This window comes from Nannobrachium achirus (assembly GCF_963921795.1).
Source record: "Nannobrachium achirus genome assembly, chromosome: 5".
NCBI lineage: Eukaryota > Metazoa > Chordata > Actinopteri > Myctophiformes > Myctophidae > Nannobrachium > Nannobrachium achirus.
The window spans coordinates 16624151-16691701 of record NC_137814.1 but is presented as its reverse complement, the minus strand read 5'-3'; the positions used below and the strand labels follow the sequence as shown (position 1 = coordinate 16691701).

At 44.7% G+C, this 67551-nt stretch overlaps 2 protein-coding genes across 2 annotated transcripts; one reads left to right on the top strand and one right to left on the bottom strand.

Annotated features, from left to right (window-relative positions):
• Positions 1-18798: 18798 nt before the first annotated feature.
• LOC308285734 (gastrotropin-like) lies at positions 18799-21248 on the bottom strand (the record flags this gene model as incomplete). The annotated part of the gene is made up of 4 exons (XM_080726583.1): positions 18799-18849; positions 20218-20307; positions 20822-20997; positions 21182-21248. The coding sequence occupies 4 exons, from the start codon at positions 21246-21248 to the stop codon at positions 18799-18801; spliced, it is 384 nt and encodes a 127-aa protein (XP_080582709.1).
• A 10306-nt stretch (positions 21249-31554) lies between these two features.
• On the top strand, positions 31555-61239 carry odad3 (outer dynein arm docking complex subunit 3; the record flags this gene model as incomplete). The annotated part of the gene is made up of 13 exons (XM_080725579.1): positions 31555-31633; positions 35275-35396; positions 36219-36296; positions 38584-38775; positions 40517-40618; positions 41070-41195; positions 42351-42473; positions 42716-42871; positions 44261-44421; positions 45775-45931; positions 46307-46450; positions 48576-48666; positions 61130-61239. 13 exons carry the CDS (start codon positions 31555-31557, stop codon positions 61237-61239), a joined length of 1641 nt encoding a protein of 546 aa, XP_080581705.1.
• Between the last annotated feature and the right edge of the window lie 6312 nt (positions 61240-67551).

The window sequence follows — 67551 nt, the reverse complement described above, 5'->3', positions numbered from 1 at the left end:
TATTTCCGCCCAATGTTCACTGAATGTTGGCTCGTATGTATCCATATCCTGCTGCCTGCCTGTGTCTCATGCGGTGCAGTATAAGCATGCATGTTTATGTGCGTAACATGTGTAGTGTTTATAGGTTTGCGTGTTTGTGAATGCGTGCATGTACATATAATATGTGTGGCATGAGTGTGTTTGTCTTCCCTGCATGCGTGTGTGTGCGTGCGCGCGTGCGTGCGTGCGTGCGTGTGTGTTTGCTGGTTACATGGTGTTGTTCCAGATATTAGAATTAAATGGACCATGAAATAAGCTCCTTCCTCTTCTCCTGAGTCTAGCGGTGGGGGAGTCCCTCCCCACTCCACAGTCCCACTGCACATTTAGCACCCATCTCTGCAGCGGTGGAAAGTAACTAAATACATTTACTCAAGTACTGTACTTGAGTACAATTTTGAGGTGGACAATATGGGCATAACATGGACGTAGACAGACAGATACAGATATCTCCATATATGGGCATAAATGGACACAGGCAAACAGATGGTCAAAACGGGTCCTATGACAACAGGTATAATAGGGCCGTTCGTCCCACCGGCCTCAAATTCGGCACGCACGTTTCCCGCCACAGTGGGGAGTGCAGTGCCCGGCCTCGATCTGACCTGATACGCGGTTTTCCGGAACCAGCGCGAAAGGTTTGGAATCTCCGTTTGTGGAGCTGATGTCTGACATCAGGGTTTTTCGAAACCGGCACTGTGTCTGCAACACAGTCAGAGGCACATACAGATCTCCATAATGGGCATAAAGGGACACAGACCGACAGATACAGAGATCTCCATATACGGGCATAAAGGGACACAGACAGACAGATACAGAGATCTCCATACGGGCATAAAATGGACGCAGACAGACAGATACAGATAGCTCCATATATGGGCATAAATGGACACAGGCAAACAGATGGTCAAAACAGGTCCTATGACAACAGGTATAATGGAGTTTTCTTTAAAGGGTGGGCCATTCATTCCCTATTTACATCGTTCCCGAGTAGGCCGGCCCTCGACTAGACGCTCGGCCGCCCGTTAGGCAGATACTGAGATCTCCATATATGGGCATAAAATGCCCATATATGAGCGCCGAACAAGATGGCGCCGAAAGAGGGCAGAGTTAACCCCCGAATCTTAACTGCGTCGCCACAACCCCCGAGCTCTATATGATTTTCAATTTCAGTCCAGTAATCAGCGATTTTTCCCAACACCATTAATGAGAGTGCCGCAGTCAGTCAGTCAGCCAGTCAGTCATCGGTGCTCCAGTCCTATGGGACTCCGTCCACAGCCCAACCCAAGTGGATCTCCATTATCCTCATTCCTCACCTTGCCTCCGGGCGCTGCACCCTTTTACATTTATCGGAAGGAGGCCATGAATGACACGAGCCAGTGGGGCTCTTTTCTATTAGCCCCGTGCCCCCCTGATCCAATCATATATGCGCACTCAGTGCTCACGCACACGCACGGATAGCAAGCACGCACCCACCACACACATAGGCCTACACATTATGTGTATTATCACTATATTTGTATGGACATCAAAATGTTTAGATGGCAATGTTGTAAATGCTGTAAAATTAATAAATAATAATAAATAGCCCTCAAGCCTGATTTATACTTAGTTGAGTGTTGGTGTTGCACATCGAAAATAGCCGATCTCCAAGCTGTCGCCAGCTGGAAGCTATCAGAGAAATGATGAAGATAGCAGCCAAATCATCACTGTCAGACAGAAACCTTCTCTATGTCTCCATGTTTCATATCATAAATGAATGCCCTATTTTATAATTCATTGTATTTGATTGATTGATTGATTGATTGATTGATTGATTGAAGGGTGTCAATGTCACACAAAAGTAGCCTAGTTAAAATAGCCAATGTACAAGCTCGACATATTGTGAGCTTATAGATCTGCCATTTTTGTCTTTTTATCTTATAATGACATGCCCAAATGTCTGCCTGTTGTTTTATAAATATTGATCCAATGAAAAGTCTTAACAAAAGTTAAAATAATAATTACAATAGATCCATTGGAACTCTTTTTGGACCTGGACAAGTATTCCATCTGACAGCGATATATCCTTTCCAAGCATAGAGGTCCAAATGACCAATCAGTGGTGGAAAAAGTGCTCACAAGTAAAATAATCAACAATTCTGCAATGTAGAAATACTCTGTCAGTAAAAGTCAGGGATTCAACATTTACTTGAGTAAAAGTACAAAAGTCTAGGTATCAAAATGTATTAAAGTACCACCACGAGTAGAAAGTACTCATAATGCAGAATCCAGAATGGCATGCAGTTTCACAAATTTTAAAATTGTTATAAAAATGTATAAAAATCTTTTGAAAAGCAGATCTACGAGCTCACAATGCATTGTGAGCTTGTAGATTGGCTATTTTCAAACGGCCAAAAATGTATCTAGGGCTGAAGTGGATAATGCATGTTTTGTAATAATAATCCAAATCTACAAAGTAACTAGTAATTGTGTAGTGGAGTAAAAGTACAATATTTGCCCTCTGAGATGTAATGGAGTAGAAGTAAAAGTACAGAAAATTTGAAATACTCAAGTTAAGTAACAAAATACCTCAACATCCTACTTAAGTACCGTACTTCGGTAAATGCACTCAGTTACTTTACACCACTGCCAATTTCCATCCCCACATAGCAACCCTTAAAGTCAGGCCTGGACGCCGTTGTGAATTTTTCACATTGTCATCATCCGACACCACAGATCTCGCATCCTGATAAATTACAATTTTCCACAGTTCCTTTGTTCCCCTCAGCTCTGATTCATTTTCTCCCCCCTCTCATCATCATCGCTCCCGCCCTCGTCCTGTCCGTTCAAACCAAATAAACGCTCCGCGGAGAGAGAGAGAGAGAGGGTGGACGGACGGACGGACGGACAGACGGGCCCACTCTCCTGTGGCGTCAATTGGGTATGGCAGGGGTATGCAGCTGCCATACCCTGGGTCCAGGGGAGAAAATAAAAGTTACTTTTAAATATAAATCCATGAATGTCTCGTTATTAAATTACAGTAAAATAAAGTGCACATTTTAACAAAATGGTCACTTTAACAAGGTATTATAATTGTATTCTCCACACTTGGATTCTCCCCATCTTGACAAAATGGTATATACCCAGGTTCCGCAGGTCAGCTGCACAGGTGCAATGCATTATTGTTAATTGTGGCACGTTTACCAACATGCCAAGTTTAGCTACACTTGAACAACCGTTCCAGGCTGCCATATCCAGCCCAAGAAACCGTAGAAACCTGTGTACAAAACTGTCAAAACTCGTTTTTTTCAGACATTGTGAAATTAGCCGATCTACATGCTCACAACGCCTCGCAGCGCGAGGCGTTGTGAGCATGTAGATCTGCTATTTTCACAATAGAATCGTGTTATACAAAATGTAATGCCTCTTTGCCATAAGGACTCCCATCTTTGCCATACCCTAGCTTTTGCTGAACTGACGCCACTGCCACTCTCCTGTCGAGACGTACACGCGCGATAAAAGCCTTCCCTGTGTCAAGGCCATTGTGCGAAAGTCGAGGCGGCCATCTTTAATTATATGGCCCTGGCCTGCACCCCCGGCCCTCTCTCTCCTCTCAATAGGAGTGGGCTGTAGAACACGACAGCAAACTGGCAAAGGATCAGCTTCTACTGTCTCATGTTTCGCAGACTGGGGGTTGACTCAGTGGAGAATGAATGCTGATCCCGGAACAGGTCTGGGAGGCTACGGCACCCAAGAGAGACTTGAATAGCTGATCCCGGGGGCGGGAATTTTTGTTATATTGGAATTCCCTTTTTCCACAGAAAGCGAAGGGGGGGGGGGGGGGGGGGGGGGTTGAACAGGGGTCAGAAAGAAGGAGGGAGGGAGGGGAGAGCTATAGGGGGAAGGAAAGAAGAAAGAAGAGAGAGAAGAGGGGGAGAACTTTACGGCGAGAAGAAGTCGAGCTTCGGAAAAAGAGAAAGGAGACAGGATGTCAGCGGAGGGAGCGAAGGATTGGATAAATAGATAAACTGTCTGGGATAAAGAGGGTTGCGTCTAAAAGAGGTGCGACGTTCAACCACTTTGTTGACTAGAGTGAACGCTTGCTCTGCTTATTCTGAAGGCACGCTTGTAAGTCGCTCTGTCTGGACATACTGACTGGGAGTCTGCTAAATGCCTATACACATCACAGAGCACAAATTGTGATGCGATGCATTGTGTGCTCGTACACCGGCTAGTTCCACCAGTATTTTTTAAACATTTGATGATTTTGAGAAAGGGAGGGAGGGGGGAGAGAGGAGCTAGGGAGGGAGAGAGAGAGAGAGAGGTGGATGGGGGGAGCAGAATAGAGGCCTGTGCTCCCTCCTGCATGGTGCCCTGTGCCTTGAGGGGGACCCAGGCCAGCTCTTGGGAATGTGAGGCATGAGAGTGGAACAATGCCACTTACTGTCCCCCAGAGAGAGGCCTTGTCCTGGGATACGGGCTACAAGGAGTCAGCCTCCCTGTGGATGAATGGATAGCAGGATGGATGGCTTATCGGCTGGCTGGCTGGCTGGCTGGCTGGTTGGCTGGCTGGCTGGCTGGCTGGCTGGCTGGCTGGCTGGTTAGTTGGCTGATTGGCTGGCTGGAGTAATTTCAGAAAGAATTAGGGGGTGACAAAAAAATAGGTTACCACGCCCATTTCTAAAATAGCGAAAGTAGTTGATCTACACTACAGGCTCTCAACGCGTCGCCAAGCGATGCGTTGATAGCCTGTAGATCCTCTATTTTCACTATTTGTTTGGGGGAGAAAAGAAAGATGTTCGCCTAATGACATTCCCAAAATTGGGACGCCACCTTGAAAGTGGTTAATACATTATTGGTTGCAACTTGCAACAATAAAAAGCTTATGTAATAAACTGCGCAATGTGTAGATGGACGGGCATAAATTGAGATGAAATCAGAATAATCTGCAAAAGAATGTAATGTGAACACTAGGTGTTACGGATGTGAGTATGCAGTGAGTTGGGTGTCAGTGTGTGTGTGGGTTTAGCTCAGTGTATGTGTGTGCTTGTGGGTGTGAGTGTTCACTTCCAGGTGGAGACCATCTCTTGATTGCTAGCTGACTGTCACCATTGCTGCTGGTGATTGGCTGGAGAAGTCTGGAGAAGACTACTTAAGCCTTGTGAACACCTGTGGTCTCTGGCAGCACTTGCAGTAGTGCTGTCCACCCACACACACTTGGTGTAAACTGCATTAGTTTTGTTTAAGATTATGTTCTCTGAATGTATTTGCAAATAGTCTAATGACTTTAAAGAGAACTTTAAGTTAACCTGTTATGGCCACGGAAGCCTGCTTTTTGTATTTGTCACAGTTTGATAGTTTATAGTAGAGCAGGTAAGCATCAGGGATTTGGATGTAACTTTATTTTGTGTTTGTCAGGTTAGTGTTTAAATGTCAATGTTAGTGTTAGTATGTTTTGTTTATTTGTCAGGTTAGTGTTTAAATGTCAATGTTAGTGTTAGTATGTTTTGTTTATTTCCCTAGGTTGCTCCGTGTGTCATGATTTGTAGTACATTTCCAATTCCTGTACATATATTAATTATCATATTTTATGATTAAAAATGGGTTTCACTCCCAATTTATGTTTCATCCCCTTTTTCCCCTAGACGGGGACGTAACATAACCCAAAAAAAATAAAAAATAAAAAAATAAAAAATGTTGCGTCCCCGTAAGTAGTCTTCTCCAGACTTCTCCAGCCAATCACTAGCAGCAATGGTGATAGTCAGCCCAGCAATCAAGAGATGGTCTCCACCTGGAAGTGAACACTCACACCCACAAGCACACACTGAGCTAAACCCACACACACACTGACACCCAACTCACTGCATACTCACATCCGTAACACCCCATGTTGCCATTGCCATCCCCCGATGCCCCAAATGATGCCCCTGACTTGGCTGACTGACTGGCTGGCATGGCTTGCAGGGGCGTCACAAGGGGGAGGGGGGGTGGGTGGAGTGGAACTAAGTTACTAGGGCCCAAGGTGGAGGGGCCTTAATTATTTTATACTTTAGCTATTTTTGAAAAGCTGTGAAAATGTGTGCAAATACTTAAATATATGTATTTTTAAGCGACCATTTGTAACTCAAATTTTGCTTCTGGGGGGGGGGGGGGGGGGGCGTGGAACTACATATTTTGAGATGGGGGTCTGTGGCCAAATACATTTAATTTTGGGGGTCCTTCACATGAAAGAATTTGAGCACCACTGACATAGAAACATAGAAGGATTTTAAATATTTAAATATACACCCCTGGCTGGCTGGCTGGCTGACTGGTGGTCGGGGTGCATGTCAGCTCCCTGGTTGGCTGGCTCACTGATTGGCTGTCTGTCTGGCTGGCTGACAGCCTTGTAAAGACAGCTTGCCCATGCACAGTGCCGGCTTTTAAGGGAGCCAGGGAAGGTCTGGGGAATGTGAAGCATGAGAGGGGAACAAAGCTGACCACTGTCCCCCAGAATGACGCCTTGTCCCGGGCAGCGGGGTAACGGGGCACCAGGGGTGGGTCTCTCTGTCCGGTTGGATGGTTGGAAGCACAGATGGTTGAATGGATGGATGGATGGATGGATGATGCATAATATATGTCTCCTTTGATATGTGTTCCTCCCTACAACACCACCATGGCCAGCGTTCCATGGCTTGTCCGTCCTGGTTCCCAAGCTTTGGAAGCAGGGACGTCACAAGTCATGAAAATGTGTGCAAATCTTTGAAGCGAACATTTGTAACTCAAATTCAGCTTCTGGGGGGGGGGTCCCTGGAACTAGATATTTTGAGATGGGGGTCCGTGGCCAAATACATATCATTTTGAAAAAGTTTGAGCACCACTGACATTGAAACATAGGTTTTTCAAAAAACCTTAGAAGGATTTGAAATATTCAAAGACTGTTCACGATTTTTCAAAAATAGCAGATCTACAAGCTTGTGAGCTTGTATATCTGCTATTTTTCAATAGTTAAAGCACAAAATAACGCGTAATAATGCATTCCCAGTCTAAATGGGTTGAACCCCCTCCTCCCCCTATGAAGAACATTCATGGGGGGCCCGCAGTGAATCCTGGTACCCATTGCCCAGAATTTGGTGCGACACCCCTGTTTGGATTGATGTTTATCTGCATGGCATCCTATTTACTTTGTAGCTTTTTTTGTTCCTTCTTTTTTTTGGCCATTTACTGTGTTGATGTTTAGGGTGCACAGGGGCATCACAAGGGGTGGGAAAGTGGGACTGAGTTACTAGGGCCCAAGGTGGAGGGGCCCTAGTAACTTTAGCTATTGAAAAATAGCAGATATACAAGCTCACAGCACGGCACCGAGTGCCGTGCTGCAAGATTGTAGATCTGCTATTTTTTTAAAGTCTTGAAAATGTGTGAAAATCTTTGAATGAATGTATTTTTTAAGCGAACATTTGTTGCTTTTAGGGGGTCCCTGGAACTCAATATTTTGAGATGGGGGTCCGTGGCCAAATAAATATCATCTTTGGGGTTCCTTGACATGAAAAAGTTTGAGCACCACTGACATGGAAACATAGGTTTCTTGCACACATTTTCACAGTTTTTCAAAAATAGCAGATATACAAGTTCGCAGCTTGTAAATCTGCTATTTTTCAATGGTTAACATTCATGGGGGGCCCGCAGTGAAACCTTGTACCCAGGGCCCAGAGTTTGGTGTGACGCCCCTGAGGGTGCATGCCATTTACACTGATCTCATACTTTGTAATTCACTCTGGATAAGAGTGTCTGAATTACTCCTCTCCTCATGTACTAAATGTATGTCTTTAGATCTACGTTGCTATCGTTGCCAGACCAACAGGCCGTGGCTCCCGGGAGGCAAACAACACCAACACCAAAATCTATTTCACTTAAACCCACAGGAGGCGCCACAAATGCTACAAACCAAACGTCCCTTTTTGTTGCAGACCCATGATTTCTTCCACCAAACGAGGTAATGTTCTTGGGAGTCATGTGATCAAACAGGGTTTACATTTTCCGTATAGGCCTACTGTCTGTCTACCGGTATAAATGACTTCAAGCATTTGTGGGTGGGACCTATATCTTAAAGGAGGACTTCACCACTCTTCAACCTATCTTCGTATAATTGGTCCTCACTAATGTTCATGATAAAATAGCTTTTTATTTTCTCAGAGGAGGGTTGTGGGCAGGTCAGAAACCCATCGTCTTGTGACATCATCGATTGGGAATCCAAGCTAATAGAAAATGCAGGCTTTCTATTACTGAAAAGTTGCAATGTTAAAGTGGAAGCCATTGTCCTCGCGATAATAAAAATCTAAATATTCTTTTCAAAAATATTGATTTTTTTCTCCTTTTTTGGAAAATGATGATGTCACAAGACTATGGATTTCTGAACTTCCCACAGCTCTCCTAAGAGACTTGGACCGAGTAGAAAAAAATAGTGCTATTTTATTATGAACATTATAGTGAGGACCAATTATATGAAGATACGTTGAAAAGTGGCAAAGTCCTCCTTTAACAAAAACAAAAAGAGAGAAACAAAAGAAATGCAAATCATGAACATATAAACTCCAAACAACCCCAAATTGGAATCACATGTGGAGGAGGCCCGGGGTCTCCAAAGAGCACATGTGTAAAAGTGCTTTCTCTTCCGCCCATATGGGACACCGCTAATGCTGACAGGTTGAACCGTATGTTGTAATGTAGAAACACTACTTCCCCCCCACAGCTTCCTTGTGTCCGGCTGCAACCCACGACTGAGGCGCCGTCCATACGAAAACGATCTTAGGTGAATCCGCATACGTTTTTAATCGTTTAGACCTTTCTGACACACAGAGCCAGCCTTTTGGGTTTAGCTCTTTGAAACCGGCTCCCAGAGTGGATAAATCTGAAGACACCGGCTTCAAGTCTCCGTCTGTACAACCCAATACGCATGTTTCCTGAAACGATGACGTTATGGTGCAGGCTCCCCCCCCCCCCCCCACCAACAAGTTTCAACAAAAACATGGTGGCCCCAATCAGTGTTGCTTTCCTGCTACTGAGCGCGATAGTACAGCTCCCTCCTACACTACCACAGTCAGCAACAAGTGGACACTGGACATAATAAAAAGGGCCAAGGCAAAACATACCCCACATCACTTTCCTCTCTTATGCCTCTCTTATTTTGTCGCCCACCAAAAACAGCAGATTTGTGTTGCGGTTGCAATGCTTTGCGTTGCGAGCTTTATTTAAGTCACTCTCTGCTTCTCTTCCACTCTGAGCTAATTCTCCCTCCTCCATGCAGTCCACTAAACCCGGGGGTGCTCATTTGCATAACATTTGTATTAATCAGATAGATATTACTGCCTCTTTGCAAGGTGATCTCTACAGAACAGAACAGAACAGAACAGAACAGGTAACAAAGCACAGCATAGCACAGCACAGCACAGCACAAAAGGGAAGGGTCAAATCCCCTATTCCAGGGGTCTTCAACGTTTTCAGGCCAAGGACCCCTTAGTTCAGAGAGAGATGAAGCAGGGACCCCCACAACCTTATCATAGATTTCCATATAGTTTCATTGTTTGACAGCACGATCATCAGTGTATTTTGGATTCATGTCAATTTGTGGTGCTAAGAGTTCAGCACCACGGATAGCGATCAGCCCATCAGTTCAAGTACAAAATCAATTTCATTTACTCACCACAATTCTTTTGAGCGGTGGTACACCGTCTCCTTAGCGTGAGCCTGTGTGTTACTATGCGTGCGTGTATGTAGCCTGAGCATGAGCTGCAATACCGCTGGTGACCAAGTGGCGCTGTTGCATCACACACACACACATATGCACACACACGCACACATGCACTCGCACACGAACGCACACACACAAACGCACACGCACGCAAATGCACACACACACACACACACACACACACACACACACACACACACACACACACACACACACACACACACACACACACACAACCCTGAAATGAACTGCTATACACACACATGGCCACACACACACACACACACACACACACACACACACACACACACACACGCACACGCACACACACACACACACACACACACACACACACACACACCACCGCTCATTTCAAACTTTGTTAGATTTTTTAAACTATACATGTAATGAGCCCGCTCAACATGCCAGGCGGAAGGGCCCACAGAGTCCTAACATAAAACTAGAAAATGTCAGGCCAGGTAGTAGAAGTCAATCTTAGCCAATCAGGATGGAAAATCGGACAGGTCCGTCCTGATGACGTGACTATAGAGATAATGTGTATCCGTTTTGTGTGATGTTTGGCCAAAATCTGATAGGAGTTATGGGCAAAAATCAGGTGGTGCTAGGTGCGTGTGAAAAATGTGGGTAACTAGTTCTGCTGACCACCAGGGAGTGTGTTTGCATAGTTTCACGGCAATCGGTCCAGCAGTGCAGGAGATTAGGACGGACGAACACGTACACACACACACACAAACATAAGCGCGCACACACACACACACACACACACACACACACACACACACACACACACACACACACACACACACACACACACACACACACACACACACACACACAGGGGGCGCCATACTGCAGTTATAAACGGTGGCCCTCCAGGATTTTGAACGTTACACATTACTTCCATTCATCCATTGCTCCAATGCAATCCATGTCAGTAGCTTAGAGGCCACATGGGAATATCACTATCAGCCTTCCAAGGAGCCGATTTAAACATTCCCATTAGGTTCACTGTTAATAGTCATGCTAATGGCTAGGACAGAGAAGGTGAAAGAGAAAAGGAAAGAAAGTAAACGAGAGAAGGGTGTGTGTGTGTGTGTGTGTGTGTGTGTGTGTGTGTGTGTGTGTGTGTGTGTGTGTGTGTGTGTGTGTGTGTGTGTGTGTGTGCGCGCGCACGCGTGTGTGTGTTAAAGAGTGAAAGTAGAAGAGTGAGATTGAGAGATTAGCCCAAGCCGCAATGACATCAATTGAGACTCATCAAGAGAAAATAAGCCACTTGCTATGTGGTCTTTGTGACATAAATACAATCAGACAATGCATACAATTAATGTTAAGTCAAGCTGTGCAGACGTGAAGAGGGGGGCGAATAATTCATGGCTCCCTGGTTTTTCTCCTCTATCCAATCCGCCCGGCGACCGACCACCTTTCACTGAGACAAGATAACTTTCAGCCAATTACCACCCGGTTACCATGGTTATTACAGATAATGCCAGGTTATTTATGCCCAAAGTGCCAATCACATTACAGCTTTTACCCCTTCATTATCGTAACCAGGTTATTTTCTCTCTTTCACTTTCTCATTTTTCTTCTCTTTCTCTCTGTCTCTCTCTCTCTGTCTGTCTGTCTCTCTCTCTGTCATCCTCCCTCCAAGGCATACATGGGAAACTGGCGGCCCGGGGGCCACATGCGGCCCCCACCTTCACTTAATGCGGCCCTCAGCTTAATATCTAAATACTGATATATTAGCCTATTGATTTCAGCTGTAACAATTCCAAACATGCAAACATGACCCGCTTCAATTACTTCAGTCTATATTAGTAGCTTAATGATTACTGACTTTTTTATTCACAATGTATTTGTATTTAAGCTCATAAAGTTAACATAAGAACATATAAATGCATTGGAAAAAAATAAAAAAACTTTTCAGGATCCCAAATTCAAAAATAGCTAAAAAATATTTCAGCATTCCAATTCAAAAGTAGCAAAAATAGCAGATCGGCTATTTTTGACTGTATATGCATTTTGGCCCTCTGGAGTGAGTGTGAAAATATAGTGGCCCTCTCCATCATCAAAGTTGCCCACCCCTGCTCCAAGGCACTGTGATGTTTTTTGGGGGGATCACGTAGTTGGAGCTGGCAGGAGAATGTTATACATGAATGGTTTTCTGGCAACAGTAAATAATCAAAAGTGTCTTGTGGAAGGAACATGTACTTGATGAATTTCGCATATCCTGATGCTTAATCGTAGCCCACAATGTTCTGTTACTGTAAGTAAAGCATGCTTCACTTTCAGTGACAGAGCGTCCCATTAGGTACACATTACACAACTTTCTCTGAGATTTAATAAGCTTGACCTTTGTCTGCTCTTTTTCCCCCCTACACCAAACCTCTTTGCCGAAAATAGCCGATCTACAAACTCACAATGGCTCGCAGCGCGAGGCGCTGTGAGCTTGTAGATCTGCTATTTTTGGCTAAAGTTCTCAGAATATGGATGTTAGGGTTCAAGTGGTTAATCTAAAAAAGGAGAAAAAAAGTTTCTATCAAACAAAGATTTGAAGGACCCCCTGTAGTAACTCTGAGGACCCCCTAGGGGTCCTGGACCCCCTGTTGAAGACACCTGTTTTAGTGTGTGATTCAGAGCAGCCGAGTCAACAATCAATGGGTGCGTTTATATGCACAGATGTATTCCACTTATATTCGGAATGACTGCTCATTCAGAATAGATGCTCATATAAACGTTTAGGAATGGCCATTCCGGTCTGACCCGAATGAATTTTCATTCTGGTCTGAAGAGGTGGTTTATGCCGTTTCAATCGGGATACATTTGTCATATAAACGCTCCATTCGGAATGAACTGCTGTCTGAACTGCCCCCCCCTTCTCCGACCTGAAGTAGGCCTACTTTGCGCATGCCCAAAGTTCTATTCCGAATGAATCCTTTGGTCATGTAAACGACAGTGGAATGACTGAGGGATACTTGTATTCAGGTCCCATGTAAACGTTTGGGTATGAAGCTCTATTCGGAATAAGTTCATTCTGAATGCCATTCTGAATGTGCATATAAACGCACCCAATGAGTTCTCAATCCTCACTGCCCTATTATAGACCTATATGTTCCATTCCAGGGTTCTCTATATTTTACAGGACAAACAAGGGCACAAAGGCTACCACGAGGGTAGAGAGTTCCTGCTTTCCCCCCCCTCTTCCTTTAAGTTTGCAGCGCTCCTCTTCCTAATGCCAGTGTGCTACATTATTGATTGGCAAAATGAGAAACCTCGCAGCACTCATGTGGCTCTAACCCAAATTTCATGAGGCCATCCTGAAATTAGTCACCCCCTGAGATCCATGCGTTGCTGCCTTAGACATTCTTTTATAGGACATAAAGAGAAGCATGTTTCAGAAACTGCAATCCTTACATGTGATGTGCTCTCTGACTGCAGTTTGTGTGAAGTTGTATAATACTAGAAGTTATTTCTAGAGTTCCCATTACGTGTCCGGATGTCGTGTCCAATCTTGCGTTGTTGTGATGTACTACAGTACTGAGGTGGAACTGTCGGCTTCAATACAGGACCCCAACGGCACCTTCCCGCGACCCCACTTTGGGCCGGGTAACAAGAACTTTTGATGTCGAAGACATCAAATCTGTGACTGGAGTCCAAGTCATGTGACTCAAGGTTCAGGTTACCTCTCCATTCAATCCTGACCCACGTGTTGAGCGACAACATCAATTCTGTTTAAAAAAAAATCTTTTTAAATTAAAGTAGCACTCACACTTTTCAGTCATCTTAAAGGGATACTTCACTTTCAAAAAACCTTTGGTCATTTTATCATCTAATCAGGCTTTTATGAACACCCTGGACAGTTTTTAAGTTGCTTCATTAAATATTTAGATATTCGATGTAAATGTTATCAGGCCCTCCTCCTCCAGGGCCGCTCCCTTATTTGTAATAATTATTTTTTGTATTTCATATTTTCAATTTTCCAGAAGAATTATAAAAAATATATGAAAAAGGTTATCGAAAAAACACAGCCGGCTCACGTATTAGGAGGGTATTATGAGTCACCAGAAAAGATAATGGGTGTTTTTAATGAATTTATCATGGTTAAAATGGAGTTTGAAGTTACAATGGGTGTGTATGGGGAGGCGTCCTGCAGGAGGAGGGCCTGGTAACATTTACATCAAACATCTAAATATTGAATCAATCAACTTAAAAACTGTTCAGGGTGTTCATAAAAGCCTGATTAGACAATAAAATGACCAAAAGTTTTTTTTTTTTAAAGTGAAATATCCCTTTAAGCCATTATGACCCGAGGTCTTCTAAATCAGTGGTTCTCACCCGAGGTCTTCTAAATCAGTGGGTCGGGACCCCCAGGGGGGTCCCAAAATTATTTTGGGGGGTCCCCAGATGACTTAATGGCTTAATGTGCAACATTGTTTTCTCACTCAGAGTAAACAACTCAACATATATTTTAAGTGTATAGAGGGCATATGCACATTTCTAATGTGAAAATTTGAATACAATTTGAATGACAAATTAAACATTAGCCAACTTGTCAAATATTAGAGGCAGAAACTGTGAAAATAGCCGATCTACATGCTCACAACGCCTCGCGTTGCGAGGCGTTGTGAGCATGTAGATCTGCTATTTTCACAATAAAACTGTGTTATACGAAATGTAATGCCTCAACTGGTCCCCAGTTAAATATCTGAGACACAGACACAAATGATTATTTTGGGGGTCGCGGCCTGAAAAGGTTGAGAACCACTGTTCTGAATCTATGTTGCTACATCAGTGGTGCTCAGACCTTTTCATGTCAAGGACCCCAACATTATCTGGACCACCATGCAGAGGCAAAGATTTAAGTAAAGAAGTCTTCAATTATTAACACAATTGCCACATCCATTTTAGTTGGTGCAATAATAAGGAATAGCAACTGGACTCACCAAAATGACTGTATCTGCCGTGTCTTTCGTTAAACAAAGTAGCCTACAATAATCCAGCTGCATGGTCAGGTCACAACCGTCAATAACACAAGGCTATAGGCTAGGCTAGCTAGGCTAGCTCGCTACACAAACATTCCACCGTCTTTAATTAATTCTAATCAAACAAATGTTGGGTGCTCTGTTGTGAGCTGGGGCTGCCCTCACTTGCGCTACCATGTTTTTAAACTATTCTGTAGTCCCCCTAGTAGTAGGACACCGATCACTGCTTTGTGCAGACACAGACTTTCACTTTGGGAGTAATCCCCATTAGGGAGAGTGTGGGTGACTGGATAATAATATTCCATTTATATTGGTTGTGTGTGTGTGTGTGTGTGTGTGTGTGTGTGTGTGTGTGTGTGTGTGTGTGTGTGTGTGTGCGCGCGTGCGTGCGTGCTTGTGTGTGTGTGTGTGTGTGTGTGTGTGTGTGTGTGTGTGTAGTCTGTGTACATACAACTTCAACACAATATGGGAGTTCTTGACAAGCTAATTTCCCTTCACTTTTAGCTGCAAAATTAGAGACCAATCAGGAGGAGACAAAACAGCCAATCAGAGACAAAGTAGCCTTTGAAACAGCCAATTAGGCTTGTTTGTCTGTGGGGACAAATGAAGTGATATTGCCGAGTGATTGCACCACCACCGAGTGACAAACACAAGCTCAAATGACAGCCTACTTGTTGCCTTCCAACTCTAATTTTCCAGGAAGATAAGATCTTGATTGCATTGGCACCGGTAAGAGCTATGAGGAGTGAGGACTTGTTATTACATCAAAACAATCACCACCTTAGAGGCAAAAAGGCAGAGATCTTTTCATTAGGGAGCCATTGAGTCACCATGGCTCTCTTTCTAGTCAAGGCCAGCCCAGGCTCTGGCCAGGCAAATGTATTCTAAAGATATGTACCTTTCTGGAGGCGAATTAATGAAGTCGTAAATTTAACGACACGAGAGCCCATCGAATGTTCCTCTGAGAGCTGGTGGAATATTCCTGGGGCTGAGCTGGTTAATTAACTGATTGTTTGCTTGGCTGGAAGCCACGGAGAGATGGTGGAAAACAGAGAGACGGCTGGTGGGGTGGGGATGGCGAAGGAAGAGAGATGCAGACCACTTATACCGTCTACCAGAAGGACAAAACAACAGAGACAAGGAAGGACTATAGAGTATGAGAGGAGAGGAGAGGGGGAGTACAGAGTTGAGGAGTGAAGGATGCAAGGAAAGAAAGAAAGAAGAGGAAGAGGAGGAGGAGGAGGAGGAGAGGGAACGGAATGGCGAAAGGAGAAAATGAGTGCATGGAGAGTGGAAGGGAGGGAAGGGGGAAAGAGCACAGGAGAACAGAGGGGAGGAGGCTACAGGGGTGTCGCTCCAAATTCTGGGCCCTGGGTACAAGGATTCACTGCGGGGCCCCCATGAATGTTCTTCATAGGGGGATGGGGTTGTTTAACCCATTTACACTGGGAACGCATTATCATGCATTATTTTGTGCTTTAACTATTGAAAGATCACACCCAATGTGAAGTGAGCGGTGGTCGTGCTTGCATAACGTCTTCAGACTAGGATATAGGTCTAGGATGTAATTGGTGATGTAATACAGGCTACACACATACACATTGCTATGGGAAAACGCTGAGGAAAAACACATTGCTATGGCAAAACGCTGAGGAAAAGTGGCTACAGACACACGCACAGCCAGTCTATGGAGCGGTTTACCACCGCTCAAAAATAGCAGATATACGGGCTCACAGCGCGGCTCTGAGTTCCGCGCTGTGAGCTTGTATATCTGCTATTGTTCAATAGCTAAAGTATCAAAAAATTAAGGCTCCTCCACCTTGGGCCCTAGTAACTCAGTCCCACTCCCCCCCCCCCTTGTGACGCCCCTGGGAGGCTGTAAGCAAAGGAGGCGAGGAGCAGTGAAGAGAGGGGAGGGGATGAAAGGAGAAGTGGTGGGGGCGGGGGGCAGACATGTGTTTGCTGAAACTCAAACGATAGTCGACAACTTGGCAAAGCACTCGCCTCTACAGTTATACACAACACAACAGACGAGGTGCAAAACCACTAACGAGAGAGATCTGCCACCAAGATATGAGTTCAATAACCCACCGTTGATGTAGATTCCCCCAGGAATAAAAGCAAGTTATGTCCCACCGGCATGCAGCATAGGTCTCGATAAGGCCATGAAATGTGCACGTTAATATCTTTACCATAAAATATTTACCACGTTGTGGTAGGCAGTTGACCCGAGAGTGACTTAAAATGGCAGCAGATTTGCTGGGAGCAAACAAATAGCCCAAGGAACGCGTTAGTGCGGTAACCGGTAGAGTCGCCGGAAAGAAACTTGCAGAGATTTATATTCTTATTTGTTTTACTGAGAATAAGATTAGAAATAACTTTAGGATTACGCATATCTTTCTGAGGTTAAGATTCGGAATATAGGGTTAGGTTTTGGCACCGTGTTACTGAGGTTAAGGTTAGGTTTACCGTTTAGGCATAGTTTACAGAGGTATATAAGGATATTAAGGATCTCAATGGAAAATAACAAATAAGCCTTGCCTTACCCGAGTTTCTTTTTAGTTGACATTGTATCAGTGAACTGTACTGTCATGAAACTGTACCTTTTCCTATCCAAAACGTCTAATAAATACCTCAATCAATCAATCAAAAGGCATAAACCATCAGCCCAGGCGAGTTTCTTTCCGGCGACTCTTCTGGTATCCGTCATGCCCACGCAGACCAAATTGATTTGTCCGTAATACTGTAAACATGAGTGATTAGGTGCTATATCAGTGGTGCAAACTAAAGTAAGTAAGTACATTTACTCAAGTACTGTAGGATGACTTCACTTATTTTCAACCAATCTTCATATTGGTCATCACTAATGCTGATGATAATAATATTGTACCATTTTTGTCTACTCGGCCTGTGTCTCAGAGCAGGAGGGCTGTGGACAGTTCAGAAAAGCTAATAGAAACAGCAGGTATTTTATTCCTGGAAAGTTAGCATGGTAGGCTATAATACATGCCATTGTTCTTGGAAAGAAAATATTTTGTAATCTTGTTAGAAGGAAGAAGACAAAAACTGCCTAACGATGATGTCACTGGTAGGTGAGTGTCCACATCCCTCCTAAGAGTGGGAAAGAATTGAACCATTTTGTCATGAACATTAGTGTGGACCAATTATATGAAGATATGTTCAAAATGGTTGAAGTCGTCCATTAAGTAATATTTTTGCGGTATTTTTACTTTACTGGAGTATTTCCAAATGTCTGTGCTTTTACTACTACTCCACTACATCTCAGAGGATAATATTGTGCTTCTACTCCACTACTTTGGTTACTATAGTAACCAAAGTAGTCAGTTTATAGATTTTGTGTTATTTCAAAACATACATGACAAATAAACTCTTGATTGTTAATTTTTGTTTGATATAATAATAATAATAATAAAGCTAGTGTAGCTAAAAAATGCTTTGTTCAAAAGATAGGTCTTAAGTCCTCTCTTAAAAGAGTCAACAGACTGTGGTGCTCTCAGGTGGGTGTTCCACAGTTCAGGGGTGACAGAGCAGAAGGCCCGGTCACCCATGGTGCATACCGGTAGGTTAGTCTTGTGTGTTTTCACAGGCAATAGATTGTTTACATTATTAATCATATTCATTGATCAAATTAGCTAATTCAGCCACACCAAGTGCAGATGTCTACGGTCAACAATATATATTTTTACTTCTATCTTATTTTATTCTCTATCTTACCTGTACCTATCCTGTGTTTCATGCTTACTGCTGTTGCTGGCTTTGACACCTGCATTTCCCCCCAGGGGGATCAATAAAGGTCTATCTTACCCTAACACACACGCACACACACACACACACACACATGCACACGCACACGCACACGCACACACACGCACGCACGCACGCACACATGCACACACACGCGCACACAGAAAGAGACCAGACCGGGGATGTGACTTCTAGCAGGCAGTGCCATAATAGTTTATTGATTACATCAGCGGATGCGGAGGTCTCTAGTTGGTTGTAACTGTTCCAGGCGGGGTCAGAGGTCAGCGCTTAGAGCTTCTTGCTGGTTCTCTTCAGCACCACGGACCCGGCTGTGGAGGTCTGGACACACAAGGAGAAAGATACACACTTAGGCCCATGTCCAGTGTTGATTTCGTCGACTAAAACTATGACGAAAAATGTTTGTCGACTGTGTTTTTTTCACTGACGAAAACTAAATAAAAAAAATAAAAATAAAATAAGCTGTGATGACTAAAACTAAGACTAAATATATTGACAATTTCGTCAACAAAATAAAAACTAGACTAAAATGTTGGGGAGGGACTGGTGGCAGGCCCGGATTTATATGACATGAGGCCCCTGGGCAAGGGGAAATAAAGAGGCCCTCGTGCGCGCGCAAAAAATCCACCTCCGGTCCACCTGACCACACCGTGACCTCACCTTCGGACCGGCCCATGACTGTGTATCCTCATTGGCTCATTGGAAGGGTCTAAAGCGGATACAGAATTGGAGTTTGCGTGCATGTGTGTAGCCTATGTGTGTGGAAAGTACCGGATACATAGAGTGGGCGGGCTTTAGACTGCACTAAGCTTTCAGAGCAGCTACATGCAGTGCGGCCAGCAGAGCAGAAGCTCTCAATAATAAAACAAAATGTACTGTAACTAAACACAAATATCACTTTATTTGGATTGCAATACTTTAAAATGTCATCATTAAATTTACTCATTCAGGGTCTTTTCAAAATGGCTTCCAAGTTCCACAACGCCTCCCTCTCCATAGACTTCCATGTAATTCATAGTGCACGGATCATGCACGCCCATGCCTAGATCATGCACCACGTGTGTCCACTGCACTGTTCACAGCTTTCAAACAAAAGAATCCGAATGGAAATCCGTTCAGGCATTCATGAGCTAGCAGCCATTATGTTTTCTTGAAATGTAAATGTGGGTTAAACATGGAATTTCGCGATTGCGATCATGCCTACTAAATTTTTTGGGGTCCAAAAAATATTTTTTGAAAAAAAAAAAAAAAAAAAATGCCCCCCTCCCCTGAGGCCCCTGGGCTCGTGCCCACCCTAGCCCAATGGTAAGTCCGGTAAGTCCTGTCTGGTGGAGAAGAGAGTCATTTTATGTTTGGTTGCTCTCGAGTGTTGCATGCTGAAAATAGCAGATCTACAAGCTCACAACGTGTGGACCCAAATGCATTCGGGTCAACATCCGTAATCAATGGGGGTACATTTATTGTAATCAAATTATTGTCTTAGGAATGCGACAAAACACAAAAAAATTATTGAACTTAAGTCTCCATGGCACAAGTAATCAATAGGAAAAAAAAGTCATTTTGGGGGTGAACTTCTGTCTGACTGTTCCTTGTTCTGTTTACATTTCTGACTAATAAAGTATTCAATCAATCAATCAATCAATCAATCAATCAATCAAAAAGGTTTAAATCAAAGTGTGTGTACCGTACCTCTACAAGCTTGCCTCCACAGATCTCTGAGGTGTGATGGTAGTTGGGGAATGTTACGCACAGCTTGCCTCCATCCATCGACACTGTGGCCTGTGCGCGCGCACACACACACACACACACACACACACACACACACACACACACACACACACACACACACACACACACACACACACACACACACACACACACACACACACAAAAACACACATTAACTTTGGTATTTGCATGCCTTCATTTGTGCAGAACTTTGCATCATATTTTGTGTACGCACATACTGTAGTATAGTGTTGTGCATATATCATCTCCGTTGGGTGGAAACCTCATATCTTCAAAACTATGTCAGGATCCAAATTCAAAAATAGCAAAAAAACTTAAGGTCAAAGAGCGTTTCGATCTTGTGGATCTGCTACTTTTGATGCTTGTTTATGTGACGCTGTAGTATGAGGGGGCGTTAATTTATGAAAAAACGCAAACAGTTAAAATAGGGAGATAAGCATTGATATTCTCCAAGAAGCACACATTGAAGACTTGACACCAACAATCTCCCAGTTTGGCTCCCCAATCCCACCCTCCTTGCATCCTTCCCTCCTTCCGTTCCTACCTTGAACTTCTTGCCTCCGATGGTCTCCATGTCGGCCTCCTGGCCGATGGTGAACTTGTTGGTGACGGTGGCGTTGGTGGGGTAGACCTGAGTCCAGGAGAAGTCGTTGCCGTTCTGAGTCACCTCTGTGACCAGCTTGTAGTCCTTTCCCTTCTCGATGATGTCAGCGGGGATGCCTGAGGCGTTGGAGAGGAGAGCAAAGGAGAGGAGGATTAATTTAGGAGTCTCATGTTAAAGTTATTATTCTGTGCAAAAGGTGGAGAGAGGAGAAATTGTGTCCCAAGGGAGATTAACCGATCTTCTCTCTGGGCATTGGGACTGAAAAGGTTCGAAGTGATTCCGGTCAGATCCAGCACTCACCCAGCAGCTTGCAGAACTCTTCGTAACCCTCCTGACTCTCGGTTTCCCATTTTCCGGTGAAGGCCATGGCGGCAGTAGAGTGGCTGGACTGGACGGTGGAGCGAGGAGAAAGACTGCAGCGGTCGCAGAGGTGCCAAAGGCTTGAAGGTACTGAGACACAGATGCCTCTCACCTTATATACACACACCTCTCTCTCTCTCTACAACGCTTGCCACCTCAAACTCCTCCTCCATGATGTAAGTGATAACACAGGAGTAAAATTCCACGCGAAAGTGATGACGCCGAGGGTGTAACGGGCCATAAGCAGCTCATGAACATTTATGGAGTTTTAACTGAGTAGTGGGGGAAATGCTGACCAGCTCATCATCGGGGCTGAACCCAGTGTTTCCCCGGGGGTCGATGAACTTTAGTTCACTAGTTTTATGGGTTTCATCTTTACTGCAGTGGATCGTGCTACAGGAACGAGGAGAAGTGAATTGGAATTGAACTTGATGACCTGGCATTCATTATTTAATGAGATAATCTAGAATATACAGGGTACAGTTTGTAAAGTGCATATTATTGCATTCAATGGGCTACAATCTTAATCTACCATATCTAGTGTGTGATAAGCACTTTAATTTTTGGATGTATTTTGTTTTGGCAATTTGTAAGAGAGGAATGTACATGTTCAGTGAGGAACTATAGGGGCTTTTAAGCTGTGACATCATTTTGTAGGCAGAGGAGAACTCTGCCCCCAGAGCATTTTCTGTCCCTCGCTATTTCAACAGATCCGAGACAAAAATAATGACTAAAGTATAATTCTACCACTTTCCTTTCAACAACAAAGAGAAGAAAAATGTGTAAATAGTAAAAATAGTAAAAAGATTCGCTTTTTCTGGGGGCAAAAGTTCTCCTCTGCCTACAAAATGATGTCACACTTAACAGCCCCAAACTAACTGGTTCCAAATAGCACTAACTTTGGTTCTATAATCATAGGGAAACCTCTTTTTAGTCCGGGAGGCAGGCCCACCTCGCAGGATCTTTTTCGTCTACTTTCCCCCCCACTATTATCTCCTGTTAGCCTATAACTTGGGCCATCACAAGTTGATAGCCTACTGAACACCCCCAACTTGGGGCCACTTGGTCTCAGGGGCCCCAAACCTTGTTTGTTTCTATATGTTTATGGCATGTATTCCCCATGTATGAAAACCTGTAACCCATTTGTGTTTGCAGTGGCACTGAACTACACTCTGCTGTATGCAAAGACATATTTGATAAGCAAAGTAAGGAAGTGATGCACCTAGGATCAACCTTTTGTATCTTATTTGGTTGACAAATGATTCACCAAAGACAACCATTTAAGTAAGTAGGTCTGGGATAGTCATTATCAGCCAAGAATGTGCGGAAAATGCACCCTGGGAGATGGATTGCTGAGCTGGAGGGAAACACTTGCCATCAGCTCCCAGTACTTTCAACAACACCTAGCTTCCAGTACATGTATACCACAGGACTTTCCACATCCAAGTCATGCTACAGTATGCTGAAGTTACCCATCTTGGATTTCTCAATATTGAGGCATTATCTGCCATTTCTTAGCTGGGCATATAGCGTATATGCACTGAGCACCCTTCAATACCCCTGAAAACCATATATGCCATAAATTAACACAACTGGACTTCTGCACATTAAAAAGGCACATCTCCTGATATTATAGACTAAGAATGTTGGCCACAGCAGCTCTAATTTCAAGGTAGAAAGGTCATCTTGGGCTCAAATTGAAGCGTATGAACACAGGGAGTTAAGTGCTGCAGTGTAATCACCATAAAGTGCTGGGGAAATAATCATCTTTGATGAAAATGTGTCGAGCGGAGAGTAATTCTTTTGTGTTTCTGCATGGGGATGTTGAGTGTGATCTTTTAAAATAGAATAGCTACAACCCCCTATGTTTCAGCATACTGCATGCCAAATGTCATGCTTGTATGACTGTTTATGCACATGTGGTACCTTAGTTTTTACGTTTACATATGAAACATATACCGTATATAAAACGAGACCAAAAGACCCCACCAACTTGTGATGGCCCAAGTTCTATTCTAACAGGGAATAATAGTGAGAAAAGGTAGCAGAAAACATCCTGAGAGGTAGGCCTGCATGGGGGATCATATTAGAGGTACTTAAACTAAGCTGTAGAACCTGCAGAGAACCTATAAAGATGCAAGCTTGTAGATCTGCTATTTTTGAAAAATCGTGAAAATTAGAATTTTGACCTGATTCTATAAGTGTCTTTTGAATCCTTCTAAGGTTTTTTGAAAAACCTATGTTTCTATGTCAGCAATCTGGCCAGCCATTGTCAAAGAAAAGGTCCTTTTCACTTAACTGGAGCTCAGTTAGTCTGTTCTTGAGAGACTAATATGTCAGTGGTTCTCAAACCTTTTCATGTGAAGGACCCCCAAAAATATATTTATTTGGCCACGGACCCGCATCTCAAAATATTTAGTTCCAGGGACCACCCAGAAGCAAACGTTACAAACGTTCGCTTTGAAAATACATATAGTCAAAGATTTGCACACATTTTCACGACTTTTTCAAAAATAGCAGATCTACAAGCTCGCAGCGCGCTGTGAGCTTGTATATCTGCTATTTTTCACTGGTTAAAGCATTCAATAATTCTAGGCTTAACAGGTTCTTTCACGGCAGTGTTATTTAGCACCTTGGGTCCCTTTTACTACGAAGAGAGGGTTTACGTGGTCAATTCGATTTGGCTTTGGTGAATACGTGTGAAAAAAGTTCTAAAATTGGCTGTTCACGAGGGTAGGTGGACAGTTATGTATTTATTGAATTGGCTCTGTGATTGAAGCACCACATAGGAACTACCGCACAATGTGAGCCTTTCTTTTGTACAATGTACTTGACCTTGGGCCAAACGACCAATAGCACCATTTCCTCAAACCCATCGGTAGCTTTGGAAAACGACCACTGTTGAAGTCAGTACAACATGGCCTTGGAGTTCTTTATAGATCTATAAAAAAATAGTGCAGGTCGACGCCCCGCAGAACACACACACACACACACACACACGCACGCGCGCGCGCACACACACACACACACACACACACACACACACACACACACACACACACACACACCCACGCACCCACGCACACGCGCACACACACAGGTCAACGACTTAGAAGCAAACCCACACACGGTTAACAATCCACTCATATTTCGACATCATTTTATTCCCACATTTACAAGCTTGGAGGGGCTCCGTGTGTAAAAAAAAAAAAAGAAGTGTTGCAAGACAATGTGCGAGCAGAGGCTTGCCTCTTCATCTCTATCTGTATATCCAGGTAAAGACATGGGTATACATTAATGTGAGCCATATGTATTCAAGGAAAGACGTGCATGGGCATTATGTGGGTTGTGTGCTCTCTACACGCCCAGAGAGAAGTAATTATACCGTATAGATGTACCCAGAGAAAGAAGGGATTATATTCCGTAATCCAGGTAAAGACGCTCCTCAGTATACCTAGAAATATAGAAAGCACTGCGTGTGCAGACTTTAATTCAGCTAGTTGAGTTGTGCATCCACCATCCATGGCTAGAAATTAGTTTGTCTTTGAATGCAGCCACTCGTACACAGTAAAAAAACCTGAGAATATCTATCTTGCCTTAGCCCTTATGCCTAAACTGTTTAGGCGTGTTGAGAAAATATCTTGAGAAAATACATTTTAAATAGTTCAAATAGCAGAAAATCTAAAATGTTTTTCAAAATAGTAAGGCAAGATAGGGTCCTTCACAGAGTTCAATGAACACTGTGGGATTTACCGTGTAGTAGGCTACTAGTAGGCCTGTTCTAAAAGAAAAATACGACCATGAACTGTATTTTCAGTGTTATGTTTCTGTCAAGGACATGCAGGTCAAAACATATACGAGGGAGAGAGAGAGAGAGAGAGCACACACAGTGTAATAATGGTATAGAGTGATGAGAGTGAAACAGGGATTCACCTTTTGATTGATGTTGACTTTTCTCTTTATTCGTTCTTTCAATTCAGTTTAAACCATCTTTTTCTGTGTTATGTCTGTGATACTGTGGTTTAGAAACATAAAAGGAAGAAAAAATATATATTGGAGAAGAAGGAGGAGGAGAAGGAGGATGAGAAAGGTTCTGAGGAAGAATTTAAAATATCAGGGTAAACATAGACTAAGTAAATACAAATAGACCTTTGTGCGTCCATTTGTAGACAGAGTTTAGATCAACACTGTGTGTATAGTGGGTAGAAGCAAGCAGAGCAGCGATAATGACAAGAAGATACCACAAGAACAAGGGACGGCGAGAGGAGAAGAAGAAAAGATTCTAAAGAAAGATACATACACATGGATTCCTTTTTATCTGTGACTATAAAAGGGGGATTTGTGATGGAGGAATTAAAGGAGGGGAGGCCTTGATATGTAGATGAGGCTGCTGTTAATCAAAGCAATAAGATTAGCCTTCCAAATTGAGATGAAGAAAGGCTCCATTATCTGGGCCGAGTGTCATGTTTAATAACGCGGAACGCCATGGTAATTCACCACTGACGCAGTCCTCTGTGTGTACGTGGAAGTTTGCGCGCGTGCGCGTGTGTGTGTGTGTGTGTGTGTGTGTGTGTGTGTGTATGTGTCTGTGAAAGAAGTTTATGTATGTGTGCGTGTGTGTGTGTGTGTGTGTGTGTGTGTGTGTGTGTGTGTGTGTGTGTGTGTGTGTGTGTATGTATGTATGTGTGGGTGTTTTATTGAAAAGGAGGAAGAAAGAGAGCAGGAGTGAGAGAGAGAGAGAGAGAGAGAGAGAGAGAGAGAGAGAATGAAAGAGCAGGTTCCTTTGGGAGAGAGGCCACAGTGGGTGCGTTAGGCTTTGATGTCAGAACGTTGCACCATGATGATGGGGAGACCAGAAGAGCTCCTCAACGTGTGCGCAAGAGTTGTGCTGATGTTACAGAACAACTGCGTGTGTTTGTGTGTGCGTCTGCGCGTGCACACCCCCGCCAACACACACACACACACAGACAATAGGCCTACTGCCTCCCCTGGTTCGAGAGGGCAAACTACCTCATTCCGCCATTAACACACCCAGGCGAGGAATATACTATGCCACAATATCATCGGCATAGACGCGTTCTGTTGCGGTTATCTTCACCATCTCTCAAATGATGCTGACAGCCTTCTGTCCTTTGGGGAGGGGGAAACTGTAGTCACTGGTTATTACCAAGGCAACCCCCCCCCCAGTTCCCCCCAACCACCAACCAACCACCCCTCCCTCCACCCCAATCCATCCGGGGAACCAAATTATGCCCCGCATTAATATTTCATAATGTGTGGGACTTGAGGAGGAACCACATGTGTACGCAGCAGCAGCCCTTTGTCTTTAGTGTCAAGCGAAATGTTGTCCACAGGCCCGTCGTCAGAGGGTGACTCAAGGTGACGGGGCGAGGGAGACGGAGGGGACGGAGGAGAGGAGACAACTGGAGAGGAGAGGAGAGGGAGAAGACGGGAGGAGAGGAGAGGAGAGGGGATAAGAAAAGAAGAGAGGGGAATAGGGGGAGAGGGAGGAGACGAGAGGGTATAGGGGAGGATATCGTCGTTGTCGGGTGGAAACCTTGTATGTCCCAAACCTTCCTTTTTTGTTATTTTAAAAATGATTGAAACGGTGCCCGTTGGCCTACTGGTCCAGGTGCATACCACTTAGGCATTGCCACATAGGCATGGATGCCTGGCGGCGTCGACAGTTCAATTTCCGATCCGGACGGCATTTGCCGTGTGTCGCTCCTCATCTCCTCCCCCATTTCCTGTCAGTCTAATGTCCTATCTAATAAAGGCTTAAAAGCCCCAAAAAACTAATCTTTAAAACCGATTGAAAACAGCGGAAGCACACAACGCCAACCGCGAGGCGCCGCGTTGTGTGCTTGCAGATCTGCTGTTTTCACTAGTTTGGGGCGACGGTCTTGTATGATGAAGCAGGGCTTTAGGCCTAGGCCTACTTTACGAGAAAAACAACGTACAAATCTGAAACTTGGAGATACAAGGTTTCTGCCCAAAAGTGGCGATATGGGAGGGGGGGGCAGAGGAAACAAGCGGAGCGCCGAGGAGAAGAGACTGGAGGAGAGGAGAGGAGAGGACAGGAGGAGAGGGGAACGGAAGAGAGCAGAGCAATACCACTGCGTCATAAATAATGCAGAGAGGTGAGGGCCGCACGGTGGGTTGAGCAGGAGACAAAGAGCCTGTTTAACACATGTGAACTGTCGACACCGCAGAAGGCAAACTACTTAAACAGCAAACTTGTGTCGTGCATTTTTATTTATTTACATGTCTCGTTTGTCCGCGTATACCTCTCTGTCTCATTCTCAACAGACTTACCCGTGACAGCAATGAGGAATCAGTGCAAACGCACAAGGCCATGTTGCATGCATTGAGGATTACAACAAGTCAAGAGCCAGACATCACCATGCTGCCACGTGGTGGACATTTTTGTCAGAAATCTGTTTTTGCTACGTACAAAATGAGTGGGCTCAGGGCTTGACATTAACATTTTGAGGCACTTGTACTTTGGACAAGTACATTTCACTAAATGTTTTCCATTCACTTGTCCCGGCACAAAAGTCACTTGTCTGGATAAAAATGAGACATTTCATTTCACAGTAATTTATTTCTTAAATGCATAGAAGTCAGACATTGAAATAGAATAAATAAAAAAATTACTGCTGACCTCCCTTGCTCCTTCCACTCCAAAGTATCGCCAGTTCATAGTCTGCATACAGCACAAAGCTGCTTGGAAAGTCACCGAAAAAATAAAACCAAGAGCCACTTGTCCAATGGACAAGTACATTTTACTTAGCTTTTCCGGAAGGATTTATTACTTGTCCTGGACAACAGGACAAGCCTTAAAGGAGTAGTTCACCCCCAAAATGACTTTTTTTCTATTGATTACTCATGCCATGGAGAGTAGAGTTCAATAATATTTTTAGTTTTTTATCACATTCCTAAGACATAAATGTGATAACAATAAATTTACCCCCATTCATTTCGGATGGTGACCCGTTTCGAAACGGGTCACCATCCGGAAATCAATGGGGGTAAATGTACTCAAATCAAATTTTTGTCTTAGGAATGTGACAAAAACCAAAAAATATTATTGAACTCTACTCTCCATGGCATGAGTAATCAATAGAAAAAAAGTCATTTTGGGGGTGAACTACTCCTTTAATGTCAAGCATTGAGGCTACACAAACATATAAAAGAGTTACAGGCCTGACAATTACAGGCCTGCTCTGAGAATCTACAAATGGAACCAAATGGACCCCTCATGTTGTCTTTACATATAATTTTATTGCTAGTGTTAGTTATTGTTATTGTTTTTAAATGTTATGGTGAATTAAATACACAGGACCACAATGGAAACAAGCCCTCCGTGCCTTTTTTGTTATCCTTTTAGCGTCATAGTAAAATCGTATCGCTGTAGCCTACTATTTGCAAACTGTTAATAAAGTATTCAATCAATCAATCAATCAATCAATCAATGTGGAAACTTGAGTTGACCATCTTTACCCATCACCAGAGAAGGTGGGACTTTTCATTATCCTTTCTCAAAGCTAAAGAAAAACTCCCACCTCATTCTTACCACACATTAAAATCCTTATTTTAATTCAGAGAGTGAATGTAACATCGGTACACTCCCCGAGTTATATATTTACACTGCGCAACAGGAAAGCATTGTTGGTTGATTTGTATTGTACTAACCAATATAGTAGTCCAGTGATTCTTATATTGCGTTTGTTTTGTGTCTTCATATTTAGCTTATGCAGACAGTATTATGTACAGACTTTTTTAAGCTGCTCCATAACTTGTACTTTATGTGGTACATATTTAATATACATTTGTTATTGCTGTTGTTAAGCACACAGGCAATTAAAGTGCATAGGTCTATTGCATTCTGTTAGGATTAGCTTATCATTGCAATGTTCCTGAGTTGAAATAGGCTACTAATTTTCCAAGTGTTTGTAGTCTACTTGGCCTCAATATTTCTTTGCACATAGGACTAATAGCCTATATTATTAAATATTCAGATGTTTTGTATGGGGGGGGGGGGAAGAAAGCTGAGTAACTACTGTTCTAAATTATGTGGTATAATGGTCATTTAAAAACATTATGCAAAGATATATTACTTTGACCTTTCAGTAACTGATTAATATAGGCTACTATTATTAGACCTTAATTGTCGAATTAAGCATGTTCTAATCATGTATCTGCTACTTTACTTTGGGCCTACTTAAAATTAAAAACCTTTTCCAAATAGGCTATTGCATTCTTCATTTTGGAAATAAAATTGTCAATTTAACACTGATAAGGTGCCCACTCTTCCTTGGTGCCCACTGCCCACCTATCCTGTTAGTGTTCTGGTCAGGGGTGTCTCAAGGGGGGAAAAGTGGAACTGAGTTACTAGGGCCCAAGGTGGAGCGGCCTTAATTATGTTATACTTTTAGCTATTGAAAAATAGCTGATCTACAAGCTCACAGCGGGGGGGGGGGGGGGGGGGGGGGTCCCTTAAACGAAATATTTTGAGATGGGGGTCCGTGGCCAATATCATTTTGGGGGTCCTTCACATGAAAAAGTTTGAGCTCCACTGACATAGAAGGATTTGAAATATTCAAAAGAATGTTCGAGATTTTTCAAAAATAGCAGATCTACAAGCTCGCAGCGCGGCACTCGGTGCCGAGCTTGTAGACCTATCTGCTATTTTTCAATAGCTAAAGCACAAAATAATGCGTAATAATAATGCGTTCCCAGTCTAAATGGGTTAAACCACCTCCCCCCTATGAAGAACATTTCTCGGGGGGCCCGCAGTGAATCCTTGTACCCAGGGCCCAGAATTTGGTGCGACACCCCTGCCCTGTCCACCTATCCAGTCAGGAAGTATTCTGGTCGCTCCCACCTCATTCTTACCACACATTAAAATCCTTATTTTAATTCAGAGAGTGAATGTAACATCGGTACACTCCCCGAGTTATATATTTACACTGCGCAACAGGAAAGCATTGTTGGTTGATTTGTATTGTACTAACCAATATAGTAGTCCAGTGATTCTTATATTGCGTTTGTTTTGTGTCTTCATATTTAGCTTATGCAGACAGTATTATGTACAGACTTTTTAAGCTGCTCCCATAACTTGTACTTTATGTGGTACATATTTAATATACATTTGTTATTGCTGTTGTTAAGCACACAGGCAATTAAAGTGCATAGGTCTATTGCATTCTGTTAGGATTAGCTTATCATTGCAATGTTCCTGAGTTGAAATAGGCTACTAATTTTCCAAGTGTTTGTAGTCTACTTGGCCTCAATATTTCTTTGCACATAGGACTAATAGCCTATATTATTAAATATTCAGATGTTTTGTATGGGGGGGGGGGGAAGAAAGCTGAGTAACTACTGTTCTAAATTATGTGGTATAATGGTCATTTAAAAACATTATGCAAAGATATATTACTTTGACCTTTCAGTAACTGATTAATATAGGCTACTATTATTAGACCTTAATTGTCGAATTAAGCATGTTCTAATCATGTATCTGCTACTTTACTTTGGGCCTACTTAAAATTAAAAACCTTTTCCAAATAGGCTATTGCATTCTTCATTTTGGAAATAAAATTGTCAATTTAACACTGATAAGGTGCCCACTCTTCCTTGGTGCCCACTGCCCACCTATCCTGTTAGTGTTCTGGTCAGGGGTGTCTCAAGGGGGGAAAAGTGGAACTGAGTTACTAGGGCCCAAGGTGGAGCGGCCTTAATTATGTTATACTTTTAGCTATTGAAAAATAGCTGATCTACAAGCTCACAGCGGGGGGGGGGGGGGGGGGGGGGGGGTCCCTTAAACGAAATATTTTGAGATGGGGGTCCGTGGCCAATATCATTTTGGGGGTCCTTCACATGAAAAAGTTTGAGCTCCACTGACATAGAAGGATTTGAAATATTCAAAAGAATGTTCGAGATTTTTCAAAAATAGCAGATCTACAAGCTCGCAGCGCGGCACTCGGTGCCGAGCTTGTAGACCTATCTGCTATTTTTCAATAGCTAAAGCACAAAATAATGCGTAATAATAATGCGTTCCCAGTCTAAATGGGTTAAACCACCTCCCCCTATGAAGAACATTTCTCGGGGGGCCCGCAGTGAATCCTTGTACCCAGGGCCCAGAATTTGGTGCGACACCCCTGCCCTGTCCACCTATCCAGTCAGGAAGTATTCTGGTCGCTAGGCAACATCAGTCAACAGCCCTTCGTCGGATGTTGTGTGTGTGAAAGTGGTGTGAAATGCAGACACATTTCATTTCGTCTATAGCGTGACTGACAGCAGACATCAAAATGACATCCAGCTTTGACGCCATCAAGCCGCCGATGCACGATGAAATTACAGAAATGCAGCGGAAAATCCAACTACTTGGTATGTTTTTGCGACTGCAAATGTTGCACCGACATCGGCGACGTACCGAAATCAGTGACTGCCTGCACAGATCTCCGTCTCTGCTCTTTATTAGTTTGTTTTATAACGAGAGTTTGTTTCTGTGGGGAATTTAGAGATAAAGAGAATTAAATAGAACCTAATTTGTACTCGTAGCCTACGTCTCAGCAGGTGAACCGTGAACGGTCTATTTGAGCGACATCTGGAGTCACCGTATTCGATGGGTCACCGATTTAGCTGTAGCACCGAAGACGCACAACACAACTTGCTATAACGGTCGGTTACGAAAGTTACAGAAGTTGTAGGCAGGCGCGGTTTTAGGCGGAGGCTTTTAGTGCTTAAGCACCAGTATTTTCCTGACTAGCACCAGTAGTTTTCGGGGCTAGCAAAATCGGGAGAGAGACGGTCAGACGGAGAAAAAACGGCACTTCTCTGAGTTCACTCTCTCTCTCTGTTTCTCAATCATCACTCTCTCTCCCATGCACGCTTGGTTGCACAAAAACACACGGGTTAAGCTACACTGTTTCCTGTTAATAATAACCTGCGTGAAATAAGCTGCATTGGGAAGTAAGCGGGTGACACTTTATTGTGAAAGTAAGACAGGAAACGATAGTTGTTGCTGGGTTGGCCTTAGTTGTCGGTTTGTTATGTTAAAGGGGTATTTCGGTCAAAAACGACTTTCCTACCTTTCTAATGATGATTCGGGAAGCTTCTGGGTTGATCCAGGTGTTGTTTGACCCATAGCAGCATTTTGTTCCATTTTCGATTTTCTCCCCTGCACCCCACGGCTCCAAAACGGCACCTTTTGGGTCGTTCCGTAATCCGGTTATTATTCTCGCTCAAAATTCACTTTTCTCGCTCGGTATCAGTCCCTCATACTGTTGTTAGCATATCCGAGCTACACCAGCTCCTGGTCGCCGCCATGTTTGTTTACAAAAAGCTCAACTCTCAACTCGCAGCCCAGGAGAGAACACTGGGAAATCCCGTTTTGTATCGCGTGACTCCCCGACGCGCGACGAACAATAAAACACAAAAATGCTCTTAGCCAAAGAAAAAAGATGTAACTATGTCGACAAAGTCTGCAGAGTGATGTATGGTGTAGCCTCTTGTCTGCCTCAACCGGTAACAGGCTGTGGGGGAGGGAGGTGGAGCTGTGAGAGCAGCAGCAGCAGCAGCAGCAGCAGCAGCTCGTGAACGCGCGTTTCCCAACGGGTTAGGGATTTCCCAGTGTTTCTCTCCTGGGCTGAGAGTTGAGAGTTGAGCTTGAAGTAAACAAACATGGCGGCGACCAGGAGCTGGTGTAGCTCGGATATGCTAACAACAGTATGAGGGACTGATACCGAGCGAGAAAAGTGAATTTTGAGCGAGAATAATAACCGGATTACGGAACGACCCAAAAGGTGCCGTTTTGGAGCCGTGGGGTGCAGGGGAGAAAATCGAAAATGGAACAAAATGCTGCTATGGGTCAAACAACACCTGGATCAACCCAGAAGCTTCCCGAATCATCATTTGAAAGGTAGGAAAGTCGTTTTTGACCGAAATACCCCTTTAAGCTGCATTGGTTTGCAATAGCCTACTAGCGCGCAGTTTAAGTTACACATGATGAATGAATAGACAGTCAAAACAATTTGTATTATCAGAACAGTATAGCCTACACATTAATTTGCGAACGGGGCGCTGGGGGGAGAGAGAAGACAGTCTGCAGTCCATTTCAGCGTCATCTTGCACTGTCCATGGGAAGTATGAAAATAGCCGATCTGCATGCTCACAACGCCTCGAAGGCACGCAGGAGGACAACTTACAACCCATATAAAAGAAACATTATACACTCAATTGAAGTTCTTTATGAGGAGATGTTATGGAAACTGTACAAGATCACCACCAAAGCCTTTACAACTTTCCCAAAGTTGCATATAAGAGATAGGGGCTTTTCATCAATCTTTTTCCAAAAACTGGGACAATGGATAAACAGGATAAAATATGCTGCTCTGCTGTTGATTGTTGTAAACTGGTTTTGGAATCTAATTCTTCTGGATGGTGAGTAGTGTACACTTGACTGCTGCTGCAGCTTGCCTATGCCGAACTCTTTTCTTGATGTCAAAAGTTGTCCGCTGAGACAAATGTTAATTAAATCGAAAATAGCAGATCTAGAAGTTCACAACGCAGCGTGAAGCGACTCGTTGTGAGCTTGCAGATTGGCTATTTTCACTTCTACTTGTTTGGGTTTAGTTTCTCTTGGTTCACGCCACGGGCTAAAAACGTTTTGGAAGCAATACCATCATGCTTGCTGTTATGCTGTAGTAGACAGAGTGGTGTAAAATTAAGTAGATTAACTGAAAAGCTTTTGGAACTGAATGATTATATGACACTGCCTGGTGTTGTCTGTCTGTTGGAGTGTTGGTACCAAGAATTCCAAGACTATCTTGCTGGCTGGTGCATGTGGAGAGGCAAAGGGAAAGTGTAGTGTCACTAGTGTGCCGTTCCCGATTGTTTAGCAAAGAAATAAACCGCGGAAATCCGAATAAAATGTGATCAAATCCGCGAAAAACCGCCAATTTTCACGAGACGTGCACGCGCATGCGCGCGGCAAAAGCTCCCTGTAGCACCCCCTACTGCTCAGGGCTAGAACCGCGCCTGTTTGTAGGCCTAAATATTTATGGTGAAACAATTAAAACAAAGACCCATTCGAAAACAACTGATATTCATATATAACAACGCTTTTTTTCTCCTTATTTTTTATGTCAAAAGTTGGTTGTTGAATTTGAGCAGTGTGAAGCAGAATTATAGACATCCAAGTTATTTGGTGAAAAATAATGGTGCTGATGATATTCTGAGTTTAGGACCGAAATGTTCAATCTCTGTTTTACTGTCACTTTTATTTTTATTTTTTTCATCTAAAGAGCTTCAGTTTTCATCTTTCAGTGTGTGAGCCATTTGGTTGTTTATGGACTTTCATGCTGGTCTGCTGCAGCTCACACCTGTTTTCAGCCCTAGCCTGTAAGCCCTGTTTTATTTTAGTCATATTTTAGTCATCTGAAATATTTTGCTATTTAGTTTTAGTCGACTAAATATCATATGAGAGTGTAGATATACTCTGTACCGATTTGCCCGATTTTAGGGCAAAATCTGTAGGAGCAGTATCCAAAAAAGAGTTTAAAAAAATCGTCCTGATGGTGGCGCTATATGGGACAGATCCATGTTGAAGACATGAGTGTAGAGCAAGTGTGTACCGATTTGCGTGATTTTGTGAGAATTGATGGCAAGGAGTGTGAGTGCAAAATATGGCATGGATCGGGGCAACGGTTGCGGAGATATGAGAAGAGCAAAAGTGTGACGTGTGACGTGTGACTGACAGACTGACGGACGGACTGACTGACTGACAGCCGGTAGAGGTTTTGATAATAACTGCGACCTGAGGGTCACAATAAAATGACTTGTCTTTTAGTTCTACATGGAACTCCACTGGTCCCTTTAGTCTCAGTTTCAGTCCTCGAAGCTTAGCTTTTGTTTAGTCCTTATTTCGTTGGATTAAAAAAAAGGTAGTCGACCAGCATTTCTCGTCATAGTTTTGGTCAAAGGAATTCGCCACTGTTTGACTGTGAATGAATGATTCACCAATGCAGAGGGAGAGAGGAGTGCTTATTATGAGAGCTCCCAGACCACCATCAAGAAGAACAGGGAGCTCATCCTCCAGCTCAGACAGGACAACAAGAAGATGCACAGACGGCTGGCTGAGTCTCACACTGTAAGTATAGTTTTACTGCAGCGGATGTTCCTTCCAGCATGAGAGGTTGAGGGTTTGATACCTGAAAACATTCCTTCTTCCACTAAAACAGTGGTTCTCAACCTTTTCAGGCCGCGACCTCCAAAATGATCATATTTGAACTGGGGACCCCCCACCCTGACGAGCACTAAGAGTTACATTTTGTATAACACGGGTCTATTGTGAAAATAGCAGATCTACATGCTCACAACGCCTCGCGTTGCGAGGCGTTGTGAGCATACAGATCTGATATTTTCACAATTTCTGCCTCTAATATTTGACAATTTGGCCAATGTTTAATTTGTCATTTTAGAGGTACTAAAAGTAACTCTAGAAATGTGTAGATACACTCTATACACTTAAACTGTATGTTGGTTTGTTTACTGTTGAGTGAGAAAACAACGTTGCACATTAAGTTAATCATCTGGGGACCCCCCAAAATAATTTGGGGACCCTCCTGGGGGTCCTGACCCACAGGTTGAGAACCACTGCACTAAAACATGATGTGTCTAGCTATCGATCGATCTATCTAAAGATAACAACAACTTCATTTAGCACAACATTTATGAGGCTAGGTGTGTGTGTGTGTGTGTGTGTGTGTGTGTGTGTGTGTGTGTGTGTGTGTGTGTGTGTGTGTGTGTGTGTGTGCGCGCGTGCGTGTGTGCGTGCGTGCGTGCGTGTGTGTGTGTGTGTTTATGAATACGTGTGCGTGCCTGCTAGGCGTGCGTGCGTGTGGGTGTATTGGTTTGCAATTACAGAGGCACGGCCCCGTAAGGAATTCTCTGTATCTCTTTTCTTATTTAGGGTGACGAGCAAGTGATCAAGGAAGCTTTTCAGAGCCGTGGTGCAGAGAAGGCTGCCTATCGCAACATGTCAGGGAAGGTAAGAAGGACCCCGACTGATATGACCTTGATCAGTATACGCTGTCAAATCATCTGGGCCCTGGGTACAAGTTACGCATTATTATGTATTCTTTTGGGCTTTAACCATTGGAAAATAGCAGATCTTACAAGCTCACAGATCTGCTAGATCTGCTATTTTTTTTGTGCAAGTCTTTGGAAATTTCAAATTCTTCTAAGGTTTTTTGAAAAAAATATGTTTCTATGTCAGTGGTGCTCAAACTATTTCGTGTGAAGGAACCCCAAAATGATATGTATTTGGCCACGGACCCCCATCTCAAAATATTTAGTTCCAGGGACCCCCCAGAAGCAACATTTGAGTTACAAATATTCGCTTAAAAAATACATATATTCAAAGATTTGCACACATTTTCACGACTTTTCAAAATGTGCTGATCTAAAAGCTTGCAGCACGGCACTGTGAGCTTGTATATCTGCTATTTTTCAATTGCTAAAGTATAAAAATAATTAAGGTCCCTCTACCTTAGGCCCTAGTAACTCAGTCCCATCTCCCCCCCCCCCCTTGTGACACCCCTGCAAATGGGTTTAAATCAATAGTGTTTTTTCACTGTGCATCAGCTTCTTGATGAAGAGATTTGCATGGGTAATCATATTAATGCATGCCATTTTTATATCAAGAACAATCCCATGATCATATATATAGGCTGTTTCAGATTGTGTGATGTGTGAGTGGGAGTTCCTAACACCTTCTAAGCCAAGGGGAGCCCCTTAATGTTAAAACCGTACTATATCGCACATCCCCCCAGGGACTCTCAGCCACGTCGTACATTCCCGGACTTTGTCTTTAAAACCGGAATAAAAGCTTTTGATCCGAAAATCGGCGATCGTCTAACCTTCCCTAGTCACCACTCGTGCACTGATAGCTCATGCAGACCGTGCATGAAGCAGAGGTGACGTCAGCGCCTCTCCTTCTCCAAGGCTACTCCCAGCCATCCGTTTGCTGTCTGCACACTCGAGCTCCTACAGCAGCCATGCTTGGGGCTATGCTAGCGAAACTTTTCAGTTCTGTTCTTCAGTCACACATGGACTATTTGCGGGGACATTTACGTGAAAGGATCGCGCACGCGAAACGCACGGGGACATCGACGATCGGCCAAAACCCCCATTCTATCCCAACGGAAATCGAGAAAATCATGGTGAGTTACTGGCCTGGGGGAAAAAAAAAAAGAAAAAACAGCGGCGCTGTTCAAGATGGAGGGGCTGCGGGGTCATGTTTATAAACATAATATTATGTCTCAGATCACAATACAATAATAGAAATGTCACGGCTAATCTACCAACCACCATTCTATTTCGGACGTCAAGGTGTTAAGGTATTCTTAGAATAATTACAATCAATAATAGTTACGTATTGATGTTATTTAATTTAGGATGCTAGGATGAGATAAAACCAAAGAATTACTTTTTTTTTCTTTGCTGTTATCGTGTTTTGTTTGTTGTTCCTCTGTTTAAATCCCTGTTCACTGACATGTTTTGGCAACATTCCCTCTGAATATCACACCCTAAGCGGTTGGTGGAGATTCATTTTTCTACAATTAGCTCAAGCGATGCGACGCGTTGTGAGCTTGTAGATCTGCTATTGTCAAACATTTTTGTACTTTTACTTTTGGTACTTTAAGTACATTTTGATGCCAACACCTTCATACTTTTACCCAAGTACATTTTGAATTCCAGACTTCTACTTGTAACGGAGTACATCTACATTGCAGTATTGATACTTTTACTTAAGTCAGGGGTCTTCAACAGGGGGTCCGGGACCCCTAGGGGGTCCCCAGAGTTACTACAGGGGGTCCTCCAAATCTTTGAGTGATAGAAACAATTTCTACCTCCTTTTTTCATATTAACCACTTGAACCCTAGTGTCCATATTCTGAGAACTTTAGCCAAAAATAGCAGATCTACAAGCTCACAACACCTCGCGCTGCGAGGCGTTGTGAGCTTGTAGATCGGCTATTTTTGGCAAAGAGGTTTGGTGTAGAGGGGAAAAAGAGCAGACTAAGTACAGAGTGAAAGGTCAAGTTTATTAAGTATAGTGACGGTGCAAGTGGTTAAATATCTGAAAACACAAATTGACATGAATCCAAAATACACTGATGATTGTGCTGTCAAACAATGAAACTATATGGAATCTATGAACAGGTTGTGGGGGTCCCTGCTTCATCTCTCTCACAACTAAGGGGGCCTTGGCCTGAAAACGTTGAAGACCCCTGACTTAAGTAATAAACGTGAGTATTTTTTCCACCACTGCAGACGGCCGCCACGGCGCTGGAGCGGGAGGTTCTGACCAAGAGGAAGCGTCTGGACGCCATGAGACACGCCACGCACACGCTCCGCCAGCGCCTGGACGAGCTCAAGACGCAGCACCAGAGAATGACGGCAGGGGGCAGCAAGGAGACGCAGTCTGCCGACGTCCGCGCACGGAACAGGCAGGAGGATGCCAGGGTAACAAACTGTCCCCTGTTCAACTTCACATTATTTATTTTGTATTCTTTATCCAACGATTTTATAACCCATTTTTCACCCAGTGCCAGTTGCCCAAGCTGTAATTCTGAGCGCTGCTCTCCCTCTGCCAACCTGGGCAGAGCCCCGAACTGAGCTCATGCTTCTTTCAATGCAGGAGGAGTGGAGCAAGCCGCTTCTTATCACCTGACAGGGGGGGGGGGGGTAGTTTCCCCGGTAGGACGTGGCGCGTGGATTGATTGATTGATTGATTGATTGAGTATTTTATTAGACAAAAGTGGAGAACAGAACAAGTATAGTCAATACATTAAAGGAATGTAGTACAGTACAAGTACAGTTAAACACCCTGCCTAAAAGGAGCATCCCAAATAAGACCGTTTATGGCCTTTTTACGTTGGAAGTAAGACGTTATAGAGTATAGAGACCAGGATTACTGCATGTTCTTGTGAGGGTACCCACCCGAGGGGACACTGGGAGAACATGCTAAGTCCACACAGAATGGTCCTTTTGCTAACCTCACCCTGGGTACGGGCACTGATGACACGGAGGAGAGAACGCGGCCCCAAAATCCACAGCGTCCCTGCTGGGAATCAAACCACTAAGCACCCAGTGTGCCACTGGGTGCTTAACCCACTATTTACAGTTTGCAATAGCACAGTACGATTGTACAATGAATGCCCTTTAAGGCTTTTTATGACACATGACTCAATCATGACTTTTCAGCATGTTTCAACATTTCATCTCAACAGTAATTGAATGAATAGCTTTGGACCGACATTAACACACTACAAGCACTAATAGAACACTAATAGAACACAGTATATAGGCCTATCTTTTTGTCTATTTTAATTGTGGAGGACACATCTCTCTCGCTCGCTCTCTCTGTCTCTCGTTGACTGTGCGTTGCCGTTGTTAAATAATACCACACCGTCACTCCCTTGAGTGCTGCTATTTGTGCATCATGGATTGCTAAAAAGTCTTGTGAGCTCAGCAAACAGCTCTGTGGCTGTCTTCCTACCACCTTTCAAGAACTCAACTACCTCATTAAAAGTAGACAGGCAAAGTCCTTCTGTCTTTGCCATGTATACAATACAATACAAATGTCATGGGGCAGTGTCAGCCATAGCCCTGAAACATGACATGTCAAGTTTCAAGGCTATGTCAGCCTTTGACTTCATCAAAATCATTTCCATAGAACTGCACTATGCATTCGCCCTTTCCGGTCTACAAGCCTGCATTGGTTTCGAGCTTGTAGACCCGTTTAGCCAGAGAGATTTGCAGCACCGTCATAACATTGTCCTCTGCACTTACTTATTGCCAGTGAATCTTATCACCTGCCAGGTGAAGACAAAGCTGTATAGATTTGCATTGTCTATGAGCTACTACGTGCACGCTCCCCACCAATGAGCGGACAGGTTGTCCGAGCGAATCGGCGAGCTACTGTAATCGTAATGTAAATCTGTCTGCGTGCTTCTCATTGCGGCTGGGTGCTCGAGCGACGGAGAACTCACGTTATCGGCGCCCCTGCCCACTACATTATTTCTTGACAACCTTTGCATAAAACCTAAAAGTCTGTGCATTTGTGTGTGTGTGTGTGTGTGTGTGTGTGTGTGTGTGTGTGTGTGTGTGTGTGTGTGTGTGTGTGTGTGTGTGTGTGTGTGTGTGTGTGTGTGTGTGTGTGTGTGTGTGTGTGTGTGTGTGTGTGTGTGTGTGTTGCCTCCAGAAACTGCGTGTGCTGGAGAACAACTTGGAGAAGACACAGTTGAAATGCCAGGAGGCCGAGCGCATTGCGAGAGGCTATTTTTCTATCAAAAACCACCTGCAGGTAAAATGCAACTGTCATTTATAAACCGTACACTGGTACATGTTTAGTGTGGAAACAATCGCAATACAATGTGCATTTCGAGGGGCTAAAATGCGATGTTTTGTTGACCTTTTACACTCGGTTAACAGTTATTTGACAATGTTTTTTTCTGTTTTTTTTTTAAAACTCTGTAATGGTCAATTAACAGCTGCACATTGTACACACATAGCACACACATTGCACATTGCACATGGTTTCCTTACCTCCCCCTGACCTTTCCATTGTAAATACCATTCATTTTGCATTGTGTTTTACGAGTACGACTCCTTTTTAAAAATATTTTCTGCGTAGTACTGTGTTTTATTTGTCTGTCATTCAATGAGTTAAAAAAAAGGACCCCCAATTGAAACAAGCCCAAAAAGTTATGAGATTCTTTTTTTTTATTTTTGCTTTATTCCATGGCTGCGTGCAGGAGGAGAGCCTGGGCTACCAGGGTCAGCTGGACGGTCTGGAGGCAGACATCCTGCAGCACGGAGAGGAGCTGGCCAAGCTGCAGGTCATGAACAACGACGCCCAGCTGTCTAAAGAGGCCGCCAAGGTGACTCTCACACTGTCAGATCCTACACTGTTGAATGTACAATATCGTCATTGTCGGGTGAAAACCTTGTTTGTCCAAAACCGTTCGTTTTGCATTTTTCATTTTAAAAATGGTTTAAACTAGTGGTTTTTCACTACTTTTGTGCGACGGCCTTGTACGATGAAGCAGGGCTTTACTTTGCAAAAGAACATACAAATTTGAAACTTGGAGATACGAGGTTTCCACCCGACAACGACGATATGCAGCGGTGGAAAAAGTACTCACATGTTTTACTTAAGTAAAGGCATCAACGCTGCAACGTAGAAATACTCTGTTACGAGTAAAAGTCCGGAATTCAAAATGTACTTGAGTACAGGTACAAAAGTATTGGTATCAAAATGTAGAAAGTACTCATTATGCAGAATGTCCTGTCTCTTTCTCCCTCTTCCCTGTCCGTCTTCACTTAGAAACTATTAATAAAGGCAGAAAAGCCAAAGACAAATCTAAATGAATACATAAAAATACATTTTAAATGTCATTACAGTTCATAATTGCCACATTAATCATCAAGTGTGTAAGTATGGCCCTACGGTGGTCAGTGCACACTGGAAACAAGGAAAACATTCTATTATTGACAGTGTGTCAAGGCCTTCTGAGTTAATTCAGAATAACATTTTGTTGTGAACACTAACACATTACACCAGGGGTCAGCAACCCTTTTGAAAGTGCCATGTTTTTATTTTATAGAATAGATAGTCAGTGTGCCATGTCAACATACATTTTAATGACACGCCATCAAACATTCTGACATATTTTGATTGTCAGGACATTGTTAAAACGATCATTAGACTCCGAGCAATAACCCACCTATCTCCCAGGTCAGAATTTTAATGAATGTAGAATATATGTGCAGGATGTAATTGGCTGCACATCAGGTGACTTAATTTAATTGACCACATTTAAAACAACATTTGATTTTAAAATAAAAATCCTCTCTCTCACACGTCTGCCAGTGTGCCAGTGATCACCCTCCCCTGTGCCAATGTTGGCAGGTTGCCTACCCCTGCATTACACTATTCTCTCTCTCTCTCTCTCTCTCTCTCTCTCTCTCTCTCTCTCTCTCTCTCTCTCTCTCTCTCTCTCTCTCTCTCTCTCTCTCTCTCTCTCTCTATCCAGACAGAGTTACAGCAGCTGGAGGAGTGTCTCTCTAAGGAGCGTAAGGAGAGAGAACGTGTCATGGCCCTGTACAGGAAGCAGGTGGAGGAACGCAAGGCTCAGACTGAGAAGGCAGACAGAAGGGTGAGTTATGCCAGCGTACGTCTGCTTATTCAAGTAGACACCTCTGTGGGTCAGTTTTGTGTCTCATATGGGTGCCGTTCTTTTCTTTTCTCTAATTACAATCTAAAATATGAACCCTTGTTGTAAAAAAAAAAAACAAAGTTGTCCTTTAAGAACCCACTGTCACCTGAACACACCTGGCTGTCACCCACTGTCACCCACTGTCACCCACACTGTCACCCACTGTCCTCTGTGCCCCCCAGGCCCAGAGGGTGGCCATCATCCCGGCAGACGATGCGAGCGGCGAGGAGGCCCAGCGCAGCACCACCCGTCTGGTCCAGGAGGAGGAGAAGACCATCTCCACCTTCGAGGAGGCCTTCCAGCGCATCAAGGAAGCCACCGGGGTCACAGACGTGCAGGTATGGGGACGGGCGGAGAGCGGCGCCGTGTGGAGGAATGGGAATAAACTACGTAGACGTGGGTTGCAATCGGGTGGTTTATTTTTATGTTTTGTGTGTGTATTCATGCACATGTGTACATATTCTTTGGAGGTGGAAACCTCATATGCCCAAAACCGTTACTTTTCAGGATTCAGACTTTTCAGGTAGCAGATCTACAAGCTCAAAACGTGTTGTTTCATGCCGCGTTTCGCCCTTGAAGATCTGCGACTTTTCATGCTTTTGTGTGACGCTGTAGTATGATCAAGCACCATAAAATATGGGGATAAGAGGTTTCTCCCCGACAACAACAATATATAAATATCCATTGGTGTGTGTGTGTGTGTGTGTGTGTGTGTGTGTGTGTGTGTGTGTGTGTGTGTGTGTGTGTGTGTGTGTGTGTGTGTGTGTGTGTGTGTGTGTGTGTGTGTGTGTGTGTGTGTGTGTGTGTGTGCGCATGCGTGCGTGCGTGCGTGCGTGCGTGTGTGTCCAGGGGTGTCGCACCAAATTCTGGGCCCTGGGTACAAGGATTCACTGCGGGCCCCCCATGAATGTTCTTCATAGGGGAGCGGTTTTAACCCATTTAGACTGGGAACGCATTATTACACGTTATTTCGTGCTTTAACTATTGAAAAATAGCAGTTATATATATACCGGTAATAGTAGATCTGCTATTTTTGTATATTCATATAAGGTATTATATAAGGAGTCAGCTTAGGTGGTTCAGGTATCTAGTGCGGATGCTTCCTATGCGCCTTCCTAGGAAGGTCCTCGATGCACGTCCCACTGGGAGGAGACCCCGTGGCAGACCAAAGACCAGATGGAAGGATTATATCTCCACACTAGCCTGGGAACGCCTCGGTATACTCCCGGAAGGAGTGGAGGAAGTTGCTCAAGATAGGGAACTCTGGAAATCCCAGTTGGAACTGTTACCCCTGCGACACGATTCCGGATAAGTGGTTGAAGATGGATGGATGGATGCTGTTTTCGAGAAATCATGAAAATTCTTTGAATATTTCAAATCCTTTTTTGAAAAAACCTTTGTTTCTATGTCAGTGGTGCTCAAACCTTTTCATGTGCAAGGACCCCCAAAATGATATGTATTTGACCATGGACGCTTAAAAAAATGTGCACACATTTTCATGACTTTTCAAAAATAGCAGATCTACAAGCTCGCGGCACTCGGTTGCCGCACTGTGAGCTTGTATATCTGCTGTTTTTCTATATAGCTAAAGTATAAAATAATTAAGGCCCCCTCCATCTTGGGCCCTAGTAACTCAGTTCCACTTTTACCCCCCTTGTGACGCCCCTGACGATATATAAATATCCATTTATGTGTGTGTGTGTGTGTGTGTGTGCGTGTGTCTCCAGGAGATAGTGGAGCGTTTCATCTCTCAGGGGGAGAGCCAGAAGCACCTGGAGCAGATGAAGCTGGCCAACGAGCGCAGCCTGCAGCAGCTGAAGGAGGAGAAGCAGCTCCAGGAGCAGCACTTCCAGGACATGAAGTACTCCGGGGAGGCCAAGCTTTCCAGGTCGGACACACACTCACAGACAGACAGCACCTCTTGTTTATCAGACCTGTCTGCCGCTTATAGCTGGCTTTCAAAGGGAAGCCATCGCCGCCTCCAACATTACCCCTATATCGAAGAACAAGAAAAACTAGGTGCTCAAGAGGTAACAGCAAAGTTAAAAACGTGTAGTGGGTGCTTCTAGGATAAGTGGGATAAAACTCTCTGCCTGATGAAGACCCAGAGAGAAACATGTTGGCTTTTATTATTTGATAATGAAATAAAGTACCCAGTTTTTACGTCCGCTCCCTTCCTTTTTAACTTTTTGAGTGCTCGGATTGCTCCTCTCTATTACCCCTATATCGTTGCTAATATTCTAACCTTTTGTGTTTTTCTTTTTTTCATCAATTAACACCCTACTACCCTAATGCGACTGCATTGGCTGCTTTGCCTATTGCTACGTGCCTGCTGAGCAGTCTTCTGTGTGGCTCCCTGAAACGCTGCCGAACATGTGCTGAAAGGTTTATCACAGCTGCATCCCTGCATGGGGTACAAAATCCATGCATTGTGAAATCTACACGCCTTTCTCCCTGGATTTTAGCTGCTAACCTTGGTCGCCACGTTCTTGTCCTCGTTTGCTGCGTTTATGGCAAAATGACAATGTAGACTTTCAGTGGACATGAATCAAAGACATGACACACCACACTTTCTTGCGCCGAAAATGGCAGATCTACAGTACATCCAGGGGTGTCACACCAAATTCTGGGCCCTGGGTACAAGGATTCACTGTGGGCCCCTCATGAATGTTCTTCATAGCGGGAGGGGGTTTAACCCATGTAGACTGCATGGGAACGCATTATTATAATTATATAATATATATAATAATTATAATTAATAATATAATTAATTGAAACATAGCAGATATAAAAGCTCACCGAGTGCCACGCTGCGAGCTTGTAGATCTGCTATTTTTGAAAAATTGTGAAAAGTTTTGTAAAACCTATATGTCAGTGGTGCTCAAACTTTTTAATGTCAGGACCCCCAAAATGATATGTATTTGGCCACAGACCCCCATCTCAAAATATTTAGTTCCAGGGACCCCCCAGAAGCAAAATTTTAGTTACAAATGTTTGCTTAAAAAATACATACATTCAAAGTTTTGCACACATTTTCACGACTTATCAAAAATAGCAGATCTACAAGCTCGCAGCGCAGCACTCGGTGCCGCACTGTGAGCTTGTATATCTGCTATTTTTCAAGACCTCTCCATCTTAGGGCCGTAACTCAGTCTCACTCCCCCCCCCCCCCCCCCCCCCTTGTGACGCCCCTGGTTTGATGTGTCTCTCCTGGTCGGCCCCCCCCGTGGTCTGTGAACAGAGACCAACAGGCGCTGGAGGAGTGCGAGTACAACCTGCGCTTGGCAGAGAGGAGGCGTGACGGGGCCAAAGATCGCCTGGACGCGCTGGTCAAGACCCTCGCCACCGTGCGCGCCGGCGTGGAACACCTGGCTGACAAACTGCAACACATCACACTGGTACAAGGAAGTCTTTATTTAATGTGATACAACCAAAAATAGCTCTGAAGTGGTTATTCTGTTTTTGATCATTTTATTTTATTAGACAAAAAATGGAGAACAGTACAAGTATAGTCAATACAATAGAAATCAAGTACAGTTAAACACCCTGCCTAAAAGGAACATCCCAAATAAGACCTTTTACAGTCTTTTTTACGTTGGAAGTCCTTGGTATTTAATTCATGGACATAACAAATAGCAAGCACACCCAATGACTGGCCATTGGTTTCATTTCTAAACCCTTATCTAAAACAGTGGTTCTCAACCTGTGGGTCAGGACCCCCAGGGGGGTCCCCAAATTATTAAAGTCCCTATGATGTGTTGTGTTCTGTCCAGGAGGAGGGGGAGGAGCCCTCTGGTGACTCCTCCCAGGACGTGGTTCAGCTGCTGGCCCGCTGTGAGCGTAAGCTACATCACCTGCAGGGGGCGCTGCAGGGCAGGAACCTGGCCGACGTGCTGAAGGACATGAAAGATGAGGAGGTGAGAACCCAGACGAAACCAAGATAATAAAAAAAAAGACTCGCCATCATATCGTCGTTGACGGGTGGAAACCGTGTATGTCCAAAACCGTTTGTTTTTGCCTCTAATGGCTTCAATTGAGATGGTGTATCTTCATAAATTAACCATAAGTATACAAGCAAGACGCCTCATATATTGGACCAGTTACCCATATATATGGGTAACTGGTACCCCTGGTACCCATATATGGAGATCCATGTACTATATATGGAGATATGCTGTGAGAGCCCAAACATGCTTACTCAGTTATTCATTATGTGAAAGTCCTATGACGTCTATGACATACCCTTTTATGCCCATACATGGAGATCCCTGTCGGTAGAACCAGCCACACAGATATGGGCTGTCTTGGCCATCTGTCTTGGCCATATATGGATTCTGTTAGTCTGGTATGTGGCCGACGTGGCCTCCATATATGGGCATTCCCATATGAAGTCCTATTAGATATGGGCTTAATATTGATGACATCATGGGCATGTATGGGCATAAAAGGGATTCTGTTAGTGTGACATCACAGCGTGATGTCAGAGCCCAGTCGATGCTTTGCTAATAGGGTAGAAATGATGGTCTCATAAGTCAATCGGGCGCCGTCTGATGACAGATCTACGTCCAATGTTTACTAGATCTCGTGAGAGTGTGTTACTGGTAGGGATGGGACGATATGAACATTTTATATCACGATTATTGTGACAAAAGAAATCTCGATTTACGATAGTATCGCGATAATCAAAATCCATTATCCTGGGACGGAACATTTGCCAAAAAATAGCAAATCTACAAGCTCACAACGCGTCGCAATGCGACGCGTCGCAATGCGAAGCGTTGTGGCAAACATGTTTGATAGAGAGTGAAAAAAAGACTATCAAGTACGTATATTATAAGTACCTTTTACCAATTATAAAGGGTTTAAGTGTACCGGATATGCAGCTCTGCAAATAAAAGGTGAATTGATCCCAGTGCATGACGGAGGACGATATCACGATAAATTAAATCTCCACAATACGATTGTTTTTTATCACGATAAACGATAATATCGCTTATCGTCCCATACTGGGACAGAGAAAGGTGAGAAAGGTCGATAACAATTTTCTCCCGATTTGCCTAACCCAGGTGTGTTACGAACACGTAGCTTACAACACATATATTGGGAAGTGGACACCCTTACAGAACACACTGTGACCTCAAAACAACTCTGCACATCCACCAATAACACCTATAGCTAAAGCTGACACCACACACTCGTGTCTGTCATTCTCCAGTAAACACTTTGTAAGCAGAAAATATATTTTCTTCTTTTGTTTTGGAAGGGGGGGTGGGGGGTAGATTTTATTAATGACTCAGCAGATGCTGAGCTAGTGCATGTCTAAAATGATTAGGATGACTCAGCATATCAGCGTGACTTAGTCCTTTCTGGCTTACATTTAGTTTCATTACTGTCCCCCGTGCCTCGTGGTGAATTAATGAACGGACGCCGCGTGGTTCCCCCTAGGAAAACATACCTGAGGCAATTTGACATATTTCTAGTGTTTGTCAAATAACTTGCCAATTCATTGTCATGTTGGCTACATCCATTTTCTCTGTTGTGACACCAGTTGAAGTATACAGTATACTGTACACTTCCAAAACGGCACCCGTGAGACAAGTCCTGGTGTGCCTGGGTATCTTTATGACAACCACACATTGTGGTTGCAATATAGCTACAAGAAAACTATACAAAAATGTATGATTTGTCTTTTGGAATGATGCAAGTCGGTAACGATGCAAATAGGGAATGTAGATCTGAACACCCAGATTTACAAGCTCACGAGTCATTGTAGATCGGACGTTTTCTGTATGGATACAGGTGTAGCATGGGATTCTGACTTGCCCTATGTTGTACCTTGGGCACAAAAAGTTTGAAAACTACTGCTTTAGAGCAAAATAATGTACACATTCAAATCGAGAGTATTGTGTGCGTGCGATGTGTGCGTGCGTGTGTGCATGTGTGTGTGTGTGTGTGTGTGTGTGTGTGTGTGTGTGTGTGTGTGTGTGTGTGTGTGTGTGTGTGTGTGTGTGTGTGTGTGTGTGTGTGTGTGTGTGTGAGCAGTTCCATGTCAGGATGGAGAAGAAGCTGCCAGATTACAACACTCGCATCAAGCTACCTGACGACCAGGGTCCGGAGGATGCTCTGGATGGTGGTGAGTTTGGGGACTCAGGGTCAGGGGCGTCACAAGGGGGGGGGGGGGGGACTGAGCTACCAGGGCCCAAGGTGGAGGGGCCTGGAATTATTTTATACTTTAGCTATTGAAAAATAGCAGATATACAAGCAGATATGCAAGCTTGTAGATCTGCTATTTTTGAAAAGTCATAAAAGGGTTGGGGTTAGAACATTTGTAAATAGAATTTTGCTTCTTGGGGGTCCCTGGAAATAAATATTTTGAGATGGGGGTCCGTGGCCAAATATCATTTGGGGATCCTTCACATGAAAAAGTTTGAGCACCACTGACATAGAAACATATTTTTTTTTCTTCAAAAAAACTCATTTTAAATATTCAAAGATTTTCAAGATTTTTCAAAAATAGCAGATCTACAAGCTTGCAGCGTGGCGCTCGGTGCTGCGCTGTGAGCTTGTATATTTGCTATTTTTCAATAGTTAAAGCTCCCAGGGCCCAGAATTTGGTGCGACACCCCTGCTCAGGGCTACTATAGGGGACAAAATGCAAAGCGCATGCAGTCGCCTGAAGCTTCTCTCTCTCTCTCTCTCTCTCTCTCTCTCTCTCTCTCTCTCTCTCTCTCTCTCTCAGGCTGTATCACTGTGTGTCCCCCACAGTGTTCATTTTGACAGCAATTTTTTATTTAGTTTTAGTCAGTCTTTTGAATAAAATGTCATGGTGTCATATATGTCATATTTTAGTCATCTGAAATGTTTTCGCCTTAGTCTAGTTTTAGTCGACTAAATATCATAAGATTTTAATCCTCTGAGTCTACTGTTGATTTTGTCTACAAAAATAAATATTGGCTGGCCTTGATGTTGTCGTAATGCCTGGTTTTACACTTGGTTGCATGCTGAAAACAGCAGATCTACAAGTAGATTGGCTGTTTTCAGAGAGCAACACGGAGCGCAACCAAACATAACATGACTTGTCTTTTAGTTCTTCTTAGTAAGGGGAACATAAGAAAATCTGAAAAGTAAATTGTTACCAAGAAATTTCTTCACCAATGTGTTTCTAAAGGTGAATAATATGTACTAAAAAGTTGAAATTCAACTCCCGGGGGAAACCTCATAGTCCGTAGGATTGAGACGAAAATCGTTCACTTTTTCATACAAGCGTGAAATTTGGTACACTTGTACAGTTTGGGGCCCTGAACATTTTCAGATATGGAGCCACCGCAAAAACGCCCCCTGGTGGCCATGGCAGCCGTTTTACTTTCCGCCATTACCCGTTAATGTATTTTGCATCATAACTCCTGAACCAAGCGTGATAATACAGAATAGATGATGTCTACACCTATGTTTTGATGGTCAATGATTACAATAATACCATGTACAACATCATAAACTGTTCAGAAGAATAGTTAATGGCCAATTTGGTGATGTTGTGTTTAAGTCCAATGGTTTTGTCCGAATGTTTGTCCGAATTCTTTTCACCTTTTCATAAAAGTATGAAACTTGGTACACTTGTACAGTTTGGGGCCCTGAACATTGTCAGATATGGAGCCATTGCAAAAACGCCCCCTGGTGGCCAGGGCAGCCATTTTACTTCCACCATTACCAATTAATGTATTTTACATCATAACTCCTGAACAAAACAGGATTATACAGAATAGGTGATGTCTACACCTATGTTTTGATGGTCAAGGATTCCATTGATATCATGTACATCATCATAAACTCTTCAGGGGAATAGTTAATGGTCAATTCGGTGATGTTTTGAGGTAGTCCGCTGGTTTTGTATGAACATTTTTCACGTTTTCATAAAAGTATGAAACTTGGTACACTTGTACAGTTTGGGACCCTGAACATTGTCAGATATGGAGCCATCACAAAAAACATGGCCATATTAAAATGGCCATGGCGGCCATTTTAATATCCGCCATTACAAGATAATGTATTTTGCGTCTTCTCTTCTGAACCATACTTGATAATACAGAATGTGTGATGTCTACACCTATGTTTTTATGGTCAAGGAGTCCATTGATAATTTGTACAACATTATAAACTGTCCAGCTGAATAGTTAATGGTCAATTCAGTGATGTGAGAAGGAAATCACAACATTTTGCATTTGTTGCATACATTTGGTTTCATTTTCTTGTTCAAATGTATTTCTTAAGCACATATATTTCATGTTTTTGTGTAATACTGAAGGATACTTGCTTAACTTGTAGGTTCAGACGTGGTAGAAATGAGACATTCAACTGTCTTTGTTTAGAACTTTTCCCTCCATCACAGTCAACAAGTCAACTCATACTCCAGAACTGGTGTCCCCTCTTAAAAAGTCTGACTATATCCCCAAACTGAAATATTTATTATCAGTTACATTGAGATAAAACCTAAAACATTCCCATTATTACAGAAAAAAACTATAACACAATTAAATCCCCTTACACTAGTATTGATTTCATGTTTCATGTATGGTTTTTGTTTGTTTGTTTGTTTGATTGATTGATTGATTGATTAATTGATTAATTGATTGTTTGATTGATTGACGATGACGATGAATGTATTCTTCAATCTTCACTGTCTCCTTACCAGCCTCCTCCTCCTCATTGCCACAATGCTGTGCACTATTAGGAGGCCTTTTTTTGCATTTGCAATGCCCAGGCAGCCTTTCTTGCTGCCACAACTTAAAGGAGACATCCAGACCAAAACACATATAGGGTTAAATCTGCCTTTTATCTTTTCATACCTGCTTCCAGTAGGAGCGAGATCATTTAGCGACCTACAACTGGGTTGCAACCTGGTCGGTAGTTTTCACCGACTGGGTCGCTAAATCCACCGACTGGGTCGCTAAATGGTATATTTAGTGACCCAGTCGGTAGATTTAGCGACCCAGTCTGTAAATTTAGCGACCCAGTCGGTAGATTTAGCGACCCAGTCGGTGATTTAGCAACCCAGTCGGTAGATTTAGCAACCCAGTCGGTGATTTAGCAACCCAGTCGGTAGATTTAGCAACCCAGTCGGTGATTTAGCAACCCAGTCGGTAGATTTAGCAACCCAGTCTGTGATTTAGCAACCCAGTCGGTAGATTTAGCAACCCAGTCGGTAATTTAGCAACCCAGTCGGTAGATTTAGCGACCTGGTCGGTATTAGCGACCAGTCGGTAGATTTAGCAACCCAGTCGGTAGATTTAGCGACCCAGTCGGTAGATTTAGCGACCCAGTCGGTAGATTTAGCAACCCAGTCGGTATATTTAGCGACCCAGTCGGTAGATTTAGCGACCCAGTCGGTGAAAACTACCGACCAGGTTGCAACCCAGTTGTAGGTCGCTAAATGATCTCGCCCTCTCTCCCTGCTTTAGTCGATTATTTTCATAGCTGCCCCTGTTGCTAGATTTCGGCTGCCCCTGTTGCTAGATTTCGCGGGCTCTCTCATAACTAACACAGTGGATTGTCCTTAGGCTAGTGCGGTTATTTCTTTAGCTTCAAAGTTAGTATTTTTTGATTGGATTGTGTTTACACAACGTCCTGAGACCAACCAAACGGCGGTTTTGACCTCACAGGCACCCTTACTTGTCAAACAGACCCCTCCCTCCCCTCCATTTCTAGCCTCTCCTCTCCCTGCTCTGGTGCAGAGCAGAAGCCGTTTGGTGCAGAGCAGAACCCTAAAAAAGGAAGAGGGATGTAGCCTATACCCCAACTAAGGATGCACTGGTCCAGCACCTCACAGGTGCAGTGTACCAAGGAGAACACTGTTGGGGACAAGCATTTGAGGTGGCACCAGCTATGCCATCTCCAACAGACTGGGGTTGGACGAACCCACTTGATTGGAGACCATTGTGGTCAATTCTTCCACAGGCAAGCCTATCCCTCCTTGAGCTCTTGAATGCAGAAGTAGTGCACAGCATTGTGTCAATGTGGAGGAGGCTGTGAAGATGGAAGAAGAAATGCATGTCATCAACAACGTAATCTCTCAAGAACAGAATTACAGAACAGCAAGGGCTCTGTTTTTTCCCTTTTCTTTGACAATGGTTAGCCAGATTGTCAACAACAACAACTATCAATCAATCAGTCAGTCAAACAAAAACCATGCATGAAACATGCAATCAATACTAGCAAAACAGATGAAATATATGTGCTTCAGAAATATATGTGCTGCCTGTGATACATTATTTTAAGCTAATTTGTTTTTGTCATATTGAATATTGCTCTGCTCCCACGGTATTATCAGGGGCAAGGGTTTACATTTCTCACAACTCTACTCAACATGTATGCAACAGATGCAAATCACTGAATTGACCATTAACTATTCAGCTGGACAGTTTATGATGTTGTACACATTATCAATGGTATCCTTGACCATCAAAACATAGGTGTAGACATCACATATTCTGTATTATCATGTATGGTTCAAGAGATAAGATGCAAAATACATTATCTGGTAATGGTGGCTATTAAAATGGCTGCCATGGCCACCAGGGGGCGTTTTCACAATGGCTCCATATCTGACAATGTTCAGGGTCCCAAACTGTACAAGTGTACCAAGTTTCATACTTTTATGAAAAAGTCAAAAATGTTCGGACAAAACCAGCAGACTACCTCACAACATCACGGAATTGACCATTAACTATTCACCTGAACAGGTTGTGATGTTGTACATGATATCAATGGAATCCTTGACCATCAAAACATAGGTGTAGACATTACCTATTCTGTATTATCATGTTTGGTTTAGGAGTTATGATGTAAAATACATTAACGGGTAATGGTGGAAAGTAAAATGGCCGCCATGGCCACCAGGGGGCGTTTTTGCGATGGCTCCATATCTGAAATTGTTCAGGGCCCCAAACTGTACAAGTGTACCAATTTTCACGCTTGTATGAAAAAGTGAACGATTCACCCAAAATCTGGTCTCAATCCTCCGTACTATCATAAAAAAATGATTTGTGTTTGTGTCCCATTAATTAAAAAATACAAAAAATAAATCTGCTTTACAGTAAGTAGCATGTGAGGGGTCAAACTAGGGTTTACTGTCAATATTCCAGGATGACCTCCCACTTGGGTAATGACGCCCCCTGGCGATCATTCAGAGAAACTACTTCAGCTCCCGTACTAACGTAGGTAGGAAGGGCCTGTCACTCAAACCGGAGTGACCCGCCTCCAGGCTATATAAGCCCCCGGAGGCGGAAGTAACATCCTCTTTTCACTCTCTGCGATATCACATTCAGATAAGTTGAAACTCAGCCTTTGTATTATTATTCTTCGCGCATTAGCCTAAAGCGGTGGCATTGGAGTCGCCCACCGGCGAGTGTTGAATTAACCCGTACTTAAGAATACTTATTCTTGTCCCGTCCTAAAACGACGGTTATTTCCTTCTATAACAAAGGATTATTACTGCTTGTTCAGGCCTCCGCCGAAGCAAGCGTGGCATAGCATTAGCCGTTAGCTTGTTAGCTCGTCTGCTCTTTGTTAACGTTAGCTACACTGCTTACCGCTTGTTCAGGCCCTGCCCGAATCAAGCGTGGCCTAGCCTTAGCCGTTAGCTTGTTAGCTCGTCTGCTTCTTGTTAACTCTAGCTACAGTGCTTCGCCATGGATCCTCTGGCCTTCCTGCCGAGGCAATGTCCAGGCTGTCCAGGACTCATCGACGGACAGGATCTTCACCCTCTCTGTGTCGGCTGCATGGGCGTTGCACACGCCTTCTCTGCACTGAGTCCTCAGGGGAGAGCAGGACCCTTCTGTGACTTCTGCGTGGCCTACGACCACGATGTACTGGTACACCGGTTCTACCTAGCCAGGGCAGGCCTCGGGGCCTGCGCTCCACCAGGTGGGTCCACTGCTCTCAACCCCACAGCCCAGTCTTTCCTTCCCCAGGCGGCCCGCACCGTTGGTCAAGGTGCGGCGCTGCCTTCCGGAGACCCGTTTGGCAAACAGCGCGCCATTCCAAGTCAAGATGGCGCCGTGCTACATGAGACACCGCCTGCCGCGCAACCGACCGCAGCTAGCTCCACTGTCACTGGAGCTGGCGGGTCTGGTGAAGTCGCCGCTAAGAAGGCGACCAAGAAGGCTAACATCCCTCCGGTAGCCTTTTCCCCTTCGGGCGCGGTGCCCAAAAAGAAACGCTCGGATGTGACCGTCGGGGACGTTCCCCTCAACGTGAGCATCACCAAAACAGTCCAGACTTTCAGGCGAGAGTCGGACCTGAGCTCCTGTCAGAGCGAGGGTTCTGGTTCTGAATACTCTGGATACACGGCCGAGGAGGAGGAGGACTCCGTCGAGGACGATGGTTCTCGACTCACGGTCACAGTGAAAGGTAATGCCCCTGCGGCTCCAGCACGTCAACTGGACGCCGCAGGGAGCTCCCAGTCCTCCTCAGGCACCACTGCCCCTCCACCCGCCAGTCAAGCGGGTGAAGCGGGAGCAGAGGACGTCGATTCTGCAGCAGAAATGCTGGATCATCTCACGGTCTACATGAGAGCTCTTGCCAGAGTTGGAGAGGAGTTGCCACCTCCTCTCCCCTCTGAAGAGGCCGAGGATGATGACGAAATGCCCGGGCAGGAGCCTTCGGTTCCCGCCCCGTATGTCCTCTCCAGGCTGCCGCTGGTGAAAGGATTCACCAAGGCCCTCCATTCCTCATGGAAGACACACAAAGACCCCAGGAAGCTGCCTTTTTCTGTGTTGGATTTGGTTGGCGGTGCGGAGGCAGGCATGTCCACCTGCCCTAACCTGGACCACCTGTTGGCACAATCCTTTCTGGGTTCCGTCAGACCCCAGTACAAGGATGTAGGCACGGCTAAAAACGGGCCGTTTGTCGGCCCCGTCGGCACCAACCCGCCGGGGTTCACTGTCCTGGAGGACAAGCTGCAGTCGGACAGGGCTCGTAACGCCTACCGGTCCGCTGCTCTGGCTGCTAAGGACCTTAATCTTATCCAGCTCTTGCTAGCTTCCACCAAAGACCTGGTCAAAGGTCTGCCCACGGGGGAGCACACTGCGGAGCTAAACACCCTATTCGACATCATGCTGAAGGTCAATTGGCATGCGGTCAAGTGGATGGGCAGGTCCATGGATTATAACCTCCAAGCTGAGAGAGCCCGCTGGCTCGACTATGTCGACCTCGAGCCTAAGAGGGACGTGGGCGAGAAGCCTGTGGGTCCTCGCGGGGAGATGTATAAATCCCTCATCAACATGGAGAACAGTCCCACCACCCTCATGGGCGGCGGTTTGGAGCTGCTGCAGGGCAGAGTCACGTTCTTTAAGGCTGCTAAGGACATTGTCGAGTCCACCACAGTGCCACAGGAAGAACCGCAGCAAGCTAGGAGGGCGTCCCGCTCCTCCCGCGTCAAGGAAAGGGGCCGCTCTGCTTCCTTTAAGAAGCACTCGTCTTCCTCCAGGGGAGCCTCTGCAGCCAGGGCGCCTGACAGGCCCCGCAGCAAGGTTGTGGTTCCCGAGCGCGCTCAGCCGCGCCGCCCGTCCAAGGATGGCAGGCAGCAGTCTTCCTACCGCGGTGGCCGCGGTAGGGGACAGCGCAAATGACACTCGGAAGAGGGGGATTGTGCTGGGGCGGGGGTCCGAGGTGTCTCTCGGTCCCCCTCCCCCCAAACGAGGGCGTTTTTCTGTACCCCGTGTCGGGGAAATGAAAATGTTGAATTTGATGCCTCCTGTGTCGGCAATAAATATGTTGAAAGAGCAAAGTCTGTCTCTGTCCAACTCTCTCGCACTAGCACAGACGACCCCATCGTGCATGCCTCCTGTAGTAATGATGAAGTCCTGTCAGGACTCGATAATCAATCACAGGTTTTATCAGCAACCAGTAATGTTATTGTCAAACAATTATGTGGTTCCTCAAGCGCGCGAGTGGGATATCCCTCGCGTCGACAATATGACTCCTTTATGCATGCCTCCTGTAAGAATGATGGAGTCCCGTCAGGACTCTTTAATCAGTCACAGGTTTTATCAGCAACCAGTAATGTTAACGTCAAACAATTATGTGGTTCCTCATGCGCGCGAGTGGATTTTCCCTCGCGTGAGCGATGCTATGAATTTAACCTTGAGTCAGAAATTCTGTCGGCCTACTATGAGCCCGGGTCAAGGGACAAGCATAAAGGCCTTAGAGCAGGTATTAAACGTAAAAGTTCCTCTCCTGTCAGGGGAGAATGCTTTAGTTGTGGGCGAGTCTGTTTATCAGTCGAATCGCTTTGCTCTTCCTGTTGCTCTATCGAGCGAAAACCGAACGCTTCCGGTTTCACCGGATACGGATTCGCTAGCTCCCCGCTTCCGGTCCGGCCGCAAAAAAGCTCCGCTAGTCAAGCGGTACAATCAGAAGGTGTTCCCGCCTTGCGGCCTATTGAACCCCTGCGCTCCGCATCCGGGTGTTCCGGATACGGATACGCAGGTTCCCCACTTCCGGTCCCGCCGCAAAATAGCTCCGCTAGTCAAGCGGTACAACCAGAAGGTGTTTCCGCCATGCGGCCTATTGAACCCTTGCGCTCCGCATCCGGTCGTTCCGGATACGGATACGCAGGTTCCCCACTTCCGGTCCGGCCGCCAAAAAGCTCCGCCGTCACGGAAGCACAGTGGTGGGGTTTCTCTCGCTCAAAACACGCTAGCACGCTGCGCGCGCCAGTGGAAGTTATGCAACCCGAGCCATTGGGTATTTCGAACGATAACCAGGGGTTACAGGTTACAGTTCGCAGACATACCCCCGCTTTCGAGCAGGGTTATTCATACCAGGGCGCGTGGTTTAAAAGCAAATCTTTTGAGAGAAGAGATCAGCTCCTTGCTAAGCAAGGGTGCTATAGTGGAGCTGGACAGGACCCAATCCCGCATGGGATTTTGGAGCCGTTATTTCCTGGTGCCCAAAAAGGGGGGGGGGCTACGTCCCATCCTGGACCTAAAGGCACTAAACGTGTACCTGAAGAAATACGTTTTCAGGATGCTAACTGTACCCACCATGTTACGGTCGGTCAGGCAAGGGGATTTCCACTGTTCAGTGGATCTGAAGGATGCTTATCAGCACGTCCAGATTTATCCCCCACACAGGAAATTCCTACGGTTCGCCTTCGAGGGTCGCCTGTACGAGTACACAGTACTCCCTTTCGGTCTGTCACTGAGCCCGAGGGTTTTCGTGAAAGTGACCGAAGCAGCCATCGCCCCGCTGAGACAGCAGGGCGTCAGGTTGGCGACGTACATCGACGATTGGATGATTTCAGCGAGCTCCGCCCACGAAGTGGCGCGTCACACACAAGTGGTTTTGGCTCACCTGAAGGCCTTAGGTTTCATAGTCAACCACGGCAAGAGCATGCTGACTCCAGCAAGTCGTCTTACATTCATTGGGGTCCTTCTGGACTCATCCGACATGTCGGCCCGTCTCTCAGAGGAGAGGGTGGACAGGTTTCGGGAATGTCTCGACTCCTTTCAAGTGGGCCAGGAGGTCACTTACAGGAGTTGCATGGTACTGACGGGAATGATGGCTTCCGCAGTACATCTGTTGCGTTTGGGCAGGTTTCATATGAGACCTTTTCAAAGATGGATGTTATCCCTCGGGATCCCGCCCTCCTTGAAGTACAAGAAGGTTACGGTTTCCCCTTCCTGCGCGATCGCCCTGTCTCCGTGGCTGGTGGAGGGGTTCCTCACCAGCGGAGTCTCGATTGGCGAGGTGGTTTCCCGCAAGTCGATCACGACAGACGCCAGTCTCAGTGGATGGGGAGCCACTTTCGAGGGGCGCACAGCGCAGGGGCTTTGGCCTCTGGAGATGAGGGGTCGTCACATCAACTATTTGGAGTTGATGGCTATACTCCTGGCGCTCAAGCATTTCGAGCCTTGGATTTTGCATTGTCACGTCCTGGTCAGGACAGACAATACGACGGCCATGTTTTATGTCAACAAACAGGGGGGCCTGTCGTCGTTGCCACTGGACCGTCTGGCTCGAGAATTGACGGTTTGGTGCTTGTCGCGCCTCAAGTCGATCAGGGCCTTACACGTCCCAGGTCTCCTCAACAGCGGAGCAGATCTCCTGTCCAGGGGAGGTTCTCGCTACGAGGATTGGTCTCTCCACCCCAGGGTGGCGAACCAGATTTTTCGCAAGTTCGGTCAGCCAGTGGCGGACCTGTTTGCGTCAGCGGAGAATACGAAGTGTCCGTTGTTCTTCGCGGTGAAGGGCAGTCCTCCCTTGGGGTTGGACGCCTTAGCGCACACGTGGCCGAGAGGTCTACTGTACGCGTTTCCCCCCTTCGACTTAATCCGACCCACTCTGGAGAGAGTCAGGAGGTTCGGTCTGGAGATGCTCCTGGTGGCTCCCTACAAGGGCACGTGGAGGTCGGCGATCGCCCCTCTCCTTTGCGAACCGGGTTGGCAGCTGCCTCAGTGCAGGGATCTGTTGAGTCAGGCCAGGGGGGAGATCTTCCACCAAGACCTGCAGGTCCTAGACCTGTGGGTTTGGCACGTGAAAGGTTAAACCTGCTGGCGGCTGGTTTTTCTTCTGAAGTGGTTGCTACCATTCAGAGTGCTAAGGCGCCTTCTACGAGGGCGTCTTATGATGGAAGGTGGAATGCCTTTGAGGACTGGTGTGAGTCGCGTGTTCCACCGGTGGTGGCCCATGTGGCGTCAGCCCAGGAAATTCTGGAATTTATGCAGGACCGCTTGAGAAGTGGTCTTGCGTTTTCTACCCTTAGGGGGTATTTGGCGGCTATTAATGCCTGTCACCTGGGGGTGGCGGGCAAGGCACCTTCTAAAGTCCCGGAGGTCATCAAGTTCATGCAAGGAGTTGAACGTTTGAGGCCGGTGACTAGGTCTTTGTTCCCAGTTTGGGATCTGCAGGTGGTTCTAGGGGGCCTATGTCGGGCTCCCTTTGAGCCGCTTGTAGGGATGCCTTTGAAACTTTTGAGTTTCAAGACGGCTCTTTTGCTGGCTTTGGCCACGGCTAAAAGAGTTGGTGACCTGCAAGCTCTCTCGGTGTCTGCGGAGTGTATGCAGTTTATGAACAATGATCTCAAGGTGTTGCTCAAGCCTCATCTTAAGTTTGTTCCTAAGAACATGGTGGTTCCTAAGGAGCCTGTTGTTCTTCTGGCTTTTCATCCTCCTCCGTTTGTCTCGGTGGAGGATGAACGGCTGAATTGCCTTTGTCCTGTCAGGGCATTGAAGGCCTACTGTGACAGGACTGCTGGTTCTAGAGCTTCTTCTCAGCTCTTCGTGGAAATGGGCAATGTTCTTGTCAGAAAGCCGGTGTCTAGACCCACTCTTTCGAGGTGGATTGTGGATGCTATTAGGCTGGCTTACTCTAGTGCGGGTGTGGAAGTGCCGGCGGCACTTAAAGCCCATAGCACTAGAGGTGTGGCTACTTCGTGGGCACTGGCAAAGGGAGTCTCCGTTCAGGAGATTTGTGTTTCGGCGAATTGGTCTTCGCCTTCTACCTTTGCAGCCTACTATCACCTGGATATCGAATCCTCTTCGCTAGCGCATTCGGTTCTGGGTGCAGTTGCCTCCTCTACGTCATAGAGGAGTCGGATCTTCCCCTCCCACAGGTGGGCATGTAGCCACCTGGGGTATTTTGGGGGGGACCCTGTGTTTTCCTTATATAGTGTGTCTTACTTATAAGGCGGACTTGTCCTTTTCATTTAGTTGAATGAGGCGGACTTCGGTCTGTCAGGGTCTCTCCTTATTTTCTCATGCCTTCACACCCAGGTCCGGTGGGCCTGGGACCTTCTGGGTGATGGGTCACGCCCGTTTGGGCTGTGCTCACCCGTATGAGGGGTGTGTGGGGGTATGAGAGTAGGTTGTGGCTTAGAGGGGAGTTTAAGAATCCCAAGTGGGAGGTCATCCTGGAATATTGACAGTAAACGGTAGGTTCCGTACGGAACCATTGTTTACTTAGATATGGAAGGATGACCTCCCACGTAATGCCCCTCTGTTTCACTGAATGTGGCAGAGAGTGGTATTAAGAGGATGTTACTTCCGCCTCCGGGGGCTTATATAGCCTGGAGGCGGGTCACTCCGGTTTGAGTGACAGGCCCTTCCTACCTACGTTAGTACGGGAGCTGAAGTAGTTTCTCTGAATGATCGCCAGGGGGCGTCATTACCCAAGTGGGAGGTCATCCTTCCATATCTAAGTAAACAATGGTTCCGTACGGAACCTACCGTTTTTTGATGATGCCGAATCCATTGCAAGCATTTGTTTTGCACGAAAAACATTCCGTGGGCTACAAATGCCCCCACAAAATGGTGAAAATTGATGATTCATCACTAAACCATCGTTTTGTGGGTCCGTTTTTAGCCCACAAATGCTTGCAAAATCCCTAGTTTGACCCCTCACATGCTACTTAAAGAGGTTTCCCCCGGGAGTCGAATTTCAACCTTTTAGTACATGTTATTACACACCTTTAGGAACACATTGGTGAAGACATTTCTTGGTATTCTTCTATGATAGTTTTCCGTCAGTGACGAACATTTTTCGTTATAGTTGCTGTTTCAGTTGACAAGATCAGCACCCTCCCTGTTTCTGTGTTTCAGAGGACGAGAGCGACGACGACGAGGCCAACTTCATCTCTCACGAGGGGCTGAAGCGTCAGTCTCAGCTGATCATCGACTCCAGGACCAAGAGGAAGCCCAGGAAGAAATAGAGCGGAACGTTCCCATCGGAGTATACCACATGAACCCAGGGGTGGGCGATATGGTGATAAATATCGGTGAGACGATTCAATGTCTCCACGATATTCCTTTTCAGAGATATCGTACTGTATATATCGTGATACAATGAGGGAGCCTTATGAAAAATCCTGTTTAATCGTTAATACAGAGATTCATTGCAGAATTCATTTAAACCTGCATTTTGGTCTAAATCAGTAGTTCTCAAACTTTAAAATGTCAAGGTCTCCCCTTAACTTCTAGGGGTCCATTTGGTTTCATCTGTATACTGTCAGAGTTACATACCGTACACGTAAGGGTCAATTTAGACCTCCCAAAAGGAACCCAGAGAGTCCCTGGACCCCACTTTGAGGACCACTGGTCTGGTCTGTTACTCCTTTTTCTTTTAGTTTTTGTTACCTTGTAGGTGGTTGTACTTGTACTGTTAAGTAACTTGAACAATAACCATAAAAACTGACATGAAAAATAATCGTTATAAGATTGTGTATCGTGATACAGCTTGGGAAAATATCGCAATAGCGTATTTTTCCATATCGACCACCCCTACATGAACCCTATTGCGTCTCTCTTCAACGTTTCCATTTGAAAACCACATGAACATGAGCGTCACTCTACAGGTTTCTCTATCATCGTTGTCGGGTGGAAACCTTGTATGTCCAAAACCGTTTGTTTTGTATTTTTATCATTTTTAAAATGATTTAAATTAGTGAAAACAGCCGTTCTATAAGCATGCTTGTAGATCTGCTGTTTTCATTACTTTTGTGCGATGGCCTTGTATGATGAAGCAGTGCTTTACTTTGTGAAAAGAAATTACAACTTTGAAACCTGGAGATACAAGGTTTCTGCCCAACAGTGACAATATCTGCTATGCTTAGCCTGCCGGCTGATCAGTTTATTGGGGATTGCTATCAGCCACTATAATAAATATAATAAATTACTCTGTGTTTTCATACGCAAAACAAATGGCACATATTGTCTGTCTCAGCCATGTGTACATATATAGACTCTGCTACGCCAGGATTTGCAGAAGATCTGGCCTACAGTATGTAGTATATCCCTTCCGAAAGTTGCATTTTGCACACCCAACATTTGCCTGTAACGCTGAGATGTGCAAGTAAGACATCCCTCGTTAAAACACATTAATCTGATTATGTGACTTATATTAATGTCATCATCATTAATCATTGTTGGCGATGAGGACATCAGAAGTAATAAGGTATCACTCAAAGTAATGTTTAAATGTGTCCACCATTATCTACGTCTAACATGGTGTATATACGATCTGACAGCATGTGTCTTGCAGTGGGGGAAGAAGTACTCGCATGTTTTTTAAGTAAAAGTTTTAATACCCTCTTTTTCAAGTATGTCCAGTATTCAAAATGTACATGAGTAAAATTCAAAAATGCCATCAAAATGTACTCAAATTACCAAAAGTAAAAAATACTCATTATGCAGAAGGTCACATTTGTTTCACAAGTTTTCAAAAAAAGAAAAGGATACTTTGAAAATAGCAGATCAACTAGCTGACAGTGCTCGCAAAGCGACACGATGTGAACTTGTAGATCGTCTATTTTCAAATTGCCAAAGTATAAAATAGTCCTTAGATTGTATCTTTAGAAATGTGCAGATACCCTCTAGTCTATACACTTAAACTTTATGTCGGTTTGTTTACTGTTGAGTGAGAAAATAACGTTGCACATTAAGTTAATCATCATCTGGGACCCCCCAAAATAATTTGGGGACCCTGAACCCTGAGGGTCCCTGGCTGGACCCCACTTTGAGAACCACTGGCTTACTCTTCAGTTGAAAACTTTTAGAGCCTGGACACCTACTGGTCGACAAGTGGTACTACTGCCCACATATCTCCATGTAAACAACAACCCCCCCCCCCCCAAAACAGAAGGAACAAAAAACACACTGACGTCTAATCCTTTCTGATACAGATCTGTTCTGCACAACTGATCCCATGTGGGTCCTCTCCTCTCTGTTCAGACAGCCACCATGCAGGAGACAGAGCCATGATGCCATAAATCAAATAATTTGCTCCCTGTCGTTAAGAATCTCTTTACATTCGCGATGGTCTGGCCAAAAAAACAACAAAAAAAAAACAATAAAGGCCATAAATCAAGTTTGCCCTTCACGGAGAGTGGTACGTCCCTCAGCATCCACTGATACTGTGGTGGGGGCATCGGGTTCATCCCATTGTCCACCATTGTGGGGTGGTGGTGGTGGTGGGGGGTGTCAGAAACAGATGGGGTCTCGCTGGCTGGGAACAAAAGGGGGTCAGCCCCAAGACAGCGTTCAAGAATGGCGGCAACGTCACGCGCGCGCACGCACGCACAGATTGCACTTAATGTGCTCACACAGAAAGTGCACGGACCCAGACACACACTGGAGAAGGAGGTTGATTGATAGACACCTGCTTCTGCACACAGGCACTTTGACCTTGAGGTTATAGGGAGACAATATGGGAGCGATAGAGAGATTAAGAGGGAGCAACAACGCACAGGAAAAAAAGGGAACTTGGAAAAGGCCAAAAGTGTGCGGGGAAAGAGTGAGTTAAAAGAGAGTGACAGGGTAAGAAGTATGGGAGGGAGGGAGAAGCAGATAGCCGGACGGATACTTTTTTTAATCATTTAAATCAGGGGTTCTCAAACCTTTTTAGGCCGTGACCCCCCAAAATAAACATATAGGCTATGAACTGGGGACCCCCACCCTGACAAGCACTTGGAATTGTAGGTATTATTCACATTTAATGTGAATCGGTTATCTGTTCCAAAGATAAATATTGTGAAAATAGCAGATCTACATGCTCACAACGCCTCGCAGTGCGAGGCGTTGTGAGCATGTAGACAATTTCACAATGTTCGCCTCTTGCTTACTTAATATTTGACAGTTTGGTATTAAAACGGTCTTGAAAGTCCTTAAATTGTCACTTTATAAATGTGCGGATACCCTGTATACACTTATGTATCGTAGGTTTGTTTACCGATGAGTGAGACATTTTCTTTTACATTAAGTTAATCATCTGGGGACCCCACAAAATAATTCCCGACCCCAACTTTGAGAACCACTGATTTAAATATTCATTGACCACTGTCCCCCATTGGTCTATTGTAGGCTCCCTCCTTCTTTTCCTCTACACCAAACCTCTTTGAGCTTGTAGATCTGCTATTATTGCTTAGTGTTCGCCCCAGAATAGGGACGCTAGGTTTCACGGAAGTATGACGGGTATAACTTCATAACAGGGTGGGGCATGTTCCCAAGTAGGCCGGACGGGCCTACTTGGGAATCTATCTATCTATAGTTGGATAAAATGCATGAAAATCTCTTACCTAAAAAAAATACTATTATTTTTTTCCTCCAGAAAGTAGCTGATGAGGGATCTGGCATACACAAATGAAGGAGGACCTCTTTGCAAGATTAGAAATGATTGAACAAATTAGGTTATTTTCGAACCTGATGATTTATTTGTGCCCATTTTGCCACCAAGTGCTCACAGTGCATGGCTCTCAGAAACAGAACGCTGGCATGGAATCCAGATTTGAAACTCCAGAGTGGTCTGGATATAAGGGAGAAGAAGATGAAAAATCACATTTAGTGTGAAGTGAGTTCATTTATCCATTCATGAGTTTATTTCATTAAGCGTCCCTTCAAAGCTTGGCCAATGTGACCCTGGGCATACAACAAACATTGAGCGCTTTATGCCAAGATGTAGGCCAGATGTAGGCCACGCTTCACGTCCCGGACAAAGCCAGATGTTGGAGCTTAACTCCTTCCAGTAGCACCGCTCAAAAATATTTGGTATGTGAAGGAATGACTCCCGAATGTGTACGTGTGTGTGTGTGTATGTATGTGCGGACAGACAGAAATACAGGCAGATCCTCTCCCTCCTTTCCTCTCCTCTCCTCTCCTCCACACACACACACACACACACGCGCACGTGCACGCGCGCACGCACGCACGCACGCACGCACACACACACACACACACACACACACACACACACACACACCAGGATTTAAAGTGAGGTTGAGGGTGCTCTTTCCGTGCTCAGACGGCTGTATGCCCTTGTTAACCTTCTTTGTATGAAACAACCCAGTGGAGTGGATCATAAGCTCAGCCGAACTTGTAGCATGTGTGTGCATGAGTGTGCGTACGTGCGTGCTTAGGCTTGCCTGAGTACAAATATCGTCTCTGTCGGGTGGCAGATCTAAAAGTAGCAGATCTACAAGCTTATGCTTTTGTGTGATGCCCTAGTACAGGGGTCTTCAACAGGGGGTCCGGAACCCCTAGGGGGTCCTCAGAGTTACTACAGGGGGTCCTCCAAATCTTCCAATCCTTTTTATATTAACAACTTGAACCCTAACTAACTTTTTAAACTTTAGCCAAAAATAGCAGATCTACGAGCTCACAATGTTGTGAGCTTGTAGATCAGCTATTTTCGGCAAAGAGCTTTGGTGTAGAGGGGAAAAAAGAGCACACTAAGTACAGAGTGAAAGTTCAAGTTTATTAAGTAATGACGGTTAAAGTGGTTACATATCTGATAATACAAATTGACATGAATCCAAAATACACTGATGATTGTGCTGTCAAACGATGAAACTATATGGAATCTGGGGGTCCCTGCTTCATCTCTCTCTCAGGTAAGGGTCCTTGGCCTGAAAACGTTGAAGACCCCTGGTCTAGTATGAACAAGTAGGGCGTTCAACTTAATTTACGAAAAAATAATAATAATAAAAAAAAAAAAACAGTATGGAAAAGTATGGAGATACTGTAACAGGTTTCTGCTCTGCAACAACGATATGACACAATGCAGTGTGTTTTTATGTGCCAGACACATACAGAGTATGACGGAGTCCATCCCTTATGTTCTGTGTGTATGTGTGTACAGCAGGGGTCTTCAGCGTTTCCAGGCCAAGGACCCCTTAGTTGAGAGAGAGATGAAGCAGGGTCCCCCTCAACCTTTTCATAGATTCCATATTGTTTCATCGTTTGACAGCACAATCATCAGTGTATTTTGGATTCATGTCAATGTGTTTTCAGATATTTAACCATTTGAGCCGTCAATACTTAATAAACTTGACCTTTCACTCTGTACTTATTCTGCTCTTTTTCCCCTCTACACCAAACCTCTTTGCCGAAAATAGCCGCTCTACAAGCTCACAACGCCTTGCAGCGCGAGCCGTTGTGAGCTTGTAGATCTGCTATTTTTGGCTACAGTACAGTTCTCAGAATATGGACACTAGGGTTCAAGTTGTTAATATAAAAAGGATTGGAAGATTGGAGGCCGCCCTGTAGTAACTCTGAGGACCCCCTAGGGATCCCGGACCCCCTGCTGAAGACCCCTGGTGTACAGCATGTGTCAGGGTCTCAGGTATCACTGAAGGGCTTCATATTACTTTGTGGCAGTGCCGTGTCGCACACCAAAAGCTCTACAGCGCGCGTGGCGTCGTGAACTCAGAGATTGTCAATTTTCACTTCACGACGCCGGCGGTGCGAAACCAGCGCGCAAATCCGGCTCGAGTGTATCCCGTTGAGTGTTAATTTAACTCTCGAGAGTGTCAGGACGATGAGCCATCCCCGCACCTTTTCTCACAAGCATGGTGATTACCAGTAGTGGCTTCGAGAGGGCCTCCTCAACCTCCTCCTGACTGATTAGATACCAGCAGGTTCTGTCTGTCTGTCCGTCCGTCTTTCTCCCTGGCCAATCGAGGCCCTAACACTCTGACACCATGCAGTTACTGGGGAGACAGAGAGACACGTGGATTGAATGCTATTGATTCACACAGTTAAAAATACACACCTCAAACGCAACGTGACCTTTTGCTCGGTAGAGTCGGTTATGTACGTACTGTGTAATTTGCTCACCCACACAGGACTCACCTACAAACGCACGCACACACTCACGCACGCACTCACTCACTCACTCACTCACTCACTCACTCACTCACTCACTCACTCACGCGCGCACGCACGCACGCACTCACTCACTCACTCACTCACTCACTCACTCACTCACTCACGCACGCACGCACGCACGCACGCACTCACTCACTCACTCACTCACTCACTCACCCAGGGACGTGCAGAGAATGTTAGAGACGCAGGGGTTGAAATTTCTGAAAATATTGAAAAGAGCCGAAGCTTGGAGGTCAGCTATTTTCAGTACTTGATACCACAAACTAAGCATAAAAAAGGCAATACTGGAGATGTGGTGTACAGCATGGATTTTTACACAGTGAGGGCAATTCTTTCAACATAAGATGCTGCATTCAAGATCAGGA